Source organism: Staurois parvus, unplaced genomic scaffold (genome assembly GCF_062004578.1).
Source record: "Staurois parvus isolate SC_StPar_1 unplaced genomic scaffold, SC_StPar_1.0 ptg000025l, whole genome shotgun sequence".
NCBI lineage: Eukaryota > Metazoa > Chordata > Amphibia > Anura > Ranidae > Staurois > Staurois parvus.
This window is the reverse complement of record NW_028317821.1, coordinates 3,513,901-3,585,989: the sequence shown is the minus strand read 5'-3', so window position 1 is coordinate 3,585,989 and position 72,089 is coordinate 3,513,901. Positions and strand designations below refer to the sequence as shown.

At 39.7% G+C, this 72,089-nt stretch overlaps 1 protein-coding gene across 1 annotated transcript; it reads right to left on the bottom strand.

The window, feature by feature from the left end:
* Positions 1-19,322: 19,322 nt before the first annotated feature.
* On the bottom strand, positions 19,323-50,024 carry LOC149471185 (homeobox protein EMX1-like). The gene is made up of 3 exons (XM_089693845.1): positions 49,513-50,024; positions 24,271-24,455; positions 19,323-20,156 (listed from the first exon to the last, which is right to left on the bottom strand). The coding sequence occupies exons 1-3, from the start codon at positions 49,799-49,801 to the stop codon at positions 19,989-19,991; spliced, it is 642 nt and encodes a 213-aa protein (XP_089549971.1). The 5' UTR covers positions 49,802-50,024; the 3' UTR covers positions 19,323-19,988.
* Positions 50,025-72,089: the final 22,065 nt, after the last annotated feature.

Genomic DNA, 72,089 nt, shown 5'->3' with positions numbered 1-72,089 from the left:
TGTCGATCACTGGGTCCCAGCCAGATTGCGATCGCCGAGGTACAGGGGAGAGATCTGTATGTAAACAATAGAGATCTCTCCCCTGTTAGCACCAGCATACTGCTTTGCATTGCTCTGCATAGCAGAGCAATACAAAGCAGCATGCTTACATAGTAAAACAGCACACAGCACCTAATGTGAAACACACACAGCACACAGTTAACCCTTGATCACCCCAAATGTTAACCCCTTCCTGCCCAGTGTCATTAGTACAGTGTCAGTGCTTTTTATTAGCCCTGATCACTGTAGTAGTGTCACTGAGGATGTCAGTGACAGTTAGTCAGTTCCCAACCAGTGTCAGAATGCCAGCCGCAGTCCCGCAGTCCCGCTATAAGTCACTGATTGCCGCCATTACTAGTATAAGGAAAAAAAAATTCCAGTATATGTACCACCATTTGCAGATGCTATAACTTTCACGTAAACCAATTAATTTACATGTATTGGGATTTTTTTTTTTGGCAAATACATGTAGCAGAATACATTTTGGCCTAAATTTATGACAAAATTTTATTTTTTTAAAACTTTTTACTGGATATGTTTTATAACAAAAAGTCAAAAATATTGGGGTTTTTTTCAAAATTGTTGGTATTTTTTTTGTTTATAGCGCAAAAAATAAAAAATGCAAAGGCAATCAAATACCACCGAAGGAAAGCTCCATTTGTAGGAAAAAGGTACATAAATTTCATTCGGGTGCAGCGTTGCATGACTGTGCCATTGTCAGTTAAAGTAGAGCAGCATCATATCGCTTTACTCGGAAGTGAAGGGAATTCTCCACAATAGGACACAGATTGCTAAAAAAGAAACCTGAAAAGGGTTATAACCCTTCCTTGTTCTATCAAAAATGAAAAAAAAATCACCTATAGTTCTACTTTAAAACATTATAAAATATCTTTATAGTAAATAAATGTAGTTAATTCACAGATTTTTTTCTTAATGGAGTAAAAACTTTTTGTGGCCAAGTAAATATTTAGCAGCTATTGAAAAGTAGTAATACAAGGGCTTAAATGTCAGTTACATGACTGAAATTCCACAAAAATACCTTTGAATTGTAACCCTCAAAATATATAGTATTCAATTATCACGTATAACTTCAAGAACATGTAGAAGGGAGCATGTCTAGGTTCAAACTTATTTCAAATTATAATTTTTTTGGATTCAATGCCGTAAAATATTACAGGTTGGAAATTTGGAGAGGTAACCACCCATATTTCTTTTAGATGTGAGCTACATACTTCCTTACAAACTCTGCAGCGGTTAGTATCTTTGACCAACATCTGTAATTCCAGAAAAAAGGGTTACCATTTTGTAGAGAAGATAATGTTTGTGTTACTTTATCTCAATTCAGATATTTTATGAAACTGAAGAGGCTGGCTTGATTTGTACCCCTTATGCCTTATCCCTTTTGCCTTCTGTTTGATTGTAGCTGCGTATCGTTATGATACAGAGCATATGTCGAAAATTGTCAAAACTTAGAGCCCAATTGAAGTATCATGATTGTAGCTATGTATCCTTATGATACAGAGCATATGTCGAACGTTGTCAAAACTTAGAGCCCAATTGAAGTATAATGATTATAGCTATGTATCCTTATGATACAGAGCATATGTTGAAAATTGCCAAAACTTAGAGCTCAATTGAAGTATAATGATTATAGCTATGTATCCTTATGATACAGAGCATATGTCGAACATTGTCAAAACTTAGAGTCCAATTGAAGTATCATGATTGTAGCTATGTATCCTTATGATACAGAGCATATGTTGAACGTTGTCAAAACTTAGAGCCCAATTGAAGTATCATGATTGTAGCTATGTATCTTTATGATACAGAGCATATGTCGAAAATTGTCAAAACTTAGAGCCCAATTGAAGTATCATGATTGTAGCTATGTATCCTTATGATACAGAGCATATGTCGAAAATTGTCAAAACTTAGAGCCCAATTGAAGTATCATGATTGTAGCTATGTATCCTATGATACAGAGTATACGTTGAAAATTGTCAAAACTTAGAGCCCAATTGAAGTATCATGATTGTAGCTATGTATCCTATGATACAGAGCATATGTTGAAAATTGTCAAAACTTAGAGCCCAATTGAAGTATCATGATTGTAGCTATGTATCCTATGATACAGAGTATATGTTGAAAATTGTCAAAACTTAGAGCCCAATTGAAGTATCATGATTGTAGCTATGTATCCTTATGATACAGAGCATATGTTGAACGTTGTCAAAACTTAGAGCCCAATTGAAGTATCATGATTGTAGCTATGTATCCTTATGATACAGAGCATATGTTGAACGTTGTCAAAACTTAGAGCCCAATTGAAGTATCATGATTGTAGCTATGTATCTTTATGATACAGAGCATATGTCGAAAATTGTCAAAATTTAGAGCCCAATTGAAGTAACATGATTGTATCTATGTATCCTTATGATACAGAGCATATGTTGAACGTTGTCAAAACTTAGAGCCCAATGGAAGTATCATGATTGTAGCTATGTATCTTTATGATACAGAGCATATGTCGAAAATTGTCAAAACTTAGAGCCCAATTGAAGTATCATGATTGTAGCTATGTATCCTATGATACAGAGTATATGTTGAAAATTGTCAAAACTTAGAGCCCAATTGAAGTATCATGATTGTAGCTATGTATCCTATGATACAGAGCATATGTTGAAAATTGTCAAAACTTAGAGCCCAATTGAAGTATCATGATTGTAGCTATGTATCCTATGATACAGAGTATATGTTGAAAATTGTCAAAACTTAGAGCCCAATTGAAGTATCATGATTGTAGCTATGTATCCTTATGATACAGAGCATATGTTGAACATTGTCAAAACTTAGAGCCCAATTGAAGTATTATGATTGTAGCTATGTATCCTTATGATACAGAGCATATGTCGAAAATTGTCAAAACTTAGCGCCCAATTGATGTATTAAAATGTTTTATCTATTTATAGCTCTGCACCCCCATGCAATGATTTGTAACTGATCTTTGAATGTAAAGGCCTTATAATGCTCTTCTCTTTCAGTGAAAATGCTGCTTCTTACCTTCCCCCTCCAGGGCTCTCTGCTGGCATAGTTAAATAATAGCACCCCCCTCATCACAAGTGTCCTTACACAGACTTGTACTGCAGCAGAAGAGAGGCAACATATCAGACTGCCCCTGTTACTGAGTGCTGATTACTGAGAGCACAGGTTCTTAAACAGATGCCTATTTGGCTTCACAGTCATATTTAGACACACTGCACAACTGCTGCAACAGGAAAGTAGAGGCAAGGCTATGAAAATTAAGTTGTGAGCAGAATTTCTATCTGACTGAATATCTCTTTCTGTGACTTCAATTAAGCTGGTCATACATGGCTTGAAATATGAGGCCAAAATACGAGTTGTAGGTGGCACCATCAGGTTTGATAAAAGTCAACTAAAATTAAAGACGAATGGTAGAAAATTGTTGTGTGAGCAGTGACTGTTCAGGTATTCAAGCAGCCACATGTGCTGTGACTGCTTGAACACAATAGCCATCAGTGCAGATTCCTCCATCAACACTGTTTAGCATAGAAGGAGGAATAGAATGATTTTTTTTCTCATTCAGCCCATGGGCTGAACAAAAGTAATGTAGACATGTATGGTTAGCTTTTGGCTTCCACTCCTCCTTTCTCCATTAACCGCCTGCCATGTTTGTAAGTTAATGTCAAAAGAGAAAGCAGTAGTAAAGAGTATAAAGAGGAGGGGGAGACCCACACATATGAGATTGTTGTTAAGTCCAGCCACAAAATGTGGGTTGTCATATCACGTCCATGGGTGCCTTAAATTTTTTCTTCAAAAGGGTTTTGGCTATAAATAAATACACTTGGAGCGCATAATTTCAGATACCTCCAACCACTGATATTTTAGAGAATAGAGATATTTTAGAGAAAAGATACATCAATGCTAAAGTTATACACTTATCATTGATTTTATGCAGAGCCATAAATACAATAACAAAATAATCTATTTATCTGGCTGTAATACATGTGCCGCATCCTTATAGTGAAAGTATGATGTGAGAGGTAAACATTTTTTTTGTTTGGACTTTTGAGGCAGCAATTAATACATCATAATTTTCCATATAAAAGCAAAGAGTTCTTTATTTTTAAAATTATATATTTTTAAAAATGCATTAAAATATTGCTGTAATGGCCCATTAACAAACAATTGCCTTATCAACCATTATGATATTTAAAGATACAACGGTTGGGTAGAACCAAATTTTCATTCCATCCGATTGTAGTATATGGTGTCAGATTGGCAGTGTCTCAGAATACCGTTTTGTGCTTCTCCAGGAGAACATATCGTCAATATTATAATATGTTTTTGCACATGCTTGGCCCAATTGGAATCAGCCTTGAGAAAGGGGATAGATGCCTGGAAATGTGTCGTCTAAGAGCTACACATGTGATCTTGTGCAGCTGTGTGTGGCTTGTTTGCAGGAATGAGATGATCCTAGTAGACCAGCTATGCCTTTGACAGATGGCCAGTGTTAAGCTCTGGACTCCACTGTGCTGCCTTTGGAGCTATGGGAGCTGTGTCACTCTCTCCTCTATAGACCCTGTCCCTTTATGATGTTTTATCTGGAAAAAACGATGAATAGATTTCCAGATGTTGTCACGCAATGTAATGTAAGTGGATATTATTTTTTTGCTTATTAAAGCAGTATTTTATCACTGGCACCTTTCTGTGCTTCTCTATTTTTGCAGTAACTGTACAAAGGACAACACAACTATTTATTTATTACAGGTACTTATATAGTACCATCAATTTACACAGTGCTTTACATATATATATATATATATATATATATATATATATATTGTACATTCACATCAGTCCCTAACCCTCAAGGGGCTTACAATCTAAGATCCACATACACATACTAGGGCCAATTTAGACAGGAGCCAATTAACCTACCAGCATGTCTTTGGTGGGTGGGAGGAAACCGGAGTACCCGGAGCAAACCCATGCAGGCACAGGGAGAACATGCAAACTCCAGGCAGGTGGTGCCATGGTTGAGATTCGAACCAACATCCCTAGTACTACCAGGCAGAAGTGCTAACCATTAAGCCACTGTGCTGCCCATGACTAATAAAGTAATACAAATGTAATACAAAAGTAATACAAATGTATCAATGTAAATAGAACATCTGGTTAAAGTGAATTCATAGCCCCAACAAGGTAATAATGTGTAAATCTGGTGATCATGACCATGCAGCTTTGTTGTTTGTAACTCTGTAATAAATTTATATTTTATTGCTGCACTACAGGTTTCATTTAAGTAGCATAACTTTCTTCATGAAACCAGTAATTAGATGGTTAATACAGACCTAGCCTTTCAGAATGAATTTCCAATGAGCACTCAACCTTCCCCTCCCAAGACAATTTGTTGAAATATTCTATAATGTAGGAAGGTATAGTCTTTGAAGTTTAGAAAAAAGGATATACCTATAATTTGTTTTCCTGAGGGGACACAAGACTGCATTTTCCTCTTGTCAGAAGACTGTGGACAGACGAAAACTGATTGCCAGTATGGGCAGTCCTAGCAGGATTAGCAGACACCATCAATGTACAGTGAAGAGCCCAGGCATGTGTCATAGGCAAACCTGTTAGTAAAACATAAAAAGAGAATAAAATTATGATATTGCTGCAGGTCAGCATGACACATTTTTCTAGTGTCTGACTTTTTATGTTAAATGCATTCAGACTTTAGTAATTGCCTTTGCCTACAAGAACAAAGAACAGGTCAGATTCTCTGAACTGAACCGTCAAGTTTTTTCAGTGAGTAAAGACAGGAGAATGAAGATAAAGTTCATGCAGTTAGTGTACAATCTGATAAGCGTCCTACAATGATGTGCTTTATTGAAAGGGCAAACCATCTGGTTTTCAGGTTTTGGGACTTTTATTCGAGTAAATGTATATAGCTTTTTTATTGCAAAGTTTCTATAATAGTGACCACTTTTCCATAGGATGCAGATTTTTGTTTCACCATCTTTCTCCCTATGCTGTAGCTAGTTAGGACTTACCATTTTAAGATTTTATATACAGCTATACTGTGTGTTTTATTCTAATCTAGGGGTCCGGTACATGTTGGGATCCAGTTTTAATTTGCCATTAGCAGGACCCCCTTTTCTCCCAAGCTTCCATGATGAAGAGCCTTTGTACAAAGCATTCTCTCTGTTGGGCAAAGTGATCTCCTGTCCCGCACTTACATTAGAGTAGCCTTTCTCAACCAAGGTGCCCAGGCACCATGAGGTGCCTTGGCAAAATGTCTAAAAATTGCCCAAAACTTGTGTACAAGCCAGCGGTTGGAAAAAGCCTGCCATTTAGTTACACAAAGCCACAGGTTTTCATTGTACACCATTATGACCTTCTAGCTGCCAGCGTCCTGACAACCAATGACATCATCAGTTGATACAGAGAGAGGATGTCAGCTGCCTGCACAGAATCCTAGTTTGCCTCTCCCTTGTCCCTCTCCATCAGTGCTGGGTCACATTAACTCAGTGATGGATACAAACTGAGGGAGAAGACTGGAATACTACTCAGTACCAGTGAGAAAAAGTGTATTTGCTTTAGAAGAATAAATCACCTCTAACGTTGGATGTTGCTAACATGTGTGGATGTTGCTGCATTATATAAAACTATTAGAATAGTTTTTCACATTTTATAATGGGGTGCCCTTTTAGAATGATGTAGAGTCTTGAGGCACCCCATTTTATAATGGGGTGCCTCAAGACTGTCTATAATTTAAAAGGGTGCCTTGGGACTGTCCATAATTTTAAAGGGTGCCTTGACTGAAAAAAGGTTGAGAAACACTGCATTAGAGTTCCAGCAAAGTTACATAGGCAGTATCATGAGACAGAGGAGCATCATGGGAGCAGATAGATCTTAAGGTAACAAAAATCCACTGAACATCAATCCTGGGAACTGAATTTTTTCTCTCTTGAGAAGAGGAGATTAAGTGGGGATATGATCAACATGTATCAATATATCAGTGGTTCATATAGTGAACTTGGTGTAGAGTTATTCACCCTGAGGTCATCACAGAGGACAAGGGGGCACTCTTTACGTCTGGAGGAAAAGAAATTTAATCTCCAAACATGGAAAGGTTTCTTCACAGTGAGAGCTGTGAAAATGTGGTATAGATTCCCTCAAGAGTTGGTTCTGGCCAGCTCAGTGGATTGCTTTAAAAAAGGCCTGGATTCTTTCTTGGATACACAGAATATAACTGGTTACTATTTATAGGTAAAGTTGATCCAGGGAATATTCGATCGCCTCTCAGGGGATCAGGAAGGAATTTTTTCCCTTGCAGGAACAAATTGGATCATGCTTTGCTGGGTTTTTTGCCTTCCTCTGGATCAACTGTGGGTGTAGGATTATAACTTTTTTTATGGTTGAACTGGATGGACTTTTGTCTTTTTTCAGCCAGACTAACTATGTAACTATGTAAATTGGGTTATTTTGCAGCACTGAACACCAGTCCTGGGGGTATGTTGCTTCATTGAACACCAATCCTGTTTTTTTAGTGTGTCTCATTGAACACCAGGACTGGAGGTATTTTTGTTGCATTGAACACCAATCCTGGGGGTATTTTTCTGCATTGACACTAATTCTGGGGCATTTTCAGCACTGACACCAATTATGGGGGCATTTTTCTGCACCAACAGCAACCCTAGGGGTACTATGCTGGACTGCACTAATCCTGTTTTGGTGCTGATATGAATTCTACAGAATTGAAAAGAACATGCTTTGTCTCCTGATGTAACAATACCAGTATTTCACTGTTGCTTATGATAAGGTATATACTGGTGAATGACTTTGTCTTACCTCATTGCAGGTTTGTTACCAGTAGTATATTTTCCTAAAAACTAATAAGGTCATGTAAAATTATGCACAAATGTAGCTTTAGTATTTGTAATGAAGTAGCAATAAAGTAGCACCAACATGAGAGACGTTAATGTACAGGACACCTACACAGACCTATACAGACACAGATGAGGCAGCACTTGGGGGTAGCAGTGTGCTAACACTTGAGGGGGGGTTATTTACTAAAACTGCATGGTGCATACTATGCTGCAGTTCCACATAGAAACCAAACAGCTTCCAGGATTTATTGTCAAAGCTTAGCTGAACAAGCAGAAATTAAAAGCTGATTGGCTAGCATGCACAGTTACACCAGATTCTGAGTGCACCAGTTTTAGTACATCTCCCCCTTAGTGTCAGATTGTGTTCTGAAAGCATTTGGTAAACCCATAGATTGTTGAACAGTGATGTAATTATCTCTTGAACAAGGAGAGGGGTTTTATATTCTCCAGATATCCTGTGGCATCTAGTGGTCATTTGACTTGTCTCCTGGGTCAGCATCATCCTATAAATCCCTAGTGGGGTTTACAAAAATGACAAATTCCAAAATTTTAATCCAATAGGTTTAACAAGTGGGTTTCGGATGCAGAGGACGGAATTAAACATATAGGACTGTGCTCTCAGTTTATGAAAATCAGAAATAATTCTATTGGTATACCATGATTGTAATGAATATACACGGCTCAAAAAAAATATAAAGGAACACTTTGAAAACACATCAGATCTCAATGGGGAAAAATATCATGCTGGATATCTATACTGATATGGACTGGGTAATGTGTTAGGAACGTAGGGATGCCCCATCATTTGATGGAAATTAAAATTATCAACCTACAGAGGACTAAATTCAAAGACACCTGGAAAATCAAAGGTGCAACCTTGCGGCGTCGGATAGACCAAAACATGATAGCTCAGAGGTGTTCTATTGGATTTAGGTCAGGGAAGTGTGCGGGCCATTCAATGGTATCGATTTCTTCATCTTCCAGGAACTGCCTGCATACTCTCACCACATGAGGCCGGGCATTGTGGCACACCAGGAGGAACCCAGGACCCACTGCAGCAGCGTAGGGTCTGACAATGGGTCCAAGGATTTCCTCCCCGATATCTAATAGCAGTCAGGGTGCCACTGTCTAGCCTGTAGAGCTCCGTACGTTCCTACATGGATATGCCACCCTAGACCATCACTGGCCCACCACCAAAACAGTCATGCTGAACAATGTTACAGACAGCATAAATGTTCTCCATGGCTTCTCCAGGCCCTTTCTCATCTGTCACATGTGCTCAGGGTGAACCTGCTATCATCTGTGAAAAGCACAGAGAGCCAGTGGTGGACCTGCCAATTCTGGTGTTCAATGGCAAATGCCAATCAAGCTCTATGGTGCTGCTGATGGGTTAAGGGCCTTCTACGGCCCTGTCCAGCTCTCCTAGAGTAACTGCCTGCCTCCTGGAATCACCTCCATGATCTTGAGACTGTGTTGGAAGACACAGCAAACCTTCTGGCAATGGCATGTATTGATGTGCCATCCTGGAGGAGTTGGACTGCCTGTGCAACCTCTGTAGGGTCCAGGTATCACCTCATGCTACCAGTAGTGACACTGACCCTAGCTAAATGCAAAACTAGTGAAAAACAGTCAGAAAAGATGAGTAGGGAAAAAAATGTCAGTGGTCTCCACCTTTAAAACCATTCCTGTTTTGGGGGTCATCTCATTGTTGCCCATCTAATGCACCTGTTGTTAATTTCATTACCACCAAAGCAGCCAAAACGGATTAACAACCCCCTCTGCTACTGACCTGATCAATATCCCAGGAGTTTAATTGACTTGATGCTATACTCTGATTAAAAAGTATTCCTTTAATTTTTTTTGAGCAGTGTACATCCTTTTCAGCATTAACTAACTATAATATTATAATTAGTAATCAATTATTACATAAATACTGCTTTATTTTACTATAATCTAATACTGTATTCTAAACCTTCCTCAATAGAACCACTTGTGATTGTTAACACATCACATATTGCTGTAACCAAGGATTTTTGCTTCAACTACTGTATATTACACCTTTTATGTCACCTTCCTGTATTTTTTTCACAATATATATATTTTTAAACATTTACCACCGTTTTTATAAACACCCTATGTTTGATTTAATTGAGCCAAAGATATGTTATTTCCTTTCCATTCTTGCCTTGGCTACACATATGGATTTTGCTGGCACATTTTTGGTAGGCCTTCAGAAACTTGGAGGAAATATTACATGGCTAGGTATGAATATAAAAAATTACATCAAAGAAACAACTGCATATGGTGTGATTATGTGAATAATTGTAGAGCAATAAATCTTCATAAGCAGATATTTTTCTTTGTGGTATGTGTCTCCACATAATTAGATGATGCCTCAAAAAGTCAATCATACCAATGTGTTCCACAACCTCTTGGAAGGGTTCATCAAAAGCGTCAAGCAGCAAAATAGGGATATGAGGAAATAAATGCTTGTCAATCAATGGAAGGTGCTGACAGCTCCCTCTTGCTTCTCATAGGCAATCACTGTATGCAGATCAAGCATCTTCATGCATGCCTGTGATGTCATTGGGAGGCAAATATAAAACTTGCTTCTATCATTCAGAGTGACTGAGCAAAAATGGTTCTCCTAATCTTCAGCCTACAAGTGTTATGCAGAAAAACCCTCCATTATCATTAGCAAAGCAACTGTTGGGAACATCAGGGTCCATACAACTCATGAATCTTGGCCATGGATCCTACTGACACTGTCTTGCCTGATACCATGTAAGTCCTGACTTGTCATGTTAAGTATCAAGAAACTAAGATAGATTGTGCAGTTTGGGTACTAGACAACCCATCTGGACCAGCTCCAAACCTTACTGACAATTTCTGCAATTTTCTCAGCACCTGCAGTACTGTTTTCCATCTGGGTGACTGGGTAACTATGTCAGATCCTGTTTAGGCAACAACCAGGGAATTTCCTTTCAGCTGAGCTAAAGATAGGCTATTTTTAGTTGAGCTAAAGATATATTATTTCTTTTCCACCCTTTCCTTATCCACACATACCAATTTTGCCATCACATTTTTAGTAAATATTCAAAAACTTTTTTTTTATGTATTTCTGTTTCAAATTATGAAATTCTGTGGGACAAAAGAAAAAGTGATTTTCCAGACTTTATCTTCAAGCTGTACTGAAATAAAAAAAACTGAAGTGATTGTCTTGTCATATGGTTTCACAAAGTATTGTAAGAAGTAATTTGAAGGGGTTGATGCTCTCTTGACCAGAGTCTTTGTATATTAAGATAAATGTCCACTTGCAAATGCAAGACTGTGAGTGCCTGATGAGTATGCCTTGTTTGAATTTTTAGGCACGAAATGGCTGCTTCCCACTCTGATTAGAGGTGTCACAGTGTCATTGCCTGTATTTTATTGGTGAGAAACTGTGGGGTTGATTTACTAAAGGCAAAAAGACTGTGCACTCTGCAAGTGCAGTTGCTCCAGAATTTAGTAAATGGGACAAATCTTAACTTTACAATGAATACCCAATCACAAGCAAGAAAAAATACAAAAATAGCATTTTTGCTTACGCATGAACGAATAATAGAAGTCAGCAGAGCTTTATCAAATTTACTAAGCTCTGGAGCAACTGCACTTGAGAAGTGCACAGTCTATTTGCCTTTGGTAAATGAACTGCTGTGTGTTAACTGTTGCCCAGGGTAATAGGGGACACATAAGAGCCTGGAACAGAAGATTTATCATGCCCTGTTGACAACAGCTTTCCTTGACTCTGTGCAGCAATCATTTTCAGCAGAATATGGTTACTAAAACCCAGATACCTTTGCTTCCAAAGAAGAAACTAGTATTGTCTGTTAATGGTAGTGTCATCCCTGAGGCTGCCCATTACACTACTGAGCTCCTTACCATATGATAAAAAGCATTTTATTCCAGTTCTGTTATAAATTACTCCCATCCTCTTGGCACTATCTTGGTGTTAATCACAAACCTGTCACCAACTGGCTTTCCATTGGTATTTTGGTATGTGGAGCCTCTTGTCAGTACTGCCTGAGAAATCTAACCTCTCCTTTCTGTCTAGGTCAGACTGACACATCAACCTTACTGAGCTTGTCCACACCTAATTGGGACTTCTTCAATGTACAGTGCATTCAGAAAGTATTCAGACCCCCTTAACTTTTTTTAAATTTTGTTACGTTGCAGCCTAATACTACAATTGTTTAAATTAATTGTTTTTAATCAATAATCTACACTTAGTACCCCATAATGATAAAGTCAAAACAGAATTTTAAAAATGTTTGTGACTGTATAAAAAATAAAAAAATCTCAAATATCACAACCAGGACTCTTCCATAAGCTGGTTGCCCATCCAAACTGAGTAACCAGAGTAGAAGGGCCTTAGTAAGAGAGATGACCAAGAACCTGATGGTCACTCTGAATGAGCTCCAGAGATCCTGTGTGGAGATGTGCAAAACACATGAAAGCCTGCTTGGTGTTTGCAAAAGCTTTTGTGTTTTGCACTGAGGAAAGGCTTCCATCTAGTCACTCTGCCATAAAGCCTAGATCAGTGGAGGGCTGCGGTGATGATTGCTCTACTAGAACTAGGTACCATCTCCACACAGGATCTGTCAAGCTCATTCAGAGTGACAATTAGGTTTTTGGTCACCTTTCTTATTATGGACCTTCTCCCCCAATTGCTCAGTTTGGCTGGGCAACCAGCTCTTGGAAGATTCCCGGTTGTGCCAAACTTCTTCCATTTGAGAATTGTGAAGGCCACTGTGCTCTTGGGAACCTTCAGTACAGCAGAAATGTTTCTGTAGCCTTCCCTAGATCTGTGTCTTGCAATAATCCTGTCTCTGAGCTCTGCAGGCAGTTCCTTTGACCTCATGGCTTTTTTCTGATACAGTATGCAGCTGTGAGGCCGTTTATAGAGATGTGTGTGCCTTTCCAAATCATGTCCGATCAATTTAATTTACCACAGGTGGACTCCTGTTAAGGTGTAGGAACATCTCAGAAATGATCCAGAGAAATGGGAGGCGCCTGAGCTACATTACAAGTGTTATTGCAAAGGGTCTGAATACTTATGCCAATGTGATATTTCATTTTTTTATTTTTAATAAATTATCAGACATTTCTAAAATTCTGTTTTAGCTTTGAAGGACAGTGCCATCTTTCTTCAGGCATCATCCAGCGTCATCATCTACTTCCTGGACTGCAATACTGGCTTAGAATTGACACAACCATGTATATCCAGACACCTGTACAGTATTCTACTGTGTTTACAAACATACAGAGATTAGCTATTTTTGATCCCCAACCCAAGGACAGTCAGAACAATGCCCTGGATCAAAATATTGATTTCTTAGGTTTTATTAAATATAACCATAGATAGTATCAGATGTGGGAAAATCATCCAGTCTTTTTTTAAAAATTCATTTTTGTTTTTGCCATTACTACCTTATGTGGTAAATCTTTGTACAACCTAATCAACGTTTACTGTAAAGAACCCCTTTCTAAACTGATGAAAACTGTATTTCTTCTGCCTTCCAAATCAAGTTTAATAGCCATAAACTATTACAATTCACACATACTCTTTTCCCTGCATTTTCCCTTGCCTGGCTATTTCTGGACATGTGGCTAAATCAATTGATAGACCTGATGGGGATTGTTTGATTCACTAACAGCAGCCAGAAAACTAAATGCTACTCAAGTAACATACAACCATCTTTGCATGTTTGTTTTTATTTTTTACAATAATAATGCTAGGTTCACACTGCTGTAACTAGATTTTTATCCTTTTTTTCAGTGTGATTATGTAGTAGCAACTTGGATATGGTTTGCATAATCTGTGGGGCCAAAATCACGCTAGAATTGCATCCAAGTAGTACAGGAACCTTTTCCAAAATTGTGTCATGCTGAGTTGTATTAATGCAAATATGCACCATTGAAAACATTGTGAAATGCGATTCTGTGCAACTCAAGTTACATTAGAAATCACACTAATTTAAACTGAGCCTTATTCATAAGAAAAGAGAGTTGATTTTTGTAAGGAAGGGCATTATCATTCAAGAGACATGGGGAGCATCTTCTGTTACTAGAGTACTTAAGACAGGTCATAGATGCGGGGAGCACAGGGAGCCTTCCCTGCCAGCACAACACAATGATTAGTGTTGCCAGGGATGGCAGAACTAATCATTCAGGAAAAATCCAACAAGCTGTTTGTACACAAGTCAATCGATAGATCGACTTGTGTACAACTACGGTGCCCATACATAAATGGAAATTCAGCCAGTCCCTGCTCAACCAGCAGAATTTCAATCCATGTATGGTGGGCTCAAGAGTTCTAAGTAAATGAGAAAACTGCACAGGTGGAAAACTAGGAAAATTGTATGACCCCTCCTGCAACAAAGGCCACCAGCACCAGCCTCAGTTTTATCAGTATCTGTCCTATAGCTACTTTTCAGGATCATGAGAATTCGGCTTCTACTGGGAGCACGTTGCCATACAACTTATTTTTGTGCTGCATCTGCCCATCAGAGCCAGAAGACACAGAGTGGTGGCAACCAACTTGTTCAAAAGTATGTTGTTTTTTTTTTTTACTTTTTAAAATTTAATTAAATACTAGAATGTAATAAGGTATTCTAGAATTCATTGTTTGTCACTTTGGTCCTTCCCATTGCATTATTTCAGTGTGCATGTGTAGTTAACAGTATATGAGCTTTTAAAAAAATAATTCTAGTAGTAGAGTGTTGCCAAAATGTAATTTATCACATTTGTATAAACAACTGGGATAATTATAAAAATTTAATAAATATCACATTTACGACAACAAGACACAAGGAATACGAATGAATGCTAAGGCCATCAAAAGACATTTTTTTTATGTTACATGCATTTTTTAAATTGTTCCATGCATGTCATCCAAAAGCCCCATGGGGAAGGAGCCACCAAGCTGCCTTATTTTTGAGCAGCCAGGTAAAACAGTTTGGAAATATCTAAGACTATCCTACAACCCGATCAATTTTATAACCAGTTTTCTTTTCCTTGGATATATGATGTGATCATTTGCATTCCATATACTGTTTAGTTTTAAAGGCACACAAATATTTGTATTGTATAACAATTTTAGACTCCAACTACTGATGACTTTTTACAGGAAAAACATCTGAAATCAAGCGCTCATTTTTTTGTTTAGTGTTTGATCTGTGATTTATAGCCAATTACATCCAAAACCATCTTGCCTGGAAAAGTAAAAAGTCTCTTACATGGAATCCTGGTGGTCAGGCTATTTAAAAGTGGAACAAAGAAATGTAATGTTCCATGCAAACTATTCAATTTTTTCAATGCAGGTTTGAGAAGAAAGGCTACATTGCTATGGCCAACATCTTCTCTCATGCTCTGTTTATTATAACAGAACACAGCTGTATGTTGCCCTCCTATCAGGGTAATTAGACTTGCCAAACAAGTTGAAAAAGCACAGGTGAGATCTGGAAAGTTGGTAAACTATACAGGCAATGAGCCTCAAACCAGTTTTCAGAGATCACTTACAGTTTATACTTTTCAGATCTCATCACACAAGCACAGGCAAAGGAATTTAGGCAACATCAAGCAACACAGATTTGCAACTGCCTGAAGGCTGGAAATTAGGACCCGTTGGTGGTTCTTAAGAACAGCAATTGAGCAACACTGATATAAGCTAGCCTTTTGTGAGTACTATTATCTATATTTGAGGTAGTTTCAAACCTCCAACAGTAGAAGACAATTTAAAAAGGAAAGTGAAAACTGTAATTCAGCAAAGAAGTGGAACCTATTCAGCTGTATTGCAAATGGCAAGGCTGCTCTAGTAGATGAATGGACATTTCCATCAGAGGTTCATAAATGCTACTTAAACAAGTATTAGGACTAGTCACATATTCTCTTTAAAGAAATGTAATGCCATATTCTTAAATTCCTATTGCTTTTGTATAGCGATAACAATGTATAAACTCCTGACCAGCTTATATTTTCTTAATGCTATGAAAGTGCTGTTAACACTGAGTATATATAATGGTCAACCACCAGCGGCAGAAATGAATTCTCTGACACTCTTCCTGATTGTGGAGTCCTCATGGGAAGTCATTATGGAGAGCACTGTATTAAATTCAACTTACTACAGCGCAAACAAATTCTAAGTTCGTGATCATGTGTAATGAGCCATTCACCTCAATCCATCTCTCGGACATAAGACACTGGGGAATGCATTAGGAATGTGAGCCTTGCTCTCCATTTTGGAGCTGGTGTGTACAAGTAAACATTCTTTTGAAGCTTCCTATTCTGTAACTTTCCATGATTCATGGTCTTCTCCTCCTATGCCATTAGTACTTCCCATAATTCTGCTATCTGAGATGTAAAACCTCAGAGTGCAAGATTTAGTTGTATATATGTGACATTGTTTAGGTTTGAAAATTATCCTCTTGTTGGATAGCTTAAATGGCAGAGGTATGTAAAAGTCTAGGGAACTGTATTTAGAGAAATATGGAGACTTCCTTTGCCAACTTTCTTCTGAAAATAATAGCTCCTTAGCTGCAATCCAGCCTACTGACCTGTAATAGCATGTGGCTAGTGAAGTTAAATGAAATTCAGAACTCCGTATTTGTATAACTATTATAAGTTATGTGGGGTACACACTAGAAGTTTATTTTCGTTTGGTCCAGGGAGCTGAACCAAAAAAAAAACTGATTGATCACAGTACTGACACAAGTGATGTTAGTACAGCTATTGTGTTCTGACAGGGGGACTGTCCCCCCACCAGGACACATTGATCAGTGCTCGCAGCCATTGGCTTTGAGTGCTCATTGGATGCTAATTGGCTGCTGGTTTTCCAGCATGCCCATTTGACAGAAGCCGGACCTTAGACCAGCTTCTGTTGGACAGGCTTCTGTACACACTAGCCCAATGCCAGCCGGTTTCTATTGAACCGGCCAATACCAGCCAATATTCGTCCAGTGTGTACCATCCTTTAGTGACTCAGAAAGTTTGGAAGATTTTGTTTTCATCATAATGTTTCAGCCCATCAACCAGCCAAGTGCAGTATATACTCTGTTACAGATCTATCTGTAAATCCTGTTCCTTGAAGGAGAGTTTCAAAGTGTTAGTTTTCTACACTGCTCAAAAAAAAAATTAATGGAAACACTTTGAAAACATGAGATCTCAATGGAAAAAAATATCATGCTGCATATCTATACTGATATGGACTGGGTAATGTGTTAGGAACATAAGGATGCCTCATTGTTTGATGGAAATGAAAATTATCAACCTACAGAGGACTGAATTCAAAGACACCCCGAAAATCAAAGTGAAAAAATGATGCAGCAACTCAAAATGGTACTCAGTAGTTTATATGGCCCCCACGTGCTTGTATGCATGCCTGACAATGTCGGGGCATGCTTCTAATGAGAAGACAGATGGTGTCCTGGGGTATTTCCTCCTAGATCTGGACCAGGGCATCACTGAGCTCCTGAACAGTCTAAGGTGCAACCTGGCAGCATCAGGTGGACCAAAACATGATATCCCAGAGGCGTTCTATTGGATTTAGGTCAGGGAAGCATGGGGGCCATTCAATGGTATCGATTCCTTCATCCTCCAGGAACTGCCTGCATACTCTCGCCACATGAGGCCGGGCATTGTCATGCACCAGGAAGAACCCAGGACCAACTGCACCAGCGTAGGGTCTGACAATGAGCTCAAGAATTTCATCCCCATTCCTAATGTCAGTCAGGGTGCCATTGTCTAGCCTGAAGAGGTGTGCGAGTCCCTCCATGGATATGCCTCCCCAGACAATCACTGACCCACCACCAAAACGGTCACGCTGAACAATGTTACAGACAGCATAAATGTTCTCCATGGCTTCTCCAGACACTTTCACATCTGTCACATGTGCTCAGGGTGAACATGCTCTCATCTTTGAAAAACACAGGGTGCCAGTGGTAGACCTGCCAATTCTGGTGTTCAATGGCAAATGCCAATTGAGCTCTATGGTGCCCGGAAGTGAGCACAGGGCCTACTAGTGGACATTGGGCCCTCAGGCCACCCTCATGAAGTCTGTTTATGATTATTTGGTTAGAGACATTCACACCAGTGGCCAGCTGGAGGTCATTTTGTAGGGTTCTGGCAGTGCTCATCCTGTTCCTCCTTGCACAAAGGAGTAGATACTGGTCCTGCTGATGGGTTAAGGGCCTTCCACGGCCCTTTCTAGCTCTCCTAGAGTAACTGCCTGTCTCCTGGAGTCTCCTCCATGCTCTTGAGACTATGCTGGGAGACACAGCAAACCTTCTGGCAACGGCATGTATTGATAAGCCATCATGGAGGAGTTGCCTGTGCAACCTCTGTAGAGTCCAGGTATCACCTCATGCTACCAGTAGTGACACTGACCCTAGCCAAATGCAAAACTACTGAAAAACAGCTAGAAAGGATGAGTAGGGAAAAAAATGTCAGTGGCCTCCACCTGTAAAACTATTCTTGTTTTGGGGGTCGTCTCATTGTTTCTCATCTAGTGCACCTGTTGTTAATTTAATTAACACCAAAGCAGCTGAAACTGATTAACAACCCCCTCTGCTACTTAACTGACCAGTTCAATATCCCAATAGTTTAATTGACTTGATGCTATACTCTGATTAAAAAGTGTTCCTTTAATTTTTTTGAGCAATGTATATACAAATAAGACTGACTTTTGGGAAAGGAGTTCCCATGCAGTCTTACGCGCCATGTTTGGAGATAATGGAAAGTAGCCCTACTACTAGTGTCTCCACCCCAGAAGCAGCATTAGGTGCACTCGTCTTGACACCAGCTTCATATGCATGCAACAAGTGAACATCTATAGCCTTTCTTCTGGATAGAGAGAAATATGAACAGGTTTTAATCTATACCAAAGTACACATGATTCTGAACTCTGTGTACTCTGCAGGTCAGTTAAACTTAACAGGTTATACGTGATGATCCTTAAAGTAGCATCAAAATATGAAATCTATAGTCTTGTATAATAAGGCAGCAAAAACCGCAATGACTATGTACAGTCTGCAGTAACCTAAAACAACCAGATATCATCTGCTTACTCACTTGATTAAAAGAAGCGGACATTTAAATGGTTTCTTTGGGTTACTGTATTTAGTACACTAATAAAAGCTGAACTCCGGACAAAAAAACTTTCATTGAAATATATTCCTCCATAGCCATAAAGGATATCAGTCTACTTTGTGAGCACCAAATGCCTTTGCAAATCCAGTTATGACTTTGTAAAATTATCAGTGACATCATAACATAGCATATAGGCTGCCTGCAGAAAACTACAGGAGGGGCAGATAGGAGACTATTAACTCTGCACAAGGGGAAAGAGCAGCAATGAATTGGTCTTTATTAAAGGAAGCTCCTGCACAGAGGCAAAGTTTCATTCTGGATTACTGTACAGATCTGAAAAAAATACATAATTACACCATAATTCAAATGAAGATACACATGCCTCTTGTATTTAGACATGATTTGCTTATCCCGGAGTTCAGCTTTAAAGGAGCAAGATATTGTCCATTCCCATTATCTAAATTAGCATTCATGTGCCCTGAGGACAATAAATAACAATGATACCATCTTTGTACACATTTAATAAGTCCCCTCCTCTTGCCACATTTTCATGTTTAAATATATATTTACACCAACTCTATCTAGTACACAACGGGGATTCCTGAGGTACAAGTTTTACTGTACTGTTATCTTTTGACTGAGAGTTCTTGATCCATTGGATTCAGTCTATATTGCATTCAAGTGTAGACAGTTTCACTATGCTTGGCCAGTGCTATGATATTTTGCCAAAGGATTTGCAGGACAAACAGATATCCCGAAGACCCTGGTTATTGCAGTTAAAGTACTGAAGTTACAGTTGTACACCCAATGTTCATGCTCCAAGTGGAGTATATTTTGACTTCATCTCCTGCAGTTGGCATGTGATCACCTGACATGATAGTCTCCATGTATAATGTGCCTTTTGTATGTCCACTGATGTCATTCATCGGATGTAACATCTATATCCTTGGGGCTGTTCTGACAGGTTGCCATTCTCCATCTGCTGACATGCTGACTGCTTTTTCTTTTTTGCTGTGCTTCTGGACATTCTTCTTCTAACTTTTGACGTTTGTGTTTCGTTCTTCTGTTCTGAAACCATACCTTTACCTACAAAAGAATGAGATTTTCAGTATTCAGGGTTTAAGAGAGCAATTTTGGCCTAATTGATTTCACTACAAAATTATTGATTTTGTCATTAACACCTTCCGCTCGGCCTATAGCAGATTGACGGCCGGGGGGACACTCGCCGTTGTGACTGGGAGTCATATGACGTCCTGTCAAAGTGAGCCGCTCACGCGGTGCAATCTATCACCTGCTGTGTCCACGGGACACAGCCGATGACCTATCACTACGCCAGTGTCATGTGACCGCTGTGACCAATCACAGCAGATCACATGTCAATTGTATACAATGGATGGCTTCCTGTCATGCCATCCATTGTATACAATTATGTTGTTAGCTGTGACTGGTCAAGTCAGTCACATGATATAGACAGGGCCAATCACAGCCCATCTGTATCACGTGATCAGCTTTGCCCAATCACAGCTAATCACAATAAAAGACTGAATGAATCAGTTTAATTCAGTAACAAGGATTGCAAATATCAATGAAATACATTGGAATTGGCAATCATAATGTGTTAAAAAAAAAAATCCTGATCACTTGCCCAGAGCAGTTCATTGTTACTATGGCAACATTGTATTGCTTTGGTCACAGTGTGCTGAAAAATAAAATAGGAAAAAAAAGGAAAAATTTAATAAAAAATAAAAAAAATAATAGAAACATTTGAAAAAAACGACAAATTCAATTATTATTATTATTTTCACCAAAGAAATGTAGCAGAATACATTTTGGCCTAAATGTATGAAGAAATGTTATTTATTTGCAAAATTTTATAACAGAAATGAAGAAAAGTGCGGGTTTTTTTTTCAAAAGTTTCAGGTAGTCTTAGGTACCAAACTCAGTAGTGATTAACCCCTTCACGCCTAAGGGTAAAACAAATCTAAATGCCTAAGCACAATTCTGCAACGTTGACATGTTAGTAAAACCGTACATATCGTCACAACTACTTTGTACATCCAGGTGGATTATACCTTGTTTTTTTCAGGACAAATTGGGCTTTCATTTGGTGGTAAATGGTCATGGATAGCTCCTAATTTTTTTTTATTATTAAAGGAAAACTGGGCCAAAATAGTAAAAAAAATCTTTTTTTTATATTTAACTGTGTGTTTCTTGTTACGACCATAACCTACCACCAAAGAACAACCCAAAATACATTCTCCAGTTCTTGACGATCGCAGCGATACCATATATGTGTATGTTATTTGTTGTTTGTACCCGTAGTACAGCCCAGAAACAACAGTGCGCATTTTGTTTTTGTCTTTTTTTTTTATTTTTTTTTTTACATAAAACACACTGTCACTGACATTGACATTAACACTAACTGACACTGATACCAATTTTTTTTTAAATCCTGACCTTTGACCCTGACCTTTGCCCTTGACCCTGACCTTTGACCCTGACCTTGACCCAAACACTAACCCTGGTACTGAACTAGATCAAACCTTGATCTAGGTATTTTTCTTTATTTTTTAATATTTATTTATCTTTTTTTTTTTACAAACTTTTTTTTTCTCTCTCTATGTCAGGAGTTCGAGAGATACAATGTATCTCTCTTCTCCATTCATAGAGAGAGAGAAAACAAGGGGGCCGGGCTGCACAGTGATTGATCACTGTGATAGCCAATCAGAGGCTATCACAGCGATCACGTGACCCGGAATCGGGAGTCCCGGGTCCCGATCGTTAGAACGGGACCCGGGGCTCTCAGTGACACCGCGGTCTTGGTGCTGGGAGCGCGCCGAGCGGCGCGCTCCCAGCACAAAGACAGGTACGCAAATATGCGGCCCCACAGAAAAAAGCCCAGGTCCGTGAGGCCGCATATTTGTGTTACGTCGGCGTCAAGGGGTTAAATACCACCAAAAGAAAGTTCTATTTGTGTGGAAAAAAATGATAACATTTCATATGGGTACAATGCTGCATGACCGCATCAATTGTCATTCAAAGCGTGACAGCGCTGAAAGATGAAAATTGGCCTGGGCAGGAAGGCGGTATAAGTACCTGGTATTGAAGTGGCTTCCAAGTTTGCCATGTTTTCTGCTTAGGTGAAATCTGCTTGGCAGAAGAGACTATTGTGTTGATTTACTAGAGGAGGTGACAATCAGCACATAATAAAATGTGTGAATATTTAATTCAATTATGCAATAATGTGAAATCAAATTATTGTCTACCTTGAATATCTAATTATGTGCAGATAAAAAAGGTAAACAGAAATGTAATTTTCACATTATTGGCTAATTTAAGTGAATATTCACACAGTTTATATATCTTTTAATAAACCAGACTCCTTGTATGTCTTTTCTGCCCAAAAAACTCCTTCCCCTTTCTCCTATGCTGCCTGTTGTGCACACACAATGCACTGTAGACTTCTGACAACTGTAAGATGCTGAGAATGGAGCTGCATGCTGTGATTATGTAATTCTGAAAGCATGCAAAGGAGTAGTTACATCATTGATGGCCGATCAAGAGCCAAAGAAAAAAAAACAGGACTGTAAGAAGTAGAGAAGGTGGTATGAAGCATTGAGGTAGAACTCAGAGGTGTCAGTGCTGGGGAAGGATAAAGTGGGAGGTAAGGGGGTGATTTACTAAAACTGGAGAACACAGAATCTAGTGCAGCTCTGCATAGTAACCAATAAGCTTCTAGGTTTTATTGTCAATTGTGCTGATTGAATAAGTTGAAGTTAAAAGCTGTTTACTATGCACAGCTGCACCAGATTCTGTGTGCTCCATTTTTAATAAACCTCTGCCATGTCAACCATAATATGCAAGTATCCCACATTCCACATCTGGCAGTTTAGTTTTGCTCTAAGTAAACTTCTATGTTGCTTTGTATGTGTGATTTACTCCTTCATTTGAAAGAGCAAAAGATCCGCTCCAGGTGAGTGCCGAATCTGCATAACCCCTCCATAGACACGCAGGTGCTGGCCCGATCCGTGATCACAGATGCAATGGAAAAACAGAATGGTTGGCTGCACAAACAGCAATGTAGTAGATGAAATCCTTTATTGGAATCCTTTACATGCAATATGATAAGAACATGACAGCTCCAAGACAGGATAGAGGAGCAGTAGATGAGTTTCACACAAAAACGTGCTTTGTCATTACGTGTTCGTGTGAAACGTGTCTACTGCTCCTCTGTCCTGTCTTGGAGCTGTCATGTTCTTATCATATTGCATGTAAAGGATTCCAATAAAGGATTTCATCCACCACATTGCTGTTTTTACTCCTTCATTTATTGTGTGTATTCTACTGTTATTTGCTTTTTTTTGTCTTACAGAAAGAAAAAATGAAGAAAAAAAATATAAAAGTTGAAAGCCTAAAACAACAATGAACAAATATTACTATTTTTCTTGTTTTTGCCATCATTCACAAATAGTGGCATTATTGCAGTAAATATACAATTTTATAAATGTTCTATATAACCCAGCCCTGGCAAGAAAACCTCAAAACAGGATTCAAGGATGAAATTGGATACTTTCTATAAATGTTAAAAAATTTACATTATCGCAATGTATAACAGATTATTAGACATTTCCATAATTTTAGTTGTGAATTTTTATCTTATTCTCTGATCCCAAGCATCATTGTGGTTCTTTAGCAGTAAAGAATCTGTTCAGTTTCATTTTTGACTAAAGTAACATCCAGAATTACAACTGTAGTACAACGTACATGACCTGGGGGACTGTCAGAACGGCGGTATCTGAAAGGCTTCACACCCAAGTAAACATGAGATGAGAAGCTCTCCGTAAAACAAAAACTATATGCACCCATACAGTCCTTCCCTTACATAGTCCCAGAAGACCACCTAGACAGCCCATAAAGGTGCACTAAGATAGTCTAGTTAGGTAATAACCTCTTTAGCTTGGCAGAAAAATAAAATTGTCCTGCATAGGAAAATTCTGAATAAGCATACAAGCCCCAAACCCACTTACTGTATAGCATGTGTAATCACCACATATTATCACTAATCTGAATTTTAATGAAAGCCTTTAAGCTCTTTATATGTATACAGGATTCGATGTGTAAATGAAATAGGTTTGTTTGATTTTCTGTACTTCCCGAGGCTCTGAGCAAAAAGTAAAATTTTGTGTAGTGTATTCCATACCTGGGTCTCTGTGAGGCACAGACTGTTTGCAAGCTGTTTCCTTTCTGTCCCAACTACGTAATGGTTCTTTTCAAACGCTCCTTCAAGGCGTAAAAGTTGCGAGGGAGAGAAAGCAGTTCGTATTCTTTTAGGTTTCCTTGAAAAAGGTCCCTGAAGCAAATAGTTCTCTGGAGTATTCTCCTCACCTTTGGAAATAGAAAATATATTTATAGGTATAGTTATATAAATATATAACAATAAAATTTAAATATTGTACACTGTTAAAAGATCTGAAATTTACCTGGCCACAAAATCAGTGTTTGTAGCAAGCATCCAAGTTCGTTAAGAGGAAACTTAAAGTATATCTAAAGCCAAAAATATCCAATTCTGTCTGTGACCCTGCTGTGCGGATTGTCCCTCTCTATTTGTCTAGGTGACCACTGTCTCCATACAGAAACTGATGAGAAGTAAAGCATTTTACAGTAGTCCCTGGAACAGAAATAGAAGGGACATCCTCCATGGGGATGCATGTTCCAGTCACAACTGGCCATTTGTCCTCATTTTGGAGAGATGTCCTATTACTTCTTGATGTGTCTCCGAGATAGGTTAACCTCCCCCTCCCTCCAAAAAAAATATATACCCTTTAAATTCCTTTAACTAATGACAATAAACCAGTAGTTCTGATGTGATGAAAACCCAGTAAGTCAAATAACATTAGCTAAATATAAAAATAAATGGTCACTATGGTCAATAATTTTATATGCCACAGTATCAACCTAGAATAAATAAACTTTTTGGCACCTTGGCACGACAAAGAGAAAGAAAAGCAGAATTTTCTTTTAATTCATCCGCACATGTATTGGGGCCTTGAAGAAGGGGCTTTCTAAAGTGCACAACTGAAACCAATTCCCAATGTGTATTGCCATTTATATGGTGTGTATTGTGATACATATCATATAAATGGCATCATCATCACCAAGACACACATATGCAAAGTAAAAAAAATTAGTTACGCAAAGAAGCCCACTAGTAAAAAGTTTTTATTAAATCCACATGAATGGTGAGGTTATAAAATACTTGGCTTCTAGTTTTAAAAAATTGCAACTTAGCAATGCTGAAATGTACAATAAATAATGTAAAATTACACAGAAAATAGCAAAGATGGTGTACAATAGAGTTTTATGTCCATTGCTCAGAAAATGCAAAAATATAAAACAAGAGAAATGTTTGGCTGTCAAGAAAACACCTACTTATAGTATTCTAGACCCCAACTAGTCCAAGGGTAAGCAATGGTGGGAATCTGTCAGCCTCTTGTATCTCTTACTGTAATGGTGAGATTCTCGTGTACTAGTTTGTGTCTCTGTCCTTCCCAGAATGTCATATTGAAAGTTGCTTTATTTTTTTGTAGACTACTAAATTATTTCCATCCACTAAAAACCCAACATATATAAAAAGCCAGAATGTGATTCGACTTGCAAGCAACCACACAAAATACAAATATAAGTTTTGACTGGAACTTAAGCCATATAAAAATACCACCCCCTGCTTATACAGTACTCAATAATATTCACCTTGCTCCACGGTACCAGCATCCCAGTCTCCCTTCTCGGAATGGGGGCGGGTAAATTTAACAGCAACTACGTCTCATCCTTATATCATGGCTACTGTACCTGCACGGATTACTGTAATCAGTGCAGGAGTAATGACCTTGCCAAAAGGAGCATCTATGGTAGACCCACTTCAGGAAACTGTTCGTCATAACTGGAACCAGCAAGGAGAGAGACCATGGGGAAGGGGTTGGAAGACAATTTTGTTTTGTTTTTCTAATTTTTTTTTAAATGTGGGCATAAATAATTGACTAAAGGTAACTTACAAAGTACACAAAGAACAGGTGCGAACAACTGCAAAATATTGTTCCAGTACACATAATTAGAAGGATTTGAAATTGGAAGTTTGCATTCTATTCCCCGCTGTTCTCTGTCATTAATAAGTTAGCAGTGTCAATTAAAAAAATAATGATCAAGTTAATAATGTGAAATGTAAAGTGATATGACAAGGACAGGTGTTCACTTCCAACCTCCAATAAAGCAGTGAATAAGCCGTATTATTTTAAATTCACTTGCACCTGACTTGATTTGCACACAGACTTACTTCACCTCATGTTTGCTATAGTAAATCAGGTCCAGGATCACTTCCCCTCACCCACACATTTTAGTAAATCTAGTCCAACCAGTCTAAAGACTGATTTATTGGATAAGGGTAAAGATTTTTTACTTTGTGAAATGTTCATTTAGCTTACCAAAGAGAAGGCAAAGCTGTGTTCACTGTAATTACCCAATTCTCTTTTAATTTTTTTCTATGCATATTACGTAGTATTCACAGAAAGTTAGCAGATCTAGGATCTAAACTGCAAAGTATGACCACATATAAAATGTTAAATATTTCAATAGCATTACATAAATCTAGGATTCTGCATATTTTATTTATTACAGGTATATATAATGCCATAAATTTATGCAGAGCTTTACATATTTATTACGCATTCACATCTGCCCCTGCCCTCAAAGAGCTTTCAATCTAAAGTCCCCAACTTGCATATACATAATAGGGTCAATTTAGACAAGATCCAATTAACCTACCAGCATGTCTTTGGAGTGTGGGAGGAAACTGGAATACCTGGAGAAAACCCACACAGGCACAAGTAGAATATGCAAAGTCCAGGTAGGTAGTGTCGTGGTTGGGATCTGAAACAGCGACCCTAGTGCTGCTAGGCAGAAGTGCTAACCACTAAGCCACTGTGTTGCCAATAGCCACTTTATAGTCCATATCTGGACAACTCCTTGCTGTTTTATGAGTTTAAAATTAATTACTAAATAAGACAAGGAAAAATAATATACACAGACTTGTAGAATTTATTGAACATATGTATCTGATATCAGATTTTAAAAATCGATAAAACTAATTTAAACCAAGATATCTTTTCTTTCTGTGCACAATCCTAATTACGATTACTAGAAAAAGTCTTCTTTTATCCAATTGTATTAACTCATTAGATCTTGAACTATGAGCAAAAACCTATTAATTCCAACATGTCAAGTAAAGACTTTTATAAACAAATTCATAACAGATTTACATTCAATTCACTACACCACCGTATTCATGTTTGCATCCCATTATGGTTCTATTTGAAATTGGTTAAGAACTGCTTTATAATTTACTTTATGCTTTAACATCTCTTACTAAACTTCCTTGATTAAAAAAAAAACTGAAGTTGATTCTGAAAAATCTTATTCTCAGTGGTCAGCCGCAATCACCTTGACTTATAAATCACCTCATTGCTTTGACCACAGGAAGCTATCACAGAAAATATTTTTAGGAGGCATTTCACACAATTTAGAATGTCCAACACTGATACCACTTCATCTTTACAATGGCATTGCCACATAATTTCCTATATGTAAGGCTGAAAATTTCTTTCAGGCTTTTCTGTGTTCTTCTTTATCTCAGACGTTTCCAATTTATTTATAAAATCTTATGAAGAGACAAGCTAGCTAAATTTGGACAATACAGTGTATCTATAGTCAAAACTTTTTTTTTCATATGGTAGAGAAGGGTTAAAACTGCTTTCAGTTTATTTTTTGCTGCCTACATAACATTGAGGACTCTTCCCTTCTCTTCCTGCTCCAGAAACACAAATGTTAGAAAAGATCTCCGAAAGCAGAAATTGCACTCCTACAGTGTTGTCCCTGGAACAGGTTTCCCTAACTGGAGGAATTCCCCTTACCTCTTGTTCCTGGGGACAGGTCTAACATTTTAGATTTCCCCTCACTTACTTTCTTGTGACAATGGTAGACAGTACAAATAGAGGGGTGAATCTTTGTACTGGGGACATAAAAAAATAGTCTAACCCTTTCCCACTCTATCCAAAAAAAAAAAAATGTTTTCACTAGAAATCTCTTATTTTAAAAATGAAGGAAGATAAAAAACAGACAAACCTGCATCCAACTGGAGCTGCTGGTTGGACAACTAATTTCTGTAATTCTTAGCTAACCCAACTGGTTGACCTCACTCACCTTCATTAGCTTTAAAGTGCAAGTATCTAGTTTACAACTTCTTGGTATCCCTTTTTATTTGTAAAGCGCTGAGCAAACTGTTATAAATCCTGTATAATAATAATAATTTTAACTCTTGACATTGTTCAGCAAGAAAGCCAATTTTCTATCATGCATTTTACTCTGCACCTTGCAAACTGTTTTGAGCCTTATTTTTTAGTATTTAGTCCCCATTAGTTTTGTTTTTGTTGCTTTTGTCTGCTCTATGTAGACTCTCATTTAAAAAAAAGGCAATCAACATCCTGGTCCTCTGTATATCCCTATCTTATGGGCCACATCTCTTGTAACATAAATTCAAGCCACTCCATCCTTAATACCTATACCAGTAATATATTATGTATAAGATTTGTTTGCATCTTTATTTTTCTACTTGATGTTTTCTAGAAATACATTAAAAATATATATGAAAACTAAAAGACAAACGTTTACTGCTATATCAGCAAACGCCAACTACCTAATGCCATTATAGGCAAACATTGTATACAAAACCCAGTCCTTGTTTGTTTACTTTTTCTGAGCTTTCATTCTAAAAGTCATAAAGACAGTTCAAAGAATTGCATGATTTTTTAAGAGACATATAAAGTTAAGAATTGAGTCATTTTGGCAAAATTATTTTCCTTCTGTGCATTTTAGATAGCTGCCTCTATCTTTCAATAAAAATATTGAAGTATAAAAAAAAAAAAAAAATTCTTATGTGCTGTTATGTTCTATGTATATGTTTATATACTCCATCTCACCATGTCGGTGCATATTGTCTCTATTTCTATGTATACTGTTGTATACCAATCTTTCAATAAAAATATTGAAGTATAGACAGCTGCCTCTATAAATGTATTTAATGCAAGCTCCGCAGTTCTTTTTGCACTGTAATAGTGGTGTCATTTTTGCCCTATGTCTTGTCTCCGTCATTTCCATTTAGAGAGTGGCTCATGATCTGACTTGCATACAATGGCCTGAAGAGCTTTGGACAAATCATGCTTCTGCCCTTCAAAAAAGAGCTAGGGCTTATTTAATGATGGAGAAATGCTTACACCGCTAAGTGTTTACTTACTTTAAGCAGTTCAGGATATTTTTCTTTTTTTTATTTGGCTCCCCTAAACCTGATTGGGTAACTCAAGTAAACAAAGACCAATATTAAATATACTCCTTTAGTAAATTAGCGAGCTGTAGCTCTAAGGAGCAGGGCCCTCTGTTTCCTCTTGCACAAAATTGTATTGTAACTATAATGTCTACCTTCATTCTGTAAAGTGCTGCGCAAACTGTTGGCGCCATATAAATCCTGTATAATAATGATAATAATAATAGCATAAATAGAACAAAGCAGGAAAAGCTTGCTTTAGTCCTGGAAAACCTGCAGATTATTGTTGGTAGGGATACAAATAAATACGGCTTTATCTCTCAAAATCTACTGAAACCAAAGCATTCATTCACAAAGGTGTTCTTGCTTCTAAGAATAAAAAAGAGTTAACTTACTCATCGTTTGTCAAAAGCGGTAATTGTTCACTAGGCTAAATGACAATCAATTTAGAACTGTCCGGCAAGTATTTAGGGAGCCCTCAGGATTCCTGTGATTGGTCTTCAAAGCTTACCTTCCAGCTACAAAAAGTAAGCCACCTCACAATTGAACATATCTAAAATATCAATTATGTGTACTCAACCAGACTTTTCATCCTTACCAATTGATATGTTTTTTTTAGCTCATGCACATAGAAGAATCCTGTGTAGTTAATTTCTTATTGTCATCTCAGATCTCATGCTATATAAATGCTAACATTATAAATAGATTGGTTTAAAATAGAACAGTGGCCTAGTAGTAGACAGAGGGTTAAAGTAGCTGTTAAATTTGTGTTCATCCTTTACATCCGATGACAAATATTTTTATTACTGTCATGTTGCAGTTATAATAAAAAGTATTATATGCGCTTGACATTGTAATATAGATAGTTACATGCCAACTACCTATACATTAAAAAAGGTAAGGGCGTATTCTATATTTTTTTCCTTAATAAGGGTAGATAAATATTTATATTAATTCAGCCCACCTTAGGAGTCACAGAGGGCCTGTTAACATTTATAACACATTTTTGCAAATGTTATTTCACTGGATTTATGTTTTTTGAAAGGCTGCAATAAATCTTGTCCATACGGTAAAGGATTATGATGCACACCTCAATATGCAATAATGTGCGCCATTCATTACTATGGGTCCCTGTAATATATGTTTGGGTTCATTTATTAAAGGAGTTGAGAATCTTCACATGATGGGGTTGATTTGCTAAAACCAGAGAGCGCAAAATCTGGAGCAGCTGTGCACAGAAACCATTCAGCTTTCAGTTTTTTGGGTTTTTTTTGCCAAAACTTAATTGAACAAACTGAAGTTAGAAGCTGATTGGCTGCCATGCACAGCTGCACCAGGTTTTGTACTCTCCAGTTTTAGTAAATCAAGTGGCTGTGTACACTTTGCATAGCCAATCATGAGCAGATTAAACCAATAATAATAAAAAATGCTTTTCACGATTGGGTAATTTAAATGAATCTTCATTCAACTTTTTGAGTGAAGATTATCAGTTCCTCTAGCAAATTAGCAGCATTTTATGTGATTTGTGCATTGTGTTTACTGCATTGTAGCACAATTATTTGAAAACCTACATAGCAATAATTTGTTTACTTGCCACAAAAAATATGTGTAACACCACAGCAAACACACAGATGTGAATGGGCCCAAAATTCTGTGACATTGTAAGCACCCATATGGTACAAATAGGTACAGTAGATAATAATTCCTTTAAAGTAATGTTTGAAAGCTGGACATTTTTTTATTTGGTGAAAAGATAGAAAACAGTTCTGTACTTTAGGAATCATGAGGTATGACAGTGGATGTGTGCATTAAGTCAGTGGTGTATTTAGGTTTCGTGTTGCCCTAGGCAACACAAAAATCATCCCCCCCCCCCCCCCCCCAGAGAGAGCCTGACACCAACCAACAACCTCCTCCCCCACGATGAGAGCCTGATATTGACCAACAACACCCCAGCCCCCCCCAACCCGAGAAAGCCTTCTACTACAACTGCCCTCTACACACTGGCAACCCCCACCCCAGCAAGAGAGAAGACACTCACCTTCACAGCTCCAGACATCCCCGGGAACAAAAGTCAGGCTTTGCATACACCATCAAGCAGCCCGAAGCCTCTCTCAGATCCCACCTGGTCCCCATGCTGCGTGTGTCTCTTCTTTAATCGCTGCCCCCCTGAAAAACGCCACCCTAGGCAAATGACTTGTTTGTCTTGTGGTAAATACGCCCCTGCATTAAGTGCAAAAATCTGGTCAAAATATTTTTTAACAGTAGACTCCCAGCTAATATATCTAGTTAGCTTGTCAGGTTTTCAGCAAAGAGGAATTTTTGGATATACAATTCATCTCTATTCTTCCTTTAAACAAGTAACATACTTATGGCTAGTCCTAATAGATACTGTTCATCTAACTCTCTGGTGCTATGTTTTGTTTTTTTTTAAATAGAGATTGACAGTTGGGAGACTGATTAAGAGAAGAATAGATTTGTTTTATATTTATAGGTTGATTCTGGTATTCAGGTCCCATAGGCACTAAAATTCCATGTATGCATGGACAAGTGCTCACTTAACAGTCCAACTCCCCTCTTCATCCTTCTCTGGTCTTTCATATGCCTATAAAAATAAAATGAACAAAAGACACAACAGCAATAAACACCCACTCAGATGTCTAAGGCCAAGATGGAAGGCCAGTGTTTGACGCACTAGTAAAACCTGGGACAGATTGTGTTGTTTGTATCACATTACTTTTAATGTGATTTGAGTCTTCCACAATTGCAAAATGCTGCAATTTTTACCAGAAACTGTTGGTCAGCAATCTTCTATTTTCTCTTTTACAGACATAAAGAGGAGCAGAACATTAATTGCTTACAATTGCTCTTTTAGGAGATTATTGGGCAATTGTTCTAGTGAACGATTTTTCCCATTCAAATATAACCTGTGAATTCACTCTCATGAGACTAATCTACTAACAGTAACCCAACAATCTCCCCCAATAGCACAAGATAGTGGTTTTTGTGCTAAGGGTTTTTTATGTTTCTGAGATTAAAAATCATCCATGTAATCCTAGACTAGGTTTTAAACATACAGACCACTTTTTAAAAAATACACTTATTATTGATTTTTCAGAACAGAAAGTAGACAAAATTGGTCCAATTGAAAAAAAAAAAAAACCTTAATGCTAACCGCGATAAAAGATATTCAAGCCACTCAGAATTCAACTTACTCTGTTCTGACTTCAGCTAATGAATTCTATTTGGCCTTGCACATAAAGTATATCTAAAGCCAAAATAAAAACCCCATTTCTTTTCAGTGCTGAATAGAGTAGAGAAGGGTTAAAACCACAGATTATTTTTTTTACTATTATTATTGAAGATTCCCTTTCTGTCCTCTAGACACATCAGAAAGTAGGATGATGTAGGAGTGAATTAAATCCTCTATAAGAAAGCTAACACCTGGACAAATGTCTCCATTGGAAAATTTCTCCTCTATTCCTTTACTAGCAAAATTTTAGATTCTCCCTCACATTTAGCCCCAGTGACAATGATCAGTAGCACACACAGATACAGAAAGCAGTAAAAAAAAGGTCAGGGGTTCTAACCATTTCCTACTCTATCTAAAAGGAAAAGAAAAAACATTTTGGCTTTACATACGCTTTAAGACCTATCAGTTAAGAATTAAAAGCTCTCTTTTGAAAAAAAGAAAAAAGCCACAATAGTTATAACATCACAACTGCGTAAATACATGCTCAATTTTAAAGGATTGCCTTTCGTGACAGTGAAACGTTAATAAATACACCTTATCAAACTTGTCTGGGCAGTTTCTTTTAGGGCACACCAATTTGCAAAATTGTTGAACATTCCCAGTAAGTTGGGGTAATTTACAATTGTACACTATAAGTTTTCTAGTATAGATAATGACAGAGGCGAAAACAATTTTAGGTATTATCACTTTGTCTATACCTAAGATGCACACTTGTGAAGTACAGACAAACCGAAGAAAAAAAAACTTTTAAAAGAAAACCAGTAACGTCATAAAATAACATAATAGGACAATCCAAAATGAAATGCACAAACCTGAGATTTATAACATATCTGTGTTTAACGAACACCTTTTAACTACATAATATATTCTGTATTAATATCCCACTTTATATTAGCCAAACTTGTAATGTTAGTGTCAATATATGTATGAATCACTTCATTGTATGTCAGTAAAAAAAGGAAAATAAAAAAAAGGGTTCAAGAATCAACTCGCCAGCCAGCTTGCCAACAACCAAATTAGCCTGTCTAACAGTATGTGTTAAAAACAGGGGTTTAGTTAGCACACATTTGCAAATACATACGTAAGCCACAGAGCCACATCATGGCACCCTGGTATTCTGTGGTCCTAACTCTACAAATTTGAGAGCCCCCATAGTAGAGGCACATGCATTTAAAGGATATTTTATTTTATTCACTTCATTGTACTCTCAGTTAGAAATCTACCCTTAGATCACCAAAGACTTTCCAGACATGAGAGGAAAGAGACCGCCATGGGGCTGATTTACTGAACAGGTAGTGAAAACTCACTTAGCTTTGTGAAAAAAGCAGATATGCTCACTTCGATCATCTAATTATGTGCAAGACAAAATACAGCAAAGTATTTATTTCGTAAACGAATCCCTACGAATCAATTCCAAATTACTAATATGGATTTTTGAGATTATTGTCTATGAGTTTGTTTTTACAGGTATACATACACTTTCAAATGCTCTCCGTGATTACCATGCAGACACAGTGGGGTTTACTTACTAAAGCTGGAGAGTGCAAAATCAGACTGACTTCTGCATAGAAACCAATCAGCTTCCAGGTTTAATTGCCAAAGCTTCATTGAACTAGCTGAGGTTAGAAGCTGATTGGTTTCTATGCAGAAGGGAGTCTGATTTTGGACTCTCCAGCTTTAGTAAATAAACCCCAGTGCAACAGAAGCACAAGAAAAAAATGGCATACAGGCTATATGGAAGGTATTTGCATCCATACACACAGAGAATATGATGGACAGTGTAAGAGGAAAACAGGACAAGCTGCATTGAGATTTCATTACCATCTGTTATTATTTACCAGGTACATAGATGATGCATCCTGCATAATAAGCGATAGATATTTACTTTTGTCAACAAGTTGTAGTTCACTTAGTAAATGCCTGCAAAACACACTCAAATATTATTAGGTGGCATCTTTGCCATAAAACAACTGGCCAATAAAAGAATGATTTGCACAGCTCTACACTCTATCCTACGATAAACTCCTTGTTTTGGGGGATTTGCAGTGTGAAATGTAGATAGCTTCTGTTTTAAGAAAACTAGAATGTGCTTTGCACCAGTTAATTGGCTGGCTTTCTGATTCCTTTTGGACCACCATACTATAGCCTATGTGGTTTTACTTTCTCAATGCTGTTACTGCAAATTGGGGTGCCAAGCTGACAATGCTAAGCTGTATATTAAGGATTTACTTGATAAAGTATATCACAATGCTAACACATTGTCCTCAGTAATCTTTCAGCTCCACCTATTTCTCTGTTTTCTATAAATGTGCAAATTAGATAGGAACTTGTTTTTAATCAACACACCTACCATGCCTTCCAACATACAAGAACAATGCTAAAAGGCATATTTCAAGTTGTAACACTATATATATATATATATATATATATATATATATATATATATATATATATATATATATATTGTTTGTAACATCGTGCAAACAATACAGAACTAGGTTGATTTCAGTGCAATGAAGGAAATATAACAGCCCTGTCCACATATTCATATCAAATGAGAGGGCTGATTTATACAACCCCCTTGTACAGTGTCATTTGTATTCCACCTCCCAAGTGAGAACAGTGTCTGAATTGCTTATAATGAGTATACAAAAAAAGAAACAGCTTTAATGCCAGAATAAAGGGTTGTCTTGTACCATCCCACCATGATCATATACTTAATCGTAAACAAACACAAACAGACAGAAATACTATATAGGATATATGCAACACATGGTTAATATTTGGGACCAATTTTTTTATTTTTGTCCAGAAACTAAAAAGTAAAGGCTGCCATATATGGCCCACATTTTGACTGATTCTTGCTGATTTGGTCGAAATTTGAGACATGGGTGCCCCTGTCAACACCTCCAGGCTTAAGAAAACTAAATTGTTCAATTGACTTTTATTGACGGAGCTGGATGGAAATTTGTTAGCCAAGCAGTGTCTGGAACCAATGAGATGCAGGCACTATTTGGTAGTTTGACAGGCCCATATGCCGGCTGTCCATCCATGGTGTTTAGTGTGGATATAGGAATCTATGCATGTATGTTTAGTTTTAGTTTTACATTACAGAATTTTTAGAGTACCAAGGCAGTATAAAAGGTGATTTCCAGAAATGTATATGTTGTTTTCTTTTCGTTAATTATAATGACACAAACGTATAACATATACTAAAGGAGCATATTTCCCATAGCCCAGTGCAAATGTACTTGCTCCAGATATCCAGTCCTATGCAGGTGAAACTGCTCTTTATCCTGTATATGACTACATGTCTGAAATAAACACAGCTTCACTGGGCTACATGAGAATTGTACCGCAAAGATAATTCGAAGGGCCTATTCACACTTGTCCACTTCGTTGCGGCAAAACTCTTAGATTTAGCTGCATGAAAATACATGTCAAGTAGGAATCCCATTCTTCCCCATCTATGCAATTAAGTGTGAAAGACAGAGAAATACTCTATAGGCCCATTTACACCTACACAAGTGAGTTTCCATGCGCTCTTCATGCACAAGGAATTGTGTAAACCCAAATAAAACACACTGTAGGAATATCTTCTCTATGATATCCTATTACAAATATAATGCTTTATTAAGAGATTCTCTCATTCTAGGACTTACTTTATTCAAGATACCATGTGAAAGGCAAACTAAGTTCTAGTTCTTAATCATTATTAATATTATTACATTACTTCATTTGTATTTGAATAAATCCTCTTTTAGTTTTGTAACTGCCTAGAATATACTCTAAAACCTATTGGACAAAAAAGACAAATCAACAGCATGAACAAGCTGCTAACAAAATTATATTTAACTTACGTACTTAAATGACCATCATGGCAAAAAAAATTGACTGCTGATAACAGTATGGCTTCAAAACACGCAATGACAGTTTTTAGTATATGAATTCATTTTTTCTCTTCTCGTGTCTTAAAATATAATCTGTTTTCTGCCCCCTAAATATCCTTCATAAAGCATTTCCTTATAATTCTTTCATAGTAAGAGTGCCCATTCATTAAAGATAGAATGCCCCAGGTCAGTTTTTAATGCCAAGTCTACTGCTGCTGACTAAGCTGTCTAGTAAATGTGACAAGGGAAGGTATTGGGACAAACATTAGGACTGATTAAGCAATGTCAACAACTTTTTAAAATAAATGATTAAACTATGTGAACAAAAGGTACGTTTTGTAAGCACCTCTGGCATTGTTATAGGTTGCTTCAACCCCTGCACACAATTGCTGATCAGCTTAGTTGGCATGTAAATGTAAAATTTAAAAATGGATTGCTATATAAAATACTATCAACGCATATATTAACTACATACTCTTATCACTTTTGACTTTTAAGATAGTAACCATCTAGTAACCATGTTTCTACAAGATCCCTATCACTTGCCAAAGTACTGATGAACACAAGAACAATTTCCAGCCAATGCACATTATTGGTGCCACTTGCTATTTATGTATTTATGATATAAACTTAGTGAAACAAAATAATCAGGTAAACAACTATTTCCTAATGTTTGATTTTACAGGTCGACAAAGGTTTGCTGATTTGGCAAAAGATACACCGTTTGATTTACCCTGAAAATCTAGCACAAAGGAAAATTAAAAAAAAAACAGCCTATACAAATCATATAGAACACAGATACATTTACTACAACAGGAAATACCACTCCATTAGATGAATCAAAAGATCTTTTACACATGCCATAGTTGAATAAGCTGCAGTCCACTGCATTTGATTCAAGTATGATTACGGTAGCAAAAATGTATTATTTTAATGGAAAAATGTACTGTATTTTGTCAGTGTTCACCGTAGGGTAATGCTTAATATATATGTTCCATACATGTTTTTATTTCATATTCTGCATGTTTGGTCTTCCATACTATTGTTAGGCCTCATACACACTGCTGCTTTACTACTGCTGAATCTGAGTTCAAGAGTTTTTGGCATTTTTTTGTCAAAGCCCCTGCAGTCGATTCAATAAATGGCTATGTGTTCATGCACAAATAGACTTTTATCAGAGTTTAACAGCAGCAGAGTTTAGGGCCAGTGAAACATCCCTTTCTTGAATGTAGAAGAATCGCGTTTAGGAGAAGAATGTTTTGGCCAAAAAACACTAAATGCTAGTAAATGCGTCTGCACGCACCTACGTGCTAGCATTTTGGCATTTATTCATTTCAATGGCAAGTACTTTGGACAATGAAATCAATAAACATCTAACCGCAAAACGTGGTACCGTGTTTACACATTTTTTTTGTGTTTAGCATTTTTCTGCTGCCAGCAGAAAAACCTTTCAGTGTGCATGAGGCCTTGATCATGAGTAACAAATGTACAGATTTGAAGATAGGCCACTAGATGGGGTTCAATTTTTTCACTGCAATCACTCACCTTCCATTCTTACCAGCAAGTATTAACAAATGGGTTTATAGAAAATTAATAGATGTCCCCATTTTTTTTCTAAAATAACTGCTGTCTCTTTTGAACCTGAGCTTTGTAGCTACAAAAGCCAAAAGATGTATGAAAGCATTTTGTGGAGGAGGAAGCTCACTACTGATGAAGCCTTATGAGTCTTATGAGACTATCTTTGGAGATCACTGTGGCTTTAGAGACCTGGTGCCCAAACTGTGGTCCTTTGGCACTATCCATGTGGCCCTTGGGATCTTTGCAGGCACTAATCTGAGTTTCCCTATTTCCTGTTACAGCGGTAATTGTATCCATGTAATATGTCTGCAGTCTATGAATGTTTCCAGAAGCATGTCCCCAATCCCAAAGAACTCCTATAATAGCATCTCACCATCTCCTCCAGCATTTCCTCAGCTCCGACCATCTCATGTATCTTGTTTGCAGTCTCTGACCATCTCTTCTATCATGTCTGCAGTCTCTGACCATCTCTGGTATCATGTTCACAGTTTCTAAACATCGCCCATACCATGCCAGCTGTCTTTGACCATTCCCTGAATTATATCAAGTCTCTGTCCATCTCTTGTGACCTGTCCGCAGTCTGTGACCATTTCTTGTGTTCTATCTACAGTCTCTGACTATCTCATGTATTATGTCCACAGGCTATGACTATCTCTTGTATCATGACCATAATCTTTAACTATATCTTGTTGTGTGTCTGCTGTCTCTGATACTGAATATTCACTGAATTTTATGCGTGGCTCTTTTGTGATGACAATATCCGCATTTGAGGCCCTCCATATCAAGAAACCTGACCACCCCTTATTAGAGAGTTGTATGCTGGGACAGAATGAAAGGCAGTAATGCTGAAACAATAGTATATGGTGCTACAAAGGAACTATAAGAGTTGGGTTATTCCAATTTTTAACAGTAGCAGAGACAACTACAATATTATTAGTATTATTGGTAAAATAATATATCAAGATCATTAAGAAATTATGAGCCAGAACAAGCTGGTAATGACACTAACATAAACGGTTGCAGCATGTACTATATTTATTTATTCTACAGTAGAAGCACAAACATGCTTAGAGGGAAAAACTCCTTTGTTGTTGGCCGTCTAACTGCTGGATCAAATAAAAAAACAGATTCAGTCCAAAAGTCTTGACCATGTGCTTATATTGTATCATTTAAGTGGACCTGGAAATTTGTCCATTATCCTGTTATATATAAGCATGTACATAGTTCTTATATTTACATTGTCACAACTGTGTAACACGATAAAGTGCATAATTTGTGACAATTGCAATTGGTGTAGTACAAGGCATTGATCCATCAATCTATCTGCTACTAAGGGTGGCTAAAATACTATTGTTTGTAAGCCGCAATCCCAAAGAAGTTGTCATTTAGGCAATAAATGTACAATTTCAATAAATCTTTTTTATTAAATTACGCAATTTTTTCACATTAGCACTTTAGATTGTCACGATGCCAAAATGTGAACAGACAGACAGATGTAAACAAGGGATCATTATTTAATACAAATTAAATTTTCCCCAATCCTGTGCACCAGCATTCTTATAGTTTTGGCCTGTGGGGCTGATTTACTAAATGGATACATGTAGCCTTGGTTCACTAAAAGAGCATACCACACTTCCTTCCCTGGTTGACCAGTCACTGAGGAACAAGGAATTAGCCAGATTGGATCATTTTGGCAAACCAGAGTTACAAATATTGAGATTATGACAACATTTCCTTCCCAACTCTAAAGGCATAAAGGTGTTTATCTGGCTATAATGTAACTGGCCAGCAAGCCTGTAGTAATGTTAATGTTTGATGATTGACAATCTGACACCAAGACCAAACACCTCCATGAGAATACATTCAGCTTCCGCATTCTTTTAGGGATCTTCAGGACCCCCAAGATCAGGGTACACTATTATGGTAAAACTATAGTTCATAGAGGCAGCCAATCACAGTGATAACCTAAAGTGGGTAGCAAGAGTAAAAAGAACGGGTCAAACGCCTGACCTTCTGGGCTGAATTTAGTATAAGTATAACAGAAAGTCCCAAGTTTCAGAGCTCCAAGGGTTCTCTACAAGAAAGCTGAAACTATGTAGGCAACTGTAGAGTAGCAGTTTAATAGATACACTTTAGAATAACTGTATGAATGCTACTTGACAGGTACAGACAACTGATATGAAAAAAATAGGTGTTTTTTTTTAAATCCCAAATTTTATATGCTGTCAGTCACACAGTTTAAGACTGCAAATGTGACAATAAGGTAGGAATATACAGCATACCCACAACTAGGCCATAGCTTTTTAAAGACTCACATGGCACAGCATTACTATACTGAACAATGAGGAATGGAGACCTTATCACTAGGTTTGAGATTTTTTTTTTGTAATAGACAGAATTTTATACTATATTAATCTTCAACAATTAGCTACTTTTCTTGAACATGTATGTTGCTTTGAAGTGCATAGACAGAGTTAAACAACGGAGCAGTCCTATGCATAGGCAAGTTTTCCCCCGTTTCTCACACAGCACTGTTCCTGCTACTTTGATATGATTTTTCGAAGACCAATAGTCAGACATTGTTATGGACTGATTATAATAATAAGATTGTCTTTTATTGTCAGTAGGATCATGTAGGCCAAAGCTAAGCAAACTCAAATGGCATGATTCCATGGCTAAATACTGTATAATAATAGCCAATGTATTTTTTGGTGTTTTATGCATCTATGGTCTCTTTAAGTGAAAAATTACCTAAACAAGAATTACAAGTAGCACTCTAAATGCACAGCTGAAATACATGTAAGTGAACTGGTTTACTTGTCCAATGATTCATGCCATCTGCCTGCTGCATAGACACTGGATCAGCAGTACGATGATGTTGATTTACTCTCCAATGAGCAGACTGGTGACACTTGAAAATGCCAAATTTGAACCAGGAAATATTAGTCATCTTGCTGATATGCAGTGAGTAACTACTAATACACTGCACTATATATTATTGACGCTGTTTAAAAACATCAGTGATAAGCTGGATTTAAGGCGTCCATAGATCTATGGAGGAGGACGCTCATGTAGGCATGATCTGAGCACCTGGAGATATATCTGTTGGCCAGCCATCTGTGAAGAACAATGCTCAGCACATCTAGATATACATATTTAAGTACATTGTGAAAGGAGGAGTAAGCTGCACCTAACTAGTGCCATCTTGTAATCTTGTAATGTAGGAAAGAAAAGTTGATTGGATAAGATTTTCAACTCTGTTCAACTAATTATTCCCCTAAAAGCAGTCAAATAGAGGCTGCCACCATAGACAGTAGCTATGGGTAGCCAAATTGAGAAGTGACTATCTCAAGCCAAGAACAGAAAAACGGCCTTTTGTAATAAAAGACAATGACATCAAATGTACCTGGTAGGCTTAGGAACACCATAATTATAACATCTGCAACCATACCACTGTGACTCTGTAATTTTTTTCTTTTAAGAGTGGCTTGGTTGCAAAAACTCCTTAAGACAATGTCATCTAAACCAGTCCTTGGGGATCACCGGGACACCAAGTTTTCCAGACTTATTTACAGAATCACTGGTGACTAATAACTGCAACTCTGCAATTACCTGGAAGCTTCCAAAAAGTCAACTGTTACTGGTTTTTGAGAGACCGTGTCCTAATAGTTGAGAAAATGTATGTATTAGCAGCTTTATTTGAAAAGAGCAAACAAAAATGATTATATTCATGATTGCATTGCATGAGATGTTAGCTATGAGTGCTCTGTCACATAGACAGTTCAATTTTGTGCTGACTTTTGTAAACAATTCTAATAGTAATTATAATAATAATAATATATAATAGTAATACATAATATGTAATTTTTGTACCCACTATGCCTCACGTGACACTTCAGTAAACCCGAGGCACATAATGTCATGGATACCTTATTAAACAAAGAGAAAACATCCCAATTCTCCTACTTGATTCACAAATGTCTGCACTGACCCTTTTAGAGCCAGAGGGTGATACACATACACACACAAAAATGTTATGGCTTTATAGTAAATCAACAAGAAGGGACATGCCAGCATGCCACTGATATATGTCACTGCGTTTTTAGCTGTAATATATCTCTTTTCACCCTTGCCACAACATTCTGTCTAATAATTCATGTAACATGTTAATAAGATTTTCAATAACACATTTAATTACATCTTTTTGTTTGCTTCCAGCTTGGCTTCAATGTAGAAAATATTACAATGCGTACCAAAGGACAAGTGCCTACATGGTGGGGATGCCCAATGGCCTCAGGGTCTGTTTATAAAAGGCTGAATTGATTTTCAGTTTTTCAGCTAAAATATGAATATCTACATTTTCAGTTTTAAAGAAGAGGAAAGGAAAGAAAATGATGGCTACATTTTATTTTATCCGTTTATCTTTTTTTTTCTCTCCCCTTTTAATAATTATTTAGAGAATAAAAAGTGGGATTTGCTGAAACCAAGTTTATTAGGTACATGGGGGTAGATTTACTACAACTGTAGCATTCCAAATCTGGTGCAGCTGTGTATGGTAGCCAATGAGCTTCTAACCTCAGCTTGTTCAGTTAAGTTTTGGTAATAAAACCTGGAAGCTGATTGGTTTATATGCAAAGCTGCACCAGATTTCACACTCTCCAGCTATAGTAAATAAACCCCATAGTAATTGCAGTGCTTAAAATAATATATATAGGAGCTGCTAGATGATGGCAATTGTATCATCTGATATATATTAGAAAGAATGAAAAACAATGTCTGGTGCAAGCAGGTGATGTCTGGTGGGTTTCATTATTTTTTTAGGGTGCCTGCAGTTGGCAACCTTCATTTGGCACTGAGAAGCACCTCCACTATATCCTTTGGTGTGGCGGTCATCTCAATAGGTTGCTATGGGACCCATGTTGCATTGCAGGTTTTGGATAGGGCAGAAGGTAGAATATGCATGCTGTGGGCACCTAACTTTGAGAGCCCCCAGGGGCTTTTGAAAGTGATGTACAGGGACTGCCATCTGGTGCTTAGTCTTGTGGAAAGAAAGAAAAATCTTCCATAAAGTTTTCTATAACTAGGTTGAGTCATAATATTACATCTTTAAGCAAAAATAATCTTGCAAAAGGCAGTTTAGAGATACTTTCTTGAATGTCACCCATAATTATGATCATGCACAAAGATATCAGCACAAAGCTAACTTTCTCTTAGAGAAAGCTACTAAAGAATTCAGCAGTCAATTTTTCCAGCCTCTCCCAAGCCTGAAATGACAGATGACATTAAACAATAAACTGCATGCATCTACATGACAACTGCTAGTTAAATTATAGAACCTTTTCCATAGAGATCGATGCATTTTATTAGGCCTCATTCACACTTTTGCATTCTGTTGTGGGGGCGCGTTACTGCAGAAAGGTTTACATGCATTGCATCATGGCAGCTCATTAACATTGAAAAGATTGCTACTGCTTCACAAAGAACAAAAAAAAACTAGAACCGTAGCATTTTTGTAATGCAGTGCACCACAGTGCACACACCGATGCACAGACCCACTGGCACCTACTGCCCATGTGCATTGGAATGTCATTCTAAATGTCTAGCAACACAACCCACTACACAAAGTGTCATGCATTACTGTGTACAGTTTACCGCATGCTACTGCAATGTATAAGCATGAAAGGGGCCTTAATGTTTTCTACTCATACCCCAGTCATAGGGAGCACACACCCTCCTCAATAACATCATCACCAATGATGTACAAAATACAATAACCAACAGCAACTAATTACAGTAAGTTTCCACATTAAGTAAAATCAGTGAAAAGATATTTTCTGATTGTTCACTGTTTTTATTTATTTATTTATTTTTTTGTTAAGTGAGAGACTATGGCCTACCCAAAACTGTCTTGCCTAGACATAAGACCCATTGTAGGTAAACTGTAGCTATACCGCCAGTATGTAATTGCCGTCAAGACATAGTTTACAATGAAAACCCGTATGCATTAAAGACAAATTCTAATGGTCAGCTAATGAAACACTGCTAAGGCACGGATAAAATGTTCAACTGTGACTCTATAAAACAGACGTGATTTGTACAAAATATAAAATATGAGTTTCATGTACATTTCGTGAAATAAAACTTGAAGCAATGGGTGCGCCTTTTTTTTGTGGATAATTATATAAATATATATTGCAGTTTAATATCATGTAAATGATAATTATTATGGTGACAAATCCTCGTCATCTTTATTACCATGGTTGCATTTACCTATAGATGTGAGATGATCATAACCAGATTGGGAGTTCATGATTAGTGCAACCAGATTGGGAGTGGATTGTAAGGTATATGGGTATCTTCTGTTCACACTAAACACCACTGACTGATAATTCTTGGAAGGCTGAAAGCCAACTGGTCAGGTTAGGTATTTCCAGCCAATTGCTATTGTTCTACGGCAGTACAAGTGTGGGTGTGCTACACATATTTTTTCAAGAAAACTATAATTTAGACATCAAGTTTAACCGCCATCTTATGCCAGGAGATGGATGATTACCAGCATGTCTTTACATTTAGACTGATGGTGAAGAATTTAGAATTCTTAAGAGCTGGACTAATATTTTTTCCTAACCCGGTTTAGATAAAGCTATGTTCTCCTGATCTAAGTATACTTTGTCATTTATAAACCTTTAAGTAGAAAGATCCTAAAAAAGAGAAGATGAAAAAAAAAATCACCTTTTCTGCTTTTGTTGTTACCCATGTGCAACAAAGCAACAATCAAGCATTTTTCTCCTGTGTTATACAGAGCAAGGCTAAAATATAAATTACAAAAGATCTCCCAAGTTGCTAAGGACACATCTTTATTTATGAATACATTTTGTATATACGATATATAGAACATTATATAACTATGCAGCATTCAGTCAAGAAAACATATCAAAGTAATTATTAGATAAAATATATATTTATTATTAGGGGTTGTCAGGTAGAAGCACCAGGCCATATATATATATATATATATATATATATATATATATATATATATATATATATTAAATTGTAAGCTCTATGAGCAGGGCCCTCATATTCCTTCTGTACTGAAATGTATTGTAATTGTATTGTCTCCCTTATATTGTAAAGCACTGCACAAACTGTCAGCGCTATATAAATCCTGTATAATAATAATATATATAGTGTCAATTTAAAGTTTTCTTGCTGAAACTATCAGATTTGAATATAATTGGCTGCTGTGACACTTTATAGACACTTTTGTTAGAGTTACATTTGCAAATAGGCCAACAGTGTTTAAAACTGTAAGCGTTATACTTAAACTGTTTTATTTTGTAACAGACAAAGTGAATAAAGTGTTATAAGTTTGTAATGACTAATGTGCATAGTGAGCATATTCTTAGCCTTTATCTATGGATTAGTATATTATTTGCCCTTCTATGTACCAAGCTAGGTATTTTAAGCAAAAAATATATAGAGTGTGAATCCATGCAAAAATATTTGAAAAAACAGTCTGTCCTGAGGTCACTGCTTCATTAAATGTTTTCCTACTAAGGAAGACATACTGCTAATGAATTGCTGACCTACATTCTAATATAAATAAATGAGGGGTTCTTGCTTTATCTATCTGGAGAAATTAAAAAGATAATACACAAACACACTTTATCTCTCTATCTATCTATCTATCTATCTATCTATCTATCTATCTACCTATCTATCCGTAAATATATATTGCCATTTTAAAACATATTTGCATGCTACCACTTTTATGTTTGCTACTAATTTTCATACTGCTGGTAACTATTTTAAATATAGTAGGTTTTCCCAATGGTAAACTGCTAAATTGGCAAGTTTTAATGCAAGACATGCTGTGCCCCATATCCATATATATCTATGTTATCTATCTAACTATCTATCCTCCCTCCAGTTAAAGTTTCTCTTTCTCTCGCTTTCTCTCTCTCTTTCACCTGATATATATATTTTGTTCACGTTATCATTTTTATAATCACTTGCATATGAGTTTTTATAGATTTATGGAGCGCGGCACATATATGTATCTATAGATATATATAATTTTGTATATAGTATATATATATATATTTTTTATTTTATTTTTTTTTGGGGGGGGGGGTTTCCATTAGCCCCCTCCACAGAAAATCTATGTATGTTTGGAAGTGCTAATAACTGTGACTATTATGTATAAAACATCTAACAATATTTTTTCTTTTGTTTTGTTTTGTTTTCCCATAAGCCCCCTCCACAGAAAATCTATGTATGTTTGGAAGTGCTAATAAAAATGACTATTATCTATAAAACATCGAACAATATTTTTTGGTTTTCTTTGTTTTCCCATAAGCCCCCTCCACAGAAAATCTATGTATGTTTGGAAGTGCTAATAAAAGTGACTATTATCTATAAAACATCGAACAATATTTTTTTTTGGCTTTGTTTTCCCATAAGCCCCCTGCACAGAAAATCCATGTATGTTTGGAAGTGCTAATAAAAGTGACTATTATCTATAAAACATTGAACAATATTTTTTCTGTTTTGGTTTGTTTTGTTTTTCCATAAGCCCTCTCCACAGAAAATGTTTGCATGTTTGGAAGTGCTAATAAAAGTGACTATTATGTATACAACATTGAACAATATTTTTTTTTTGTTTGTTTGTTCTTCCCATTAGCCCCCTCAACAGAAAATCTATGTATATTTTGAAGTGCTAATAAAAGTGACTGTATAAAATATCTAACAATATTTAAAAAATATATATATATATAAATATATAAATGAGAATTGTTTCAACTAGAATATTGTCATAATTCTGGATGCAAAGTTGAGGCTAAGGAACAAATTAGTAAATTAAAGTTTCTGATATACTGTATGTTTAATTTGAGCAGTTCTGCCTCAGATACACTTCCACTGGATAAACAATGCTACCATAAACAATTATAAGACCTACATATAGAAGACTACCAGGACTATTGATATAAGCTCTGGTGCTTCCTCTGTAAGAAAATACACAAAAAATATAAACATAGAAAACAAAATATGTAGAAGAATGTATAAAACCATAACCTACATTATAGTTGTGTTCTAATGATTTATTATTATTTTTTTATTATACAGGATTTATATAGCACCAATAGTTTGCTCAGCGCTTTACATTATAATGGGAGACAATACAATTTAGACATACTCTTGAGATTTAGGCCTGGTTATGTCTGAAGAAATGAAGAAAAACCAGTGAATGCAGTGTGATGCCGCATGTATGTACGGCCCCATTCATTTCCCTGTGTTTTATTCCATGCTACAAGCTCAAATAAACCTTTATTAAAGATCGCTCACCAATCACAGGCACAGACAAAGGCACATATATATTACAATATTATATATTGTAATACAGTCTTACAATATTACATATATATTTATAATGTGTTCAAACATATATGTAGAAAATTATAAGATACAGGAAATGAATATGTTCCGGATCCGATTTTTTAGCACATTTGCATCTTGTGCATTCACAGGTGTGTATGCATTATTTGATATACTTCGTGCATTTTTAGACGTTTGTTGTATAGCCCTCTATCTATGTTATCGGGGAAATGTGACAGATGTAAGTGATGTGTTGTGATACAGCTCAGATGCGGTCGCTGTGCCATGTCCTATGTGTCTAGTGTGGAATGTGCAATCCCATCAGCAGGGAACAATGGGACATTAGAGAGAAGATCGCATCCTCCTGTATATCTAGGTCTGATCATACACCTATTCTGTGATCAGACGATCGTCCACTTTCAATCGATGCATGATATCTCACTTTCCTGACAGCTTGTATGTCTATTATTTTGTGGCTTCGTTATTCTAGCTTTCTGCAGCAAATAGAGTGGAAAAATCCTCGGAAGAAAGGGCCAAATTCCTTATTTACTAACATTTCTTATAGGAATATAAACAGTTGCGCCCAGCTAGATCTGTCGTACTATAGATCTCATTCTAAAGGACATACTGCACTCACATAAAAGTGGTAGGAGTGTCAGAATCCTGGTCTGCTGGTACTTGTAGTTCCATACCAGTGAGCTACAGGCAGTACTTGTTCGGTCTGTCCACTGTAATAAATACAGCAGAGGCTTTAACAATTTTTAACAAATTTTGATTTCCACTGAATTTGTGCTTATGAAGGTTTTCTGCTGTAGCCTTTCCGAACTCAAGATTCAACTACATACCTTCCCATTTATGTGCATAGATGCCAGTTAGTGTGTGCAATGTCCTGCACTAGGGGAATCTAGAAGGTGTGAAGTGTAAGCTTATGGGCTCACTTCTGCTTCTTGCAAATTTCATGTGTGCTCATATTTGTGACAGATGAAAATGAGGTGTAGTGGTGGATGATGCCAATCTATGGTGCCAAACCTGACTGCCCCAGTAGCCCAGTGATTAGACTGCTTTTAGTTTACTGGGCTGATCAGAAATAAAGACTCCATAGGAAAGGTGACAAAACTCCTGTGCACATTTATGGAATTATTGCATTTATGGATGTTACTAAAGATCTGCTGGTCTGATCAGAAATGAGGACTACATAGGAAAGGTGACATAATAACAGGGCACAGCTATGGAGTTATTGTATTTATGGATGTTACTTAAGATCTGCTGATATGATCAGAATTGAGGACTACATAGGAAAGGTGACATAATAACAGGGCACAGCTATGGAGTTATTGTATTTATGGATGTTACTAAAGATCTGCTGGACTGATCAGAAATGAGGACTACATAGGAAAGGGGACATAATAACAGGGCACAGCTATGGAGCTATTGTATTTATGGATGTTACTAAAGATCTGCTGTTCTGACCAGAAATGAGGACTACATAGGAAATGTGACATAAATCCTCTGTACAGCAGTGGAGTGATTGTATTTATGGATGTTACTACAGATCTGCTGGTCTGATCAGAAATGAAGACTACAAAGGAAAGGTGACAACACTCCTGTGCTCAGCTATGGAGTTATTGTATCTATGGATGTTACTAATGATCTGCTGGCCTGATTAAAAGGAAGGTGATATTATTGGGTGCTACAGTTCCCTGTCAGTTGGACTCCTGCCTAAACTGACAACAAATACAGACCTTTCAGGAAAAGTGCCATGCACATGGAATCCTCTACACAGCCATGCAAGCCTCAGATTTATGGATGGTATTAATAGTTCTTCTGGTCTGACCAGTAGATAGACACACCCTACCGTCACGTTTAGTTCTCTAGCCCAATGACAATCTACATACAAATTTATAAATGCTTTTGCATATATAGGATCGGCGGAGCTCAGCTGGTGTGCAGGGCCCTAGGGGCCCCCTGTCTACTCACCAGGCAGCCGATGTCTCAGGATCCAGGGGCAGAAGCTGAGCGGGTCCCTGTGCAGTAAGCGATGTTGGGGGATGCCCAGACCATGCCCATAGGGGTTAGCTGCAGGTTCCGGGAATACCAGATCTGGGGCCCCAAACAGGCGGATCCCAGGGCGGAGGGGGCCAGGGGCCAGTCCGTGGCCTGCTTCAGGGTACTTGATAGCAGTGGGTCTAAGAGGCTCCTCTGGGCTTCTGTCCGGACCTACCAATGCCTCTATAGAGAATCCTTTCCTGGCTGGAGGCAAGAACATGGTGCTGCCCCTGGGGCCAATTAGCAGAACATAGGAGTCACTGTGTGCCAGTCCTCATCCCTCCTCTACACACTGATTGCTCCGGATCTTCTGATGTCCTCAGATGGCACCTCCTTGGATGAGAAGAAGCCTGGTGCACAGATTTGTAGCTGAGATGAGCTCAGGTGTCAGTGCCAGGCATACAGCAATGGGGGAGAGCCTAGACTGTGCTGGGTAAGGCATAGCACCTAGCAGTGCAGTACATGTGGACAAGCTCCTCCTCCACCACACCTCCACCAATAGCAGATGTACTTGCAGGCGCAGCCCAAAAAGCCACGCCCATATGTCAAAGCTACAGGAAGATCTAGGTCCCTGCAGGACTTGTAACCTGCTTCTAAAATGAAATCCTAATCAGCCCAAATCATAGCAGCAGCAGCAGCAGGTCACCTTGTGTACATCCCCCCCATGTCAGATCCAAGCTGTGCCTCCCATCAGGACACAACACAGCTCCTTCCAACAGTGACTCACTGGTGAGATGTATGTTACATCCATCAGCAGCAGCCACAGTCACAGAGATCAGACAAATCACCCCTATGTTTACACTGACAAAATCATTCTGCAGGCTGAACTGAGAAGTCACTGTAACATCATTAGCTAATTGTTCTATATAATTACTGCTTTGCTGCAATTGATCTGTTAATAATGATCTTCCAAAGTGATACAAATGGACCCGAAATTACTGTCAATAACACCAGTGTTTCCTGTTAGCAGAGGTGGCTTTGTCAAATGAGCCCCAGCTAGTCCTGATTCATGAATAATACCAGGAATGTCTATGGTGATCTTCCTGTTAATGTTTTATATTGTCATTGAACATAAAAACAGGAATATGCCAGTGCCTACACTGTCCCTAGCACTAGGATTGTATAATATCACATGCATATTTAAGAATTTTATTTATCCCATGATAAAGGCTGAGCAAAATGGAGAGGTTGTATTTTTTTAGTTTCTCCAATATTTAGGAAAATCAAGAGATTTGGTAGAAAATGGCAAAAAAAAACGCCAAAAATGCCATATTTAAGCAGAATTTAAGTTATCTCACGATAAAGGCTGAGCAAAATAGAGAGTTTGCATTTTTTATTTTCTCCAGTATTTAGGAAAATCAAGAGATTTGGTAGACAATGCCAAAAAAAAGCGAATGGAAAAAAAAATGCCAAAAGTGCCATATTTAAGCAGAATTTTATTTATCCCAGGATAAAGGCTGAGCAAAATGGAGAGTTTGTATTTTTTATTTTCTCCAGTATTTAGGAAAATCAAGAGATTTGGTAGACAATGCCAAAAAAAGCGAATGGAAAAAAAAAATGCCAAAAGTGCCATATTTAAGCAGAATTGTATTTATCCCAGGATAGAGACTGAGCAAAATGGAGACTTTGTATATTTTTAATTTCTCCAATATTTAGGAAAATCAAGAGATTTGGTAGAAAATGGCAAAAAAAAGCGAATGGAAACAAAATGCCATATTTAAGCAGAATATTATTTATCCCAGGATAAAGGCTGAGCAAAATGGAGAGTTTGTATTTTTTTTCCTCCAATATTTAGCAAAATCAAGAGATTTGGTAGAAAATGGCAAAAAAAGCGAATGGAACAAAAATGCCCAAAATGTCATATTTAAGCAGAATATTATTTATCCCAGAATAAAGGCTGAGCAAAATGGAGAGTTTGTATATTTTTTCCTCCAATATTTAGCAAAATCAATTGATTTGGTAGAAAATGACAAAAAAAAGCGAATGGAACAAAAATGCCCAAAATGCCATATTTAAGCAGAATATTATTTATCCCAGGATAAAGGCTGAGCAAAATGGAGAGTTTGTAATTTTCCTCCAATATTTAGCAAAATCAAGAGATTTGGTAGAAAATGGCAAAAAAAGCGAATGGAAAAAAAATGCCATATTTAAGCAGAATATTATTTATCCCAGGATAAAGGCTGAGCAAAATGAAGAGTTTGTATTTTTTTTTTCCTCCCGGGCAATAGGGGATCATGGGGCCCCTGTGTCCTTGCCCAAACTCAAAAAAAGCCTATGATTTGGTAGAAAATGGCAAAAAAGCGAATGGCAAACAAAAAAAATGCCATATTGACATAATGCATTGTAGTCAAAGGGGAAGGCGAAATTAAAATGGTTTTGGGTGACAGAGCAAGGCTTTCAATGTGCTTTTAGGATTACAAAAACGATCAAAATATCCTGGACCCTTTCTTGTTCCAGACAATTGTCCTCTGATTTGATATTGTTTTCATAGAAAAAAAACAGCTAAAAACAAAAGTCAAATATATATGTAAACATAAATGTAAATGTATGTATGTAAATGTTTACATATATAACTGTTGTAACACAAATAGAAATGACATAGATACAAATAGAAAAAAATAGCAAATAAAATGATCACCAAAAATAAACAGAACACACTAAAACCCTCTTAAAAAATAAACAAACAATGCTTATAAATAAATGGGAAAAATTGGATTTTTTAAAAAGTAAATTTCGCCAAAGCAGCTCAATGAGCAAAATCGAGTTTCCACTTTTCAATTTTGGAAAAATTTTCTATGAAATCAATTTGCTCATCTTTACTTAGAATGTGTGTATGTTAATGATCCAATCTGGTTCAGGTTTTTTTTTTTTAAAGAACATTCCACTTGAACCAGACAGGAGAAACGAATCGGGCATCCCATGCCCGGCTGCCTCCATCGGTGTACCACCCTATTATTATTCCCGGAGTAATCAGTGTCTGTTAACCCCCAAATGTCAGACTATTACATATGCGTGATGCCAGGGGACTAACCATCCCTATACTAAAAAAAATGTAAAGTAAGGGGAAATGAAAGAAAAGATCCTGCTATATCCACCTCCAGGTTCTGCCAAATCCCATTTTTATTTTGTGTTTGGTATGCAATTATTTTTTTTTCATTAAGAATTATTGAAGAATAGCAAATAATACAAAGAGTAAAAAAAAATAATATTTTTGCATTCAATTCTGATCTGACAGTTGTGAATATTGACCATCGGTCACATTATTGAATGTTATCATATTTATATTAACAACGAAATAAGCAGCAGTGATGACAAATGTGACGGCAGATTCGGAGATTTATCGCATGACTGATGCCGGTGAACGCGGCGCTCCGCTGTCCTCAGTGCTGAACCAGCGCTAACAATTCTAATCCTATCGGGATGGGATGATGTGTATGTATAGATACACAGAGCAGAACATCTTGTTATAGTTTATATCATATTAAAGAATAAAAATGATAAACGATGGAAAAAAAGGACTTAAAAAACTATTGAAAAAATAATAGTGGAGATGTCTATCAGAAAGGTTCATCAGAATGGTCACCTTTATTTCCAGTCATATTTTTTCGGGTTTTATTAAATAGCAAATCAAAGCCAATGTGTTGCAGGCTACATAATATGACAGTGTGGCAGAAATGACATGTACCTTTTTGTTTTCCTTCCAATGCTGAATAATCAGAAGTGGAAAAATCGCACCTTTTCTTTCAACCTAGGAGACTTCTCAGTCACAGAGGCTGCCTGTACCTGGAGCTTCTGTCACAGCTGATAAAGATGTAACATGTCTGTACCCACTGTGAAGTTTGTATTCAGTTGTAGCATCATTGCAAACACCATGCACACTGGGCTTCAAAAAAAACGCCAGTTCCCTTTGGCAGAAAAAAAACAAATGCAGATATAGAGCATTTTTGCACATAGTTCACACCTAAGCGTTTTCTGCAGCATTTTGCAGAAACGCAGTACAGTCCATTTAACATTTAACATGATTTCCTATGGGACAGGTTCACATCTCTGAGTTTTCACCCAGTGCGTTTTTTGGAAAGGGTCAGCCTGGGTTCACACATATGCAGTGCGGCATATCGCATGTGATTCACACAGGAACAGCACCACATTCTCCTAGATTGTAAGCTCCAAGGAGCAGGGCCCTCCTGTCCCTCTTGTATTGAACTGTATTGTTGCTGTATTGTCTCCTGTTATATTGTAAAGCGCTGAGCAAACTGTTGGCGCTATATAAATCCTGTATAATAATAATAATTTCTATGCATATCACATGCGAATTCTGTGCAGTGCAGGGGAGGACTGACAACTCATGGGGCCCCCGGGCAATAGGGGATCATGGGGCCCGTGTCCTTGCCCAAACTCAAAAAAGCCTATGAAAAAGGTTCCAGGGGCATCTCATGGGGCCCCCTACTAATCCCGGGCCCTCAGGCGGTGCCCAAGTTACCAAATGGTCAGTCCAACCCTGGTGCAGTGCGATTTGAGCTGTACATTTTTTTATTGCTCAAATCACACCTCATCCGCATCAAAAAGGTGCAGGACCCTTTTTTTGGTCCAAAATAGAATCGGATCACATGGGTATTCACACCCATGCGATCCGATTCTGCACATCGCACCACGTTTTGAGAAACAGTTTTGGGGGTTAGTTAACATACACACCTGCAGCGGTTTGCATGAATAGGGTTCGACTGTGATGCGGTGTGGAATTTTCACAGAATCCAGTGCAAATTCTGCACCGCATCAGTGTGAACCTAGGTTCACTTAACATACACACTCGCAGGGGCGGACTGCCCATTCAAGCACTCGGGCACTGCCCGAGGGCCCGGGGTCAGTAGGGGGCACCATAAAATGCCCCTGGTACCTCTTTATAGGCTTTTTTTGAGTGTGGGCAAGGACACGGGTCCCATGATGCCCTACTGCCCGGGGGCCCCATGAGTTGTCAGTCCGCCCCTGCACACCCGCATTGGTTCGCATGAACGGAGTGCAATTATGATGCGGTGTGGAATTTGCACAGAATCTGGTGTGAATTCTGCACTGCATCATTGTGAACCCAGGCTCACTTAACATACACACCCGCAGTGGTTTGCATGAATGGGGTGCGACTGTGATGTGGTGTGGAATTCGTACGGAATCCGGTGTGAATTCTGCACGGCATCAGTGTGAACCCAGGCTCACTTAACATACACACCCGCAGTGGTTCACATGAATGGGGTGCGACTGTGATGCGGTGTGGAATTCGCACAGAAACCGCTGTGAATTCCACACTGCATCAGTGTGAACCCAGGCTCACTTAACATACACACCTCTAGCGGTTCGCATGAATGGGGTGTGACTGTGATGCGGTGTGGAATTTGCACAGAAACCGATGCGAATTCCGCACTGTATCAGTGTGAACCGAGGCTCAGGGACTTTTTTGAACGCAAAACAATGCGTTTTTGGTTCTATAGACTTCGATGGGAATGCTGCAGAAGCAGTGTGCAGGAGCTGAAAGGGGAGAGATCTGTATTGTTTAGATACAGGTCTTTCCCCTGTCAGAAATCCTCAGAGATCGTCGGGTGCTTGTGGGGAATCACCGGACGGAACCCCGGTGATTGACAGCCGAGGCCGTGAATGGCGGCGCGCGCGCCCCCCTAGCTGGAACTGCAAAATCACGTATATTTACGTGGTTTTGCACACCCCTGCCGCTCTGTAGCAGTATTTCTGCTATAGGGTGGCACAGAAATGGTTAATATATGTCTTCAATTGTCCTAATGTGCATGGACTCATAGGATAACCCTGATCTGCTTCTACAGGCAAAACACAAACTCCTATAAAAGCAGGATTTTTAAGGCAGTGTGCATGGAGCCTCAAGCTCCATTCACACTTTGCGATTTGCAACCATGATCCTGCCTGCAATTCCAAATTGCATGATGTTTGCTGTGCAACGTGTGTTTGGGTGCCATTATCCCTTAATGGCACCCCAAATGCAAAGTGATTCTGCCACTATTGTCCAGTGACAGGATCGTTTGGCCAACTACACCCTTGAAAATTGCATGAAGTTTGTTGCAAGAAAAGGAGCAGGAGCTTCTTTTTGGGTGACAAATGTGCATAGGGTAGCCCATTCAAGGGAATGGGTTAGCCCAATGCAATATGCAAAATCTTGTAGGAATCGAGCAAACAAAATTGCAGGTACGAACAATTCTTCCCGCTATGCGAAAGTGTGAGGGCTGCTTCACCCTATAGAAACGAAGTCCAGATGCGATCCGGATGCGTTTCCACTTGCGTGTTTTTTATGTGTTTTTGACACGTTCCGGTGCATTTTTGACACGGTGCGTTTTTTTGTACATTCCAGTTCATTTTTTTCCCCTCACTTTTTTTCAATTTAAAAAGGGATGTGTGTTCCAGTGCATTTTTAATGCATTTTGATGCGTTCTGGTGAATTTTACCACATTTTAGTACAGTTCTGTGCACAAAAAATGCAGCATGCTCTACTTTTTTTCTGCAACCGGAACGCACTGGAACTGCAAGCACTGATGTGAACTATGACATTGACAACCATATAACCTACTTTCTGTGCGTTTTGGATGCAGAAAAAAAGCAACTGAAATGCATGTAGTGTGACCTAGCCCTTAACCTCCCTGGCGGTATGATTATTTCCGATTTTTGGTGCTGAAAGCGGTACCATTTTTTTGCCTGGAAATATGTAGTTTTTTATTGTAGGCTGTAATTTTTAGGAATAACTCACTGAAATCTGTCTGAACAAGAGTCTAGTAAACATTCCAGATATGATAAAACTTGAAACACAAAATCATAAATTATAATTTAATAAATAATCATAAAAAATAATAATAATATATTTAATTCAATAATATAATCAAACCAAAAACACTGAAATTTGAAATACAGAGGCAAATTTGCACATCGCTGAGCAAAGTCGCAAAATCGTTTTCAGTGTCTGATGACGAATTTCCCCCCGAATCAATTCTGCAAGTGGTTCTGATTTACTATCGCTGTTCTCTAGCTGGTCTAAAACCGCTTTTGACATAAAGGGACGCTGCATTGAAACAGCAATGTTTTACTATATAATAATCATTTTTAAAAAAATGACATTTTTTAAAAATGTCAAATTTGCCGCCATCCCGACGTCACAGGGACCGGAACACGAAAGCCGGATGCCAGCATCGGCCGGAGGAGATGGCCGGGGACGCTGCAGGGGTCACATCGCGGGAGCAAAAGACAAGGTAAGTGCTGCAGGGACTCCCTGAGCAACGCCGCATGGTAAGCCCGAGTGTAGTTCGGGGTTACCGCTCTTGGTACTGAAATTTTACCCCGAGCTACACTCGGGAATACCACCAGGGAGGTTAATGCAGCCTAACAGGTTAAGGTTATGTATAGCCCAAACTTGTATTCATTTTTTAAATTTCATTTTGGACAGAGTAGGTAAAGGTTAAAACCCTTGACGTGTCACTCCAGTAGCCTATGTATGTGCCCCAGCTAGGTAGAAAGTGCTTGGAGATTCAAAGTGTTGGTGTTGTCACCAAAAGAAGAGGTGAGAGAAATCTTCCAGTAGGGATACCTGTTCCAATGAGAATGTTCCTTCACTTCGGAGAATTTTTCTCTGGCTTACTGCTGTGTCTCCAGGAAAAGAATTAAGTGAAATCCTCTAAGGAGACACAGGTCACAAAAAATAACCTGGCAATGAGTTTATTCCTTCCCAACTCTAACCAAAACTAAAAAAGAAGTTTAGGTTATATGTATATACTAAAAGTTGTTATAAACAAACAAAAATGCTTTAAAGCCTCCCATTTCAAAAAATACACCTATACCTTAGAGTTTTCTAATCTAATTAGATTTTCCATTAAAATACCTGTTGATCCTGCCACTGAACTGTTCTCCCTGGATAGCAGTAGCAATGGTCTTCAGGCTCATCTAGGCTCTGCAGCATTGCCACCATTTCGTATCCTTCACACCTTATGCTGACCATGTATGGATCGAAATTCTGCCGGATCAGCAGGGACCGGCTGAATTTCCATCCATACATGGGTACCCTGATTGTACAGATGTAGATCTATCAATTAACTTCTGTACAACCAACCTGTAGGGTTTTCTCTGAACTGCCACCGGCTATAGCCAGGAACACAAATCAGGAAAGGCTCCCCGCTGGCAGAATGCAATAGCTCTGCAGGAGGGATTTCCTCAACACTGACTGTGTTGGTGGGAGAATCAAGCAATTTTCTTTCCTTCCATTTGTGGTGTAAGGAAAGAAAATTGCAAAATCGATCACATCTATGCGTTTTCTGCAGCCTTTTGCAGAACACACAGTACAGTCCATTTAACATGATTTCCTATGGGACATGTTCACACCTGTCTGTTTTCACCCGGTGCACTTTTTTGAAAGGGTCAGGGACTTTTTGGAATGGAAAAAAGTTGTGTTTTTGGTTCTATAAACTTCAATGGAAACACTGCAGAAAAGCATGTATTGCATTTTTGCTGCTTTTGCTGCATTTTAAATCTGCCTAGCAACAAGAAGAATTTAAAAAATGAAAAGAAAATCCACGAAACACATAAAAAACATGGCAAAAATGTCTAAAGAATGCAAATATGCAAAACGCAACTCAGAACACAATGCAGAAACGGCTCAAACGCAACCTGTATAGTTATGAACCTAGCCTTAGTCCTGCCCACCGACCCGGATCATGCAAAGCACAGAAGACGCAAAGGGGTCACGTGACCTGAAGACTTTCTTTGGAATGAGGGCCTCTGTACATTTTTGGGGTACGTTAAGACAGTCCATTGAAAGAAACGGTCTGCCAATGCACCAAAACATCCTGAAAATCAGATGTGGCATATTTTTTGTAAAGCAATGCACTATTGTGCATTGCAGTGCGCCACAATGCAGGTGCATTAGGTTACCATTCAAAATAAATGGCAGCGCAATGCAGTAACACATATTATATGCATTACCATACATTGGGGGGGATTTACTAAAACTGGAGCACTTAGAATCTAGTGCAGCTGTGCATGGTAGCCAATCAGCTTCTAACTTCAGCTTGTTCAATTAAGTTTTGACAATAAAACCTGGAAGCTGATTGGTTTCTATGCAGAGCTGCACCAGCTTTTGCACCATACAGTTTTAGTAAATAACCCCCTTTGCAAAAAAGCATACACAAACATACATGTTACCATAACACACAATTCTAAATGATCCCTAAAGCTATTTTGGGACATTCTTTTACACACTCTGCTGGTTATACTAATTTTTCATGCCATGCCCTGCCTACCTTGTAAAGGAAGGAGAAGTATAGGCCTTACAACCACTTTACAAATGTTGTTTTGTCTAATTAGGGCACTGCTGTACTTCCAAGAAGTCTTTTGTTGATGACATGTTCTTTTTCAAGTGGAACTATCATTAAAATGAATCAACAGGACACATGTCAGCATTATTAAATTATAATATTTATTTATTATTTATTTATTTCAGGTACGTATATAACGCAGTCAATTTCCGCAGTGCTGTACACATATATATTGTACATTCACATCAGTCCCTAACCCTCAAGGGGCGTACAATCTAAGGTCCTTAACTCACATTCATACATACACATACTAGGGCAAATTTAGACAGGAGCCAATTAACCTACCAGCACGTCTTTGGAGTGTAGGAGGAAACCGGAGTACCTGTCGGAAACCCACACAGGCACAGGAAGAACATGCAAACTCCAGGCAGGTGGTGCCATGGTTCGGATTTGAACCAACGACCCTAGTACTGCCAGGCTGAAGTGATATTATTTTTAGTACATGCATTTTTCTTGCAATAAATGAAACACTGCTGTCCCCCTAGTGTTTTGCCTAGGATCGCATGGCTACTAATCACTGCAGTGAGCAAACCAGTGCTGAGATAAAAGGAGAAAACTTATATATGTTCTAGTACAGTAACACACATTGATAAGATTAACTATTCATACGCACATCTAAGAAACAGATTCTTGTAGAGGCTACTGATGCAACGCATTATATATCATATATATATAGTAATTACAAAATTAGTGGTCATTATCACAAAATTAGTGGTCATTATCACAATCGTGATCTTAGAAAATGATTTGTGTTCAACACTTGTAATGACAAAATCTTATTAGCTGTTATTAGCAGGCAAGGGAAAGTCAAGGCGTCCCTAAATGATAAGGAGTGTCAGATCCACATATTATGCAGAGTGAAGATATGCATTAATGCAATAGGATGTTAGTGAAATAACAAGTTAAAGTGGCAGCTCACCCTAAAAGGGAAATTCCGCTTTATGTCCTCCTCACATTAACATTTTTTGGGGGGAGCAGGCACTTAGTTTTGATGACTACCCATTCCAAAGTTCAGCACACCCCCCCCCCTTTGTCCGCAGCCTTCTGGGATAGCTCACAGGTTCCATTTACAAATCTCAGGGTGGCTCGCTGGATTGGCGGCTTGGAGTGCCCATTCACAGCACTACAGTGCAGTAACATGCAGGTAATACACTATAAAGACATTTATTCCCACCTTCTCAATGGATGGCAGCATGTAATACAATGCATGTTAAATGCTCAGCAATGGGGCACCCTGGTGTGAATGGTCTTTGTGTATTTAAAGTGTTTCTAAAGTTTAAATAATTTTTCCTAATGCATTCCCTGCATTAAGGTGAAAAACACCCGACTATCTGTCCCCCCAACCCCAAACACTTACCTGACTCCTCTCACTGATCCAGCTCTGTCCCATCTGCAGCACCACTCCTCTCATTTCCTGGTCTCACAGGAGATGCTGAGAACAGAGTAAGCCATAGGATCCTGTTGCTGTCAGTCAAATTCCTGCTGTGTGTTATGGATGCACACATCCCAGACCAGGAGTGCGCCTGCACAGGTGCCCCCTTAGCAGCTGCTTTGCTCAGGGGGCACCCGGAAGTAGAAGGAGCAGACAGCCTTAATCGAGGAATGCTCTGTGTAATATCCTTGAACTGAGCAGGTAAATATAACATTTTTTTATACTTTAATTAAAAAATACATTTAGTTTCTCTCTGTGCCCCATTGGGGAGAATTACATAATTTCCTATCACTGACGCACAACAGAGAGTCAGAGAAAATCTGTGACAATTGTCACTGGAACATGTGTCCCTTTGGAAGATTTCTTTCCACCTCCTGATGACAGCTGTAAAATGTTGAGTTTATTTCCACTATCTGTGCCAGTGACAAAAGTTACTTAGTGAATCTTCCCCCCAGGGGCAGACTGACAACTCATGGGGCCCCCAGGCAATAGGGGATCATGGGGCCCCTGTGTCCTTGCTCAAACTCAAAAAAGCCTATGAAAAAGGTACCAGGGGCATCTCATGGGGCCCCCTACTGATGGCGGGCCCTCGGGCAGTGCCCAAGTTTTCAAATGGTCAGTCTGCCCCTGCTTCCCCCCACAAGAACAAAAACAAAGCAATAAAACTTGCAGAAGTTCTAACCATCTACTCTATGTCATGCTGTATTTGTCTATGGATGCACACAGCCTGGCTTAGGAGTGCACCCACACAAGTGCCCCCATAGCACACAGCTTGCACACGGAAGGAATGAGGAGACAAGACCACTGGCAGGGGACCCCAGAAGAGAAGGATGAAATAGCAGACATGGTCACACACATGGTTAGAATAGCACCAGTTGCACAGCTCCCGATGTACATAGGACGATGTCTTTTGGCACACTGACTTATGAAGGTCAGTGCTCCCTATGACTGTGCATGTAGCTTTTTGCTACCATAAGTTGGCATGTTACTAGTCTCGAAACTTTTTGATACCACCACGTAAATATAAGTTAGGAATCTTAGATTGTAGGCTCCTTGAGGACAGGGACTGATGTGAATGTACAACAAATGTAAAGGTCTGCATAAATGGTGTATATAAATATCTGAAATAAATAAAAATAAATAAACAGACAGTAAAAAAAGAAAATAACACAAAGCAACAGTAAACAAATAAAGATCAAATATGGGGGGGGGGGGGGGGAAATAACAATACAAAGAACACTGAAAAAAAATCAATTAAACTACCTTTCTTATATACCCCTTCCCCCAAAGAAAAAAACACTCATTAATACATTTTTTTAAAAAAAGAACATTTTATTTGCTAGCTCATTGGAGGTAATTTACAGTTTATGTTTCAAAGAAAATTTGCCAACAACAAAGTCTGTAATATACACAGCAAAATCGGTTCTGACAAAAATATCCCCAATCATCACCCGATCTAGAAAGAAGTTTAAGGCTCAGCTAGGAGTAAGGATAGCTTCACTTACATTTTTAACTTTCAACTGAATGGCAAAAAACAATAAAAGTACAAAAAATGACTGCTAAGGTGGGAGATAAAAGCAGTTCCTGTCTTTTGTGATGACTAATTGAAGGCTAAGAGAAAAGCAATGTAACACTGAAGGCAGTAGGAAAAAAGGGTAACAGGGCATGAAATTATCTTACACCATCTCATTAGTGTCTGGGCTGGAGAAAGGGATTGTTCATGCATGCAGGTCCCTACAGGGATTACAAAAGGCTACTAGTCTGGGTTAGAGCCTCAGGTTACCAGCAGTGCAGTGGGTAATGTATTAGCTGCATGTAATTATGGCCTACCTGTACAGATGCAACTAGTGTGGCTCACCAAAAGTACTTACATTGTACTAACAAGTATTGGAAACAGGAACTTCTGTCTCCAATGAAATAACATAATATATTATAAAATTAGCAAGTTTTAATAAAAATTTACAATAATAAAATTAGCAAGTTACACATTTTAAAAGTTGTAAAAAAAAAACTTCATAAAACCAAAACTGAACCCACTTTAGGCCATTTGTATCTATTTGAATCCATGTTGACATCCTAGGATAATCCTAAGAACATTGCACATTGCACATTAATTCAGCACCTTGTAGCCGATATCTGCAAACACTCTAGTACAGTGGTCTCCAAACTGTGAACCGGGCGCCTTTATTCGGTCCTTGGGGCACCACTCCTCTCATTGATATAAGACACTATTTCTCCCACTGACACTAACAATGGGGCATAATTCTTGCCACTGGCAACACCAATGGGGGACTATTTTTCACACACTGGCACCACCAATGGGGGACTATTTTTCACACTGGCACCACCAGTGGGGGACTATTTTTCACACTGACACCACCAATGGGGGACTATTTTTCAGACTGGCACCAACAATGGGGGACTATTTTTCACACTGGCATCACCAGTGGGGGACTATTTTTCACACTGGCACCACCAGTGGGGGACTATTTTTCACACTGACACCACCAATGGGGGACTATATTTCACACTGACACCACCAATGGGGCACTATTCTTCAAACTAACATCAGCGAAGGGTTACTTTTCCTACCCCTAACACCAAAGATGGGGCACTGTTCTCACTGATGCCAGGGCAATTTCTACTTCCACTAGCCGCAATCCAACCCCCATAAAGTCTAAAGTACAGTAAGCTGGCCCTTTGTTTAGTAAGTTTGAAGACCCCTACTCTAGTAGTTCTATAATTTTATACATCTTATCCAGTGAACCACCACCACCTATTTTAACTAATTGTTAATATCAGATGTGCTTCTAATAGATAGGTACAGTTACAAAAGCTCACAGCTATCCAAGAGTAATTTGCTACATAAGTAAGCTATACATAAAATGTAAATGTTATTTGCTTGGGACCAGTTTGTAAAATTCCAAGTATCTTTATGATAAAAACTGGACAACACAGTGAAAGAGGTCACAGAGCACAGAGTGCATATCACAATCTGAAATATACAGTAGGTCTGGGGTACTGAAGTAAAAATCATGGAGGTCTGGTCAGCAACATTTTCTTTCTCCAGAGGAGAAAGCACCCATATCATAGTCCCCCCTCACATCACAGCCCCCTCATATCAAAGCTCCTCCAAAGACAGCCCCCATTAAACCATAGTCTCCACTGCAGTTCCAGCTCTTCCCTCTTCACAGTTCTACCTTTACATAGCATGCCAGAGGGCAGGAGGCACAGCAGGGTGGAATCCTATTCTAAATATGTATTTGCCTCCCTTTCACTGTCGCCGCTGATGTTAAACTCACAGCAGGGAAGAGGTCAAGAGATACGGAAGGTCTGCACTGACGGTGGGAGCTGACCAACTCTTCTTGTTAACAAGCAAAAAGGTTGGCCTGCTCTCGCTCCCTATGTAATCCTGCCATATCTCCCGCCCTCTTCCCTGCTGTGAGTTTAACAGCAGTGGTGGCAGCCACGCAGATACATATACAGTAGAATAAATTCAATCAATATTTTCATGACAATGATAAAAATTGGTTTAAGGCAATCAAAAGAAAAATAAATCAGATATAGAAATTACCCAAACATCTAAACTACCAAAGGTTATAAGTGTAGTTGTTGATCCTTCAGAAATATCTCTCCCACATTTATTAAAAACTGCTGTGATAAACATACATTATATTGGCAAAAGTATTGGGACACCTCTCCAAATCATTGGATTCAGGTGTTTCAATTACCTCCATGGCCACAGGTGTATAAAATCAAGCACCTAGGCATGCAGACTGCTTCTACAAACATTTGTGAAAGAATGGGTCGCTCTCCGGAGCTCAGTGAATTCAAGCGTGGTACCGTGATAGGTTGCCACCTGTGCAATAGCTCCATCCGTGAAATTTCCTTGCTACTAAATATTCCATGGTCAACTGTTAGTGGTGTTGTAACAAAGTGGAAGCAACTGAGAATAACAGCAATTCACCCATGAAGTGGTAGGCCATGTAAAATGACAGACCGGGGTCAACGAATGCTGAAGCACACAGTGCGCAGAACACACCAACTGTCTGCAGAGTCAATAGCTAAAGACCTCCAAACTTCGTGTGGCCTTCAGATTAGCACAACAACAGTGCGTAGAGAGCTTCATGGAATGGGATTCAATGGCCGAGCAGCTGCATCCAAGCCTTACATCACCAAGTGCAATGCAGAGCGTTGGACTGGACTCTAGAGCTGTGAAGAGGTGTTCTCTGGAGTGACGAATCACACTTCTCTGTCTGGCAATCTGATGGATGTGTCTGGGTTTGGCAGTTGCAAGGAGAATGGTACTTGCCTAACTGCATTGTGCCAAGTGTAAAGTTTGGTGGAAGGGGGATTATGGTGTGGGGTTGTTTTTCAGGAGTTGGGCCCTTAGTTAAAATGAAGATAACTCTTAAAGCGTCAGCATACCAAGACATTTTGGACAATTTCATGCTCCCAACTTTGTGGGAACAGTTTGGGGATGGCCCCATCCTGTTCCAAAATGACTGAGCACCAGTGCACAAAGCAAGATCCATAAAGACATGGATGAGCGAATTTGGGGTGGAGGAACTTGACTGGCCTGCAGAGTCCTGACCTCAACCCGATAAAACACCTTTAGAATGAATTAGAGTGGAGACTGCGAGCCAGGCCTTCTCGCCCAATGTCAGTGCCTGACCTCACAAATGCGCTTCTGGAAGAATGGTCAAACATTCCCATAGACACATGTAAACAGAAGTGTGAGTGCCTTGATATAGAAAAAAGCTGCTGTGCACAAAAAGGTAACCAATATCACCCTGGAACATCAATATAAAGTGCAGCGCTAAAATATTGTCCACGTGAATAAAAGTATATAAATGAATATTCCTTCTCTGATCCAATAAATAAATAAAAATATAAAAAGTTCCAATATGTAAATAATGTAAACCAGATAAAGTGACTCTGGTGACTCTGGACCCGGTATCCGTGCAATAATGGTAAAGGTAATACGCACTCACCGGATGTGCATATTTAATAATGTAAATAATCCAGATGTCATCAGATATGGAGAAGGTCAAAAGATGGGTGGTCCTCCCTCTAAGGGATGGTGGATCATCAAACTGGGTAGTGTGAAGCTGGTGTGGGTGGTCCTTGTCCTATAGGGGTCCCCCTTTTTCAAGGCTTTTTGCATCCCTCTAGGTGTGCAGATCTCCACTGTGTAGCAATGATCCGTCTTGGTGGTGAATCTGTGGACTAGAGCACTCCCCCAGGGGGTAACAACAGAGATACTCCCATAGTGTACTAGGTGTTTAAGATACTTTATTGTGATGCATCAAAGGTAGGTAACATAGAAATGCAGACAGAAATCGATGAGGACTAACCATCTGATAAAGCAAGATGGCCGCCGGAGCTCCACGTTGCTCCGGCGGCATGACGTCATGGCGTGGTGTGGCTCCCCCTGACGTGTATTGTGCTCAAAAATGTCCTTAGAGGGGGTTGCCAATCCTATTGATTGGGGAGCGGGGAGTACCCACATTTGACAGGTACCCATTCCAACTTCCGCTGTGATTGCCTAGGCGATCGGAAGCGTAAGTCATTCACAAAGTGCAGTGCATTTAGCGCATGCGCAGTGGGCACCCGGCCGTGAAACTGCAAGCTGTCACAGCCTGGTGCTCACACTGAAGATGCCGGCGCCAGGGGGAGAAGACAGCCTGTGAAACCAGTGGTGGTGAGGACACCGCTGGACCGAGGGACAGGTGAGTGTCTGCATTTTAAAAGTCAGCAGCTACAGTTTTTGTAGCTGCTGACTTTTTTCTTTTCAGGTGGAACTCCGCTTTAAGCACCTAATTGCCTATGCTCAATATTACTCAGGTCTTTGTGCACAGTTTTTGGCCCCCCTTGCACATGGACATCACAAATTTTTGAGTAAACATTAGTAAATTATGACACACGTGTGCAAGGGGCCTCAGCCACATATTAATCTCCCCATTGTATTTAAGCTATTTCTAGCCTTCTGGTATTAATCAGAACTGTCTTGAAGTCTTTAGAAATCAAAAGTACACCAAAAGTACACCAAAGTACACATCAAAAGTACACCAAAGGAACAAGCAAAGGAACACCTGCAAAGCATACAGGGAATCCAGGAAATTGCGGAAAGAGAAGGCCAGCAGACATGCAAAACTCACAACATGAAAAGAGATTTTTCAAGAAAGCTTATAATTAGAGATGAGCGAAGTATTCAAAAATTCGATTCGACTGATTCGGCGAATTCGTGGAAAAATTTTGATTCGAGTCGAATATATTCGCTGTGAATTTAACTTAAAAAAGGGTGTTTCTAGGCTTCAGAGAGACTTAATATTAGTGCTGAACACTGTACCTTTAATTTAAATGCCCTTGGAGTCTGCTGGGGAAGAGAAATAATACTGTCAGGCAGTATGACATGCAGATGAGTGCCGTCGATCTTAGAATCACCGCACACTTCACTCATTTGGCCAGTCACGGGGCCAAAACCAGAGTGTGGAGCCACAGTGTGGCGGTGGAGGCAGCAGCAATGGGAGGCCATACAGCACCCTATGACAAAAATGGAAACCACCAGCAGTGTGAGGAGACCTGAAAGTGGCACATGGCAGAGTGTGGCGATAGAGACAGCAGCAATGGGAGGCCGTACAGGGACCCATGACACACTCTGGACCTGGCAGCAGCATGAGGAGGCGGTACAGGGGCCCATGGCAGATTACGGGCCTGGCAGCAGCATGAGGAGTCGGTACGGGGGCCCATGGCAGATTACAGGCCTGGCAGCAGCAATGGGAGGCCGTACAGGGACCCATGACACAATCTGGACCTGGCAGCAGCATGGGGAGGCGGTACAGGGGCCCATGACAGATTACGGGCCTGGCAGCAGCATTTGGAGTCGGTACGGGGGCCCATGACACACTCTGGACCTGGCAGCAGCATGAGGAGGCGGTACAGGGGCGCATGACAGATTACGAGCCTGGCAGCAGCAACTTGGACAGGAGGACGTTCAGTTTCTGCACCGTCTGGTGCGTGCTCGCAAACTGTTGTCTCTTGGAAACGGATTCCAAGAAAGACTGCTGACGGAATCCGTGAAGAGGAGTAGCAGGAGAAGGAGCATCTGAACGAGCGGAATATGCCAACAAGCGACAACAGGGGCCCATGACAGATTACGGGCCTGGCAGCAGCATGAGGAGTCGGTACGGGGGCCCATGGCAGATTAGGGGCCTGGCAGCAGCTATGGGAGGCCCGTAATCTGCCAGCACCCTATGACAAAAAATGGAACCCACCAGCAGTGTGAGGAGACCTGAAAGTGGCACATGGCAGAGTGTGGCGATGGAGACAGCAGCAATGGGAGGCCGTACAGGGACCCATGACAGACTCTGGACCTGGCAGCAGCATGAGGAGGCGATATAGGGGCCCATGGCAGATTAGGGGCCTGGCAGCAGCTATGGGAGGCCCATAATCTGCCAGCACCCTATGACAAAAAATGGAATACACCAGCAGTGTGAGGAGACCTGAAAGTGGCACATGGCAGAGTGTGGCGATGGAGACAGCAGCAATGGGAGGCCGTACAGGGACCCATGAGAGACTCTGGACTTGGCAGCAGCATGAGGAGGCGGTATAGGGGCCCATGGCAGATTAGGGGCCTGGCAGCAGCTATGGGAGGCCCGTAATCTGCCAGCACCCTATGACAAAAAATGGAACACACCAGCAGTGTGAGGAGACCTGAAAGTGGCACATGTTTGGGGCATGATTCATGGCGGATTTAGTCAGTTGTGTCAGGAACTGGTGGTTTGAAATCCAGACTAATCCACGCCTGATTCATTTTCACAAACGTCAGTCTCTCCACACTTTGGGTGGACAGTCGTGTCCTCCGCGGAGTTGCAATACCTCCTGCCGCACTAAACACGCGCTCCGATGCCACGCTACTGGCCGGGCATGACAGCCTTTCAAGGGCAAATTCAGCTAGTTGGGGCCAAAGGTCAAGTTTCGTTGCCCAGTAGTCAAGGGGATTGTCTACCTCGGTTGGCAGGGTGCTGTCCAAGTAGGCCCAAGCCTGTTGTTTGAGGTCCTGCTCCAGGTCCACCTGATGCTGCTGCTGCTGCTGCTGCGGCTGGTTAGTAGTTTCCTCACTGCGCTGGTGAAGAAAGCTACTCATCATCGACTGCAGACTGAGGCAGCCGCTGCTGGTGGAGCTGCCACTGCTCCTACCACCCCACCCCTCCCCTGCTGCCATGGCAGCGGAACGCGAGCGCACAGGGCCCACAGTGTCTGAGGATGGACGTTGGCGCAGACAGGCAGAGACCAGCTGACTACATAGGTGGTTTTTATAGTACGTTATTTTGGCCTCCCTCTCAGCAGGTGTGAAAAAGGCCACCATTTTTGAACGGTAGCGAGGGTCCAACAAGGTGGACAGCCAAAAGTCATCCCTCTGTCTGATGGTTATTATTCGGCTGTCGCTACGCAAGCAACCGAGCATGCTATGGGCCATTTGTGCCAAGGAATGCGAGGGACTCCCTGCCTCCATCTCCACAGCATACTGCCACGGTACGTCTGGGTCCTCTGTCTCCTCCTCCTCCTCCTCCTCTACCAGATGCTCCTGCTCCTCCACTCCTGTCCGCTGAGTGGAAAAACCACCCATTTCACTCAATAATTCCTGAGCACCAATGTCCTCCTCTACCTCCTCCTCTTCTTCCTGTCCTGCCCCCACAGGGGTCATGTGGCGTTGAGATCTGTGCGCCACGTCTACCGCACCCTGACCAGCCATTGTTAACAGCATTTGTTCCAGGACGTGCAACAGAGGAATGACGTCGTTCATCCCATAGTCCTGGCGACTCACGAATAGCGTGGCCTCCTCAAAGGGCCTGAGCAAGCGCAGGTGTCACGCATGAGCTGCCAATGGCTGACATCTAAGTTACACAGGGAGTACCTTTATCCGCTTTTAACATCAGGAAATCGGTGATGGCCTTTCGCTGTTCGTAAAGGCGGTCTAACATATGTAGGGTTGAATTCCACCTTGTTGCAACGTCACAGCATGAGGAGTCGGTACGGGGGCCCATGGCAGATTACGTGCCTGGCAGCAGCAATGGGAGGCCCGTAATCTGCCAGCACCCTATGTCAAAAAATTCAACACACCAGCAGTGTGAGGAGACCTGAAAGTGGCACATGGCAGAGTGTGGCTATGGAGACAGCAGCAATGGGAGGCCGTACAGGGACCCATGACACACTCTGGACTTGGCAGCAGCATGAGGAGGCGGTATAGGGGCCCATGGCAGATTAGGGGCCTGGCAGCAGCAATGGGAGGCCCGTAATCTGCCAGCACCCTATGTCAAAAAATTCTACACACCAGCAGTGTGAGGAGACCTGAAAGTGGCACATGGCAGAGTGTGGCGATGGAGACAGCAGCAATGGGAGGCCGTAAAGGGACCCATGAGAGACTCTGGACCTGGCAGCAGCATGAGGAGGCGGTATATAGGGGCCTATGGCAGATTAGGGGCCTGGCAGCAGCTATAGGAGGCCCGTAATCTGCCAGCACCCTATGTCAAAAAATTCTACACACCAGCAGTGTGAGGAGACCTGAAAGTGGCACATGGCAGAGTGTGGCGATGGAGACAGCAGCAATGGGAGGCCGTACAGGGACCCATGAGAGACTCTGGACCTGGCAGCAGCATGAGGAGGCGGTATATAGGGGCCTATGGCAGATTAGGGGCCTGGCAGCAGCTATGGGAGGCCCGTAATCTGCCAGCACCCTATGTCAAAAAATTCTACACACCAGCAGTGTGAGGAGACCTGAAAGTGGCACATGGCAGAGTGTGGCGATGGAGACAGCAGCAATGGGAGGCCGTACAGGGACCCATGACAGACTCTGAACCTGGCAGCAGCATGAGGAGGCGGTATATAGGGGCCTATGGCAGATTAGGGGCCTGGCAGCAGCTATGGGAGGCCCGTAATCTGCCAGCACCCTATGTCAAAAAATTCTACACACCAGCAGTGTGAGGAGACCTGAAAGTGGCACATGGCAGAGTGTGGCGATGGAGACAGCAGCAATGGGAGGCCGTACAGGGACCCATGAGAGACTCTGGACCCGGCAGCAGCATGAGGAGGCGGTATATAGGGGCCTATGGCAGATTAGGGGCCTGGCAGCAGCTATGGGAGGCCCGTAATCTGCCAGCACCCTATGTCAAAAAATTCTACACACCAGCAGTGTGAGGAGACCTGAAAGTGGCACATGGCAGAGTGTGGCGATGGAGACAGCAGCAATGGGAGGCCGTACAGGGACCCATGACAGACTCTGGACCTGGCAGCAGCATGAGGAGGCGGTATATAGGGGCCTATGGCAGATTAGGGGCCTGGCAGCAGCTATAGGAGGCCCGTAATCTGCCAGCACCCTATGTCAAAAAATTCTACACACCAGCAGTGTGTGAGGAGACCTGAAAGTGGCACATGGCAGAGTGTGGCGATGGAGACAGCAGCAATGGGAGGCCGTACAGGGACCCATGAGAGACTCTGGACCTGGCAGCAGCATGAGGAGGCGGTATATAGGGGCCCATGGCAGATTAGGGGCCTGGCAGCAGCAATGGGAGGCCCGTAATCTGCCAACACCCTATGTCAAAAAATTCTACACACCAGCAGTGTGTGAGGAGACCTGAAAGTGGCACATGGCAGAGTGTGGCGATGGAGACAGCAGCAATGGGAGGCCGTACAGGGAACCATGAGAGACTCTGGACCTGGCAGCAGCATGAGGAGGCGGTATATAGGGGCCTATGGCAGATTAGGGGCCTGGCAGCAGCTATGGGAGGCCCGTAATCTGCCAGCACCCTATGTCAAAAAATTCTACACACCAGCAGTGTGTGAGGAGACCTGAAAGTGGCACATGGCAGAGTGTGGCGATGGAGACAGCAGCAATGGGAGGCCGTACAGGGACCCATGAGAGACTCTGGACCTGGCAGCAGCATGAGGAGGCGGTATATAGGGGCCTATGGCAGATTAGGGGCCTGGCAGCAGCTATGGGAGGCCCGTAATCTGCCAGCACCCTATGTCAAAAAATTCAACACACCAGCAGTGTGTGAGGAGACCTGAAAGTGGCACATGGCAGAGTGTGGCGATGGAGACAGCAGCAATGGGAGGCCGTACAGGGACCCATGACACACTCTGGACTTGGCAGCAGCATGAGGAGGCGGTATAGGGGCCCATGGCAGATTAGGGGCCTGGCAGCAGCAATGGGAGGCCCGTAATCTGCCAGCACCCTATGTCAAAAAATTCTACACACCAGCAGTGTGAGGAGACCTGAAAGTGGCACATGGCAGAGTGTGGCGATGCAGACAGCAGCAATGGGAGGCCGTAAAGGGACCCATGAGAGACTCTGGACCTGGCAGCAGCATGAGGAGGTGGTATATAGGGGCCTATGGCAGATTAGGGGCCTGGCAGCAGCTATAGGAGGCCCGTAATCTGCCAGCACCCTATGTCAAAAAATTCTACACACCAGCAGTGTGAGGAGACCTGAAAGTGGCACATGGCAGAGTGTGGCGATGGAGACAGCAGCAATGGGAGGCCGTACAGGGACCCATGAGAGACTCTGGACCTGGCAGCAGCATGAGGAGGCGGTATATAGGGGCCTATGGCAGATTAGGGGCCTGGCAGCAGCTATGGGAGGCCCGTAATCTGCCAGCACCCTATGTCAAAAAATTCTACACACCAGCAGTGTGAGGAGACCTGAA

Bases quoted from the DNA above. Each gene is read 5' to 3' on its own strand.
- LOC149471185 (XM_089693845.1), bottom strand. From the start codon at position 49,801: ATGTTCTTGCCTCCAGCCAGGAAAGGATTCTCTATAGAGGCATTGGTA. The intron at 24,456-49,512 runs GTGAGTAGACAG...CTATTTCCAAAG, and splicing joins CCTGAGACATCGGCTGCCTG to GTGAGGAGAATACTCCAGAG. The intron at 20,157-24,270 runs GTATGGAATACA...ATTCTTTTGTAG, and splicing joins TGTGCCTCACAGAGACCCAG to GTAAAGGTATGGTTTCAGAA.